The 72089-nt window shown below is 38.4% G+C and overlaps 3 protein-coding genes, 1 long non-coding RNA gene and 1 other non-coding gene across 14 annotated transcripts; 3 read left to right on the top strand and 2 right to left on the bottom strand.

The window, feature by feature from the left end:
- Window positions 1–22954: 22954 nt before the first annotated feature.
- Window positions 22955–23061, top strand: LOC127099590 (small nucleolar RNA R71). Its single transcript, XR_007794076.1, has one exon. It is a non-coding gene; the product is annotated as a small nucleolar RNA R71 (small nucleolar RNA).
- A 2163-nt stretch (window positions 23062–25224) lies between these two features.
- On the bottom strand, window positions 25225–29742 carry LOC127096190 (proline-rich receptor-like protein kinase PERK10). Its single transcript, XM_051034796.1, has 3 exons — window positions 28948–29742; window positions 25330–25557; window positions 25225–25230 (listed from the first exon to the last, which is right to left on the bottom strand). The coding sequence occupies exons 1-3, from the start codon at window positions 29740–29742 to the stop codon at window positions 25225–25227; spliced, it is 1029 nt and encodes a 342-aa protein (XP_050890753.1).
- LOC127091960 (protein FAR-RED ELONGATED HYPOCOTYL 3) lies at window positions 25531–56171 on the top strand. Of its 7 annotated transcripts, XM_051030714.1 has the most exons (3): window positions 53242–53380; window positions 54487–54550; window positions 54797–55834. In XM_051030714.1, exon 3 carries the CDS (start codon window positions 54799–54801, stop codon window positions 55762–55764), a length of 966 nt encoding a protein of 321 aa, XP_050886671.1. In that variant the 5' UTR covers window positions 53242–53380; window positions 54487–54550; window positions 54797–54798; the 3' UTR covers window positions 55765–55834. The 7 variants fall into 7 exon arrangements, 5 of the variants coding, with proteins under 5 accessions (XP_050886668.1, XP_050886670.1, XP_050886667.1 ...); XM_051030711.1 differs by lacking the exons at window positions 53242–53380; window positions 54487–54550 and adding an exon at window positions 25531–25720; XM_051030713.1 differs by lacking the exons at window positions 53242–53380; window positions 54487–54550 and adding an exon at window positions 25531–25731.
- LOC127096188 (uncharacterized) lies at window positions 46762–47265 on the top strand. Its single transcript, XM_051034795.1, has one exon. It carries the CDS (start codon window positions 46762–46764, stop codon window positions 47263–47265), a length of 504 nt encoding a protein of 167 aa, XP_050890752.1.
- LOC127091961 (uncharacterized) lies at window positions 51208–53212 on the bottom strand. Of its 4 annotated transcripts, none has more exons than XR_007792043.1 (3): window positions 53004–53212; window positions 51896–52826; window positions 51208–51783 (listed from the first exon to the last, which is right to left on the bottom strand). It is a non-coding gene; the product is annotated as an uncharacterized LOC127091961 (long non-coding RNA). The 4 variants fall into 4 exon arrangements; XR_007792044.1 differs by lacking the exon at window positions 53004–53212 and having other exon boundaries at window positions 51896–52290; window positions 52455–52966; XR_007792042.1 differs by lacking the exon at window positions 53004–53212 and having other exon boundaries at window positions 51896–52591; window positions 52749–52966.
- Window positions 56172–72089: the final 15918 nt, after the last annotated feature.

The following is a 72089-nucleotide window of genomic DNA, read 5'->3' as shown; positions in this document are numbered from 1 at the left end:
AACCATCATCCACGAGGCATAGATCTCTGTGGGGAACAAGATTAATAAAAGGTATTTTGCTGCTTATGGGGATACTCTACATGGAGAGATTGACCCAACCCACGACATAAAAAAGCAAAAAGGGTGCATATGAATGCAAGCATGATATGTCACAGATATGTATGAATATTTAGTAATGAATGCATGATAGACAGACAAAACTACGAATAACTGGAAATGTTAACAGTTGCACAAGGATTCGCTGAGGAGTTATACAGGAACTTGTTGGAGATTTGTACTGAGATTCGCTAGGGAGTAGTACAAAGACTTGCTGGGGAATTGGTACAAGAGCACCATATCCAGGTTTCTTTAAAAGTCTGTCTCTGCTGAGGATTCCGTAGAAGAATGGAGATGCCTTCTACTTCAAAAATGCAGGAGATTCCTTGTGGTTCTTGAATTTGTGAGGTATATGAGGATTGGACCTTTCTGAGGACTCCGCTGGGGATACAAGGTGTTATCCTCTGGAAATAAGATGATATTGTAAGAGAAGTCCTGCAATTCTTGAATTTGTTGATAATGCAGAAGGGATCATTCTTCTGGAAGACTCCGCTGGGGATAAAGTTCGCTGGGGATAGGTGGTATCTTTCCAGGGAATAAGAATATAGGGGAAATCTATCCTTGATTTTTTTTTCTTTAATTATCATGGAGACTTTCTGTATCTGAAGACTCTGCAGGGGATTATGGTGTCTGATATCTGGTTACGAGATCTTTCCTCTAGGAGACTCTGCCGGGGAACAGTGATGTCTGACCTTTGAATGTAAATGAGAATTCAGAAGGAATCCTGTAATTCTTGAATTTGCTTAAAATGCAACACACTCTTCTTTACTACAAAACATTACTGAGGAGGAGACATATCCTTCTATTGAATGGAAAGAGAACAACAGGAGATTCCCTGTAGTTTCTGAATATCAACTTTCTTCACTCGCTGAGGGATGGAGACCTCTGTATTACTCCTGCTCGGGGAAATCAAAGCTTCCTTCTCATCCTCTGCTGGGGACATTGCTGATCCCTCCTTAATAAATTACTGGGGAAATACCTGTAGTAATCCATAGGCCAAATCTGTAACTTAAAACCTGGATCAAAGTCTTCATGATCAATTAACCGGGGAGTCTTCATGCCCCAAGTGAAGGGAACAATCTTCTTGAAATATTTCTTGCATGATCTCTTGAGGAAAACTAGGAAGCAAAACTGGGGATATCCAGAATCACAACCTCTGCTGGAGAAATATTACTGCCAAGACACCTGTGGAGATCTTTTCATCATATACATATGAGGATAGTAACATGAACATGTCTAGTTGGAATCACATGATTTTAGAATTACTGGGACCGCATGTCTCAATCCTTTTATTGATGTCCACAAATCAAAGTAAATAATCTTTATAGTTTTCAAAAACTGTTTTTAATTCAAAACTTTTGTTTCAAAACATATCTGTCAAAGTAAAAGAACTTTCGTAAATTGAAATGAAAATTAAGAGTGCCAAGAAATATAGAAAGGCTCAAATTGATTTGATAGGATGGTAACCAGCCAACAGCATGATTCCATACATCTTTACAAATTGGAAAATGGTAATTTCGTGGAAAAAGGGTACGTTGAACTACAATGACATCATTCTCTCTTCCACTTTTGAAACCTGTATTGCAGCCTTGAGAAAGTTGGAGAACTGTTGAAAATATTCTAATACTTCAATGATCTTATCTCTGTTATGCAGTTACTTGCCTGAAATCCCTAACTTTTGCCTAGATTGCCCTTTCAGGTTTTCAATCTACCGGGATAATATTCTCTTTGTTTTTTTTATGTCTCTAATTTTTGCTTGGACCGCCCTTTCAGGTTTTCAGTCCACCGAGACGCTCATTTTTGCCTAAGCCGCCCTTTCGGGTTTTCAACTTAGCGAGTTGTTCTTTCATTTTTTAGGCGAAGTATTTCTTGACTGCATCTGTATTCACGGGACGTGGAAGCTCTTCACCATCCATGTTTGTAAGAATTAAAGCACCGCCTGAGAAGGCTTTCTTGACAACATAGGGTCCTTCATAGTTAGGAGTCCACTTGCCCCTAGAATCATTGTGAAATAGTATCATCTTCTTGAGCACAAGGTCACCCTCTTTGAATTCTCTCGGCTTAACCTTCCTATCAAATGCCTGTTTCATTCTCTTTTGATATAACTGTCCATGGAACAAGGCAGTCATTCTTTTTTCTTCAATCAAATTCAACTGATCGTATCTGCTTTGACACCATTCAGCCTCTGACAACTGAGTTTCCATTAGTATCCTCATTGATGGAATTTCAACCTCTATCGGTAACACAGCTTCCATACCGTATACAAGTGAAAATGGGGTTGCCCCAGTTGAAGTACGGACTGATGTTCTATATCCGTGTAGTGCAAAAGGCAGCATTTCATGCCAATCTTTGTAGGTAACAACACCATCTTTTGAATGATCTTCTTGATATTCTTATTTGCAGCTTCAACTGCCCCATTCATCTTGGGACGGTAAGGAGAAGAGTTGTGATGCTCGATCTTGAAACTTTCACATAATTCATCCATCATTTTGTTGTTCAGATTGGAGCCATTGTCAGTGATAATCTTGTTTGGAATGCCATATCGGCAAATGAGATTATTTTTGATGAATCTGACCACCACTTGCTTTGTCACCTTTGCATACGAAGCTGCTTCCACCCATTTGGTGAAGTAATCAATTGCCACGAGAATGAAACGGTGTCCGTTGGAAGCTTTGGGTTCAATCATACCGATCATGTCAATGCCCCACATTGAGAATGGCCAAGGAGCAGAAATCACATTCAAAAAGGTTGGTGGTACATGAACCTTATCAGCGTAGATCTGACATTTGTGACACTTCTTTACAAATTTGTAGCAATCTGATTCCATGGTCAACCAGTAGTAACCAGCTCTCAACATCTTTCTTGACATAGAGTGGCCATTTGCATGAGTACCAAAGGACCCTTCGTGAACTTCTTTCATCAACATTTCTGCTTCCTTTTGTCAACACATCTGAGTAAGACCATGTCATAATTCCTCTTATAGAGCACATTCTGATTAAGGAAGAAACTGCCTGACAATCTTCTCAAAGTCTTTTTATCTTTTTCTGTTGCTCCAAGAGGATACTCCTGAGTCTGAAGGAAATGCTTGATATCGTGGTACCATGGTTTATCATCAAAACTGGCCTCAGCTGTAAACACATGTGCTGGTCTATCAAGTCGCTTGATCACAATTCTGGGTACTTCGTTTGGAAAACCCACTTGATACATTGAAGACAACGTAGCTAGAGCATCCGCCATCTGATTCTCATCCCGAGGAATGTGATGTAACTCAACCTTGGTGAAGAAAGTCAAAAATCTTCTTGCATAGTCTTTGTATGGGATCAAGCCAGGGTGGCGTGTTTCCCATTCTCCTTTGATCTGATTGATAACTAACGCTGAGTCACCATAAACAGTAAGATTTTTGATGCGGAGGTCAATGGCTTCTTCAAGACCCATGATACAAGCTTCATATTCAGCAATGTTGTTTGTACATTCAAAACAAATTCTTGCCGTGAAAGGAATATGAGAACCTTCTGGAGTGATAATGACTGCACCTACTCCATGTCCATAAACGTTGGAAGCTCCATCAAATACTAAACCCCATTGAGAATCTGGTTCAGGTCCTTCTTCAGGAAGTGGCTCTTTACAATCTCTGGATTTTAGGAACATGACATCTTCATCAGGAAACTCATCCTCATTATCATCGTGATCTTCAACGGGTTGGTGAGCAAGGTACTCAGCCAACACACTGCTCTTGATAGCTTTCTGGGTATGATACTCAATGTCGTATTCTGATAACAGCATCTGCCATTTGGCAATCTTACCAGTGAGTGCAGGATTCTCAAAAATGTACTTGATTGGATCCATTTTGGATATCAACCAAGTGGTGTGACTTAACATATACTGCCTCAATCTCTTAGCAGCCCAAGCCAATGCACAACATGTCTTCTCGAGTAAGGAGTATCGTGATTCACAGTCAGTAAATTTCTTGCTTAAGTAGTAAATGGCATGCTCTTTCTTTCCAGTTTCGTCTTGTTAACCTAGAATACAGCCCATAGAATTCTCAAGCACTGTCAAATACATAACCAACGGTCTTCCAGCAACAGGTGGTAACAAGATAGGAGGCTCCATGAGGTACTCTTTGATATTGTCAAATGCTTTCTGACAATCCTCTGTCCAAACACAATTCTGACTCTTTCTCAGCAATTTGAAGATAGGTTCACAAGTGGCAGTCATGTGAGAAATAAACCGGGATATGTAATTCAATCGTCCTAGAAAACCTCTCACTTGCCTTTCTGTTTTTGGTGCGGGCATCTCTTGGATAGCGTTTACTTTATCTGGATCAACTTCAATGCCTTTTTGGCTGACAATGAAGCCCAAGAGTTTACCTGACCTGACGCCAAATGTGCATTTGTTCGGATTGAGGCGAAGACGGAACTTCCTCAATCGTTGAAACAACTTCAATAGATCTACTAAGTGACCTTCTTCTGAACGAGACTTCGCGATCATGTCATCCACATAAACCTCAATCTCTTTGTGCATCATGTCGTGAAAGAGCATTGTCATGGCTCGCTGGTAAGTAGCACCTGCGTTCTTCAACCCAAACGGCATCACTTGATAACAGAATGTTCCCCATGGTGTTATGAATGTAGTTTTTTCCATGTCTTCGGGAGCCATTTTGATCTGGTTATACCGGAGAATCCGTCCATGAAGGAGAATATGTCAAACTTTGCTGTATTGTCTACCAACATGTCAATGTGAGGCAGGGGGAAATCATCCTTTGGGCTTGCTCTATTTAAGTCACGATAGTCGACACACATTCGTACCTTCCCGTCCTTCTTAGGAACTAGCACAATATTTGCTATCCACTCTGGATACACTGAAGTGGCAAGAAAACCAGCATCTATTTGCTTCAGAACTTCTTCTTTAATTTTGACGGCCATATCTGGATGTGTTCTTCTTAATTTCTGTTTGACCGGTGGACATTCTGGCTTCAAAGGTAGCTTGTGCTCTACGATGTCAGTGTCGAGACCAGGCATATCTTGATAAGACCAAGCAGACACATCTACATACTCTTTCAACAGGCTGATCAATTGCTCCTTGACCTGTGGGGATAACAATGCTCCAATTTTGACTTCTTTCACATTTTCTTCCGAACCCAAGTTGACTGTTTCCAAAGGCTCCTTGTATGGCTGAATAGTGTCTTCTTCATTTTCAAACTGGCGGGCGACCTCTTCTGAAATCTCATCCCACTCTTCCTCTTCAGCTTCGAATACAGAATGTTCAAAGTTGGGAGAGGGCATGATGTCATTGTGTTCAACGGGTTTAAGTAACCTGTACAAACAATTGTTTTTAGAGGACTGACCATGACATGCAAAAATGTGTTCTTTTTAAGGTTTTTTGTGTTACCATTTTCCGAAAAAAGCTGAAAAGATAAAAGGACACAAGTGTATAGGAACACAAAAGATCTTTTTCATGGATAGTACGTTTTTGACAAAAGTGCCCATTTTACAAAATTAATGCTTCGCGCTTTGGGCTAAAGCGGAAGATTTTTGAAAACTGAAAAGCTTAATTACTTTGATATGTGGACACAATGTGGGATGTCAACTGCGGTCCAGTTCTTCATAACAGAAAGGCGGTCAACCTGAGCTTTCAATTCTCGGTTCTCGTTATCTGTTATCTCCATTCTTCTTTTGTAGTTGGCTCTTGTGTTGTAATTATGCGTCAGCTTGAAATGGATTTGCTGGCGAGAAGCAACTGTTAGAAGACTGGACCAAGACAGACAACCTGTATGCACGTGATGCATGGATATGCAAAATGAATGATTTTCCAAGGAACTCTAAGTGAAGGAAAAGATAGAATTGCAAACATTTTTGATAACAAAACGAAATTTTTCATTTTAAGCATTTTTATCAAAATATACAAAGTTATCAACCCAAAATACAACCAAGAAAACCACTTAAGGACATGTGTCATCAGGACGAGCATAAACAAGTAGGAGTTGTCCTTCAAGTCTCTCAATTCTTTCTTCATAGGCCTTCTGCATAAAAGCTTTCTCCTTCACCAAACTGTCTACAAGACCTTTCCATGCACCTGAGGACTGTGGAATCTGGGAGTAATCTGTTGTGCCTGAGGAAAATAAATCCTCTTGCACCCTTGGACGTTTACCTGCACAATCTTCTCCACTCTGCTCCTTTAACTGTCTCTGAAGTTCTTCATTTTCCATTTCGAGCACCTGGGCCTTATCCTTCCAAGCGTCTCTCTCTTTCTTGACCCTCTCCAAGGTGGCTTGGAGTTCTTCTTTGTCATCTAGCGGAAGGTAGGGGGTCTTCAACGGAGCGGGTTTGATAGGATCGTGATGTGGGTATGGCATTTTCAACTGTATAGCTCTGGCTCTGATCCACTGGAGGTACGGCTCATAGGAGGTACAATCTTTCTTACCCAATTCAAGTCTCCCTTTGCGACATACACGATGCCAAGCTCTTACTACTCTCTCTTTCATGGTAGGGTCCTCCTCGTTATCCCTCAAGAAAATACCTTCTAAAAGAATGTTAGGAGGCTTGTCCTTCATAGGGTAACCGAGTTGTCTCCTAGCAAGTACTGGATTATAAGAAATGATTCCCTTTGTGCCCATGAGGGGCACATTGGGGAACTCCCCGCAACTATCAATGATCTTCACATCGTCTAAAACTCTACTATACCATGCAATATCTGACTGGGTAAGAGACATAATCCTCTGTGACCACTGAAGTCCTGACTTGCGATCCCAAAAAGTAGCTGACTTAGGAAGATGAGAGACAAACCATTTGTAGAGTAACGGTATACAGCAGACTATGGTTCCTCCTCCTTTCAAAGTACGGTAATGGATGGAATGATAGGTGTCTCCGAGCAAAGTTGGAACAGGATTACCACTTAGGAAGATGCGTATAGCATACGAATCCACGAAACCTTCAATATTAGGAAATAGTAACAAACCGTAGATCAACAAGGCGAACAGATGCTCCACAATAATATCACAACCTTGATTGGCAAAATAAGAAACCTTCCCCATTAAGAACTTGGCAGTGAAACCTGGAAGTCCTCCTTTGGTGGTGAAGTTATTCTTGAATTCTGACTTCTTCATGTACAACACTTTTGCAAGAGAACTGTGCTCGGGTAACTTTTCTGAACCAGAGAAAGGTACTGTATCAGCAACTGGGATGTGAAGCAACTGGGCATACTCTTCCAATGTAGGCATGAGTTGATAGTCTGGGAATGTGAAACAGTGATAGACTGGATCATAGAACTGTACTAATGTCTGCAATAACCCTTCTTCCATCCTAAGTGTCAATAAAGATATAAGTGCCCCATATCTGTCTCTGAAACCAATAGGATCTGCGATCGAAGAAACCAGTTTCTTTAGTTCATCTATCTTTGGATTGATGAGATTGTACTTTTTCACACTTCTCCGTCCAAAATCCATGTTTCCTGCAATATTTGCAATCCTCACTTTAAGTTCCTTGGAAAAAGGTTAAAATGATGGGAATGAATGCAACAAACACAAACATGGTCAAACAATACAAGGCTCAAAGTTCATCACCAGCATGGAGTTTAGAACAAAGCCCCAAGATAAGTTCTAAGGTTCACCTGCCAAACGGGTTCTAAAAGTTCCCAAGGTTATGGATCCTTCTTCGGATAATACCGGGTTAAGCAACTGCTCGCTTTCCAATATTATTCTCAAAAGAATCTTGCTTGAGTGTGATATCGCGTATCAACCAAACCAGACTTTTGGTCCGAAGTGGTCACCGCATCACATCCTAAGTAAGGCCAAGATGGGGTAAAGGTAAACTAAGGTCCTTGGCTTCACGGGCCCGTCGAAAGCAACAATGCCTCACAAATGACTTGTTTTAGCACTATCACCCTCAAAGAGGCCTCCACCAAGCGGACAAAGGCTCAAGTCAACTCGGTAAGGATTGTCTCCTATCAAGTCAACCTGAATTATCATCCATCCTATCTCAAATGTGCCCCAAATCCGGGTATAGGATTTATCAAAAGTATCCCTCAAAACCCAAAATAACAAACATTACAAACAATACAATTTATCAAATATTCAGAAAGCAAACATATAAACAAGCAAAGATAGGCTAAACCCTCAAATAAGTTTAAGCATTGTTATCCCCAGCAGAGTCGCCATTCTGTCGCGGCGGGATTTTTCACGAGATTAAGTATTGATTGAACTTAACCCGTTTGAAAAATATTTTAAATGCAAGAGTCGCCACCGTCTTTTATTTTATCCAAAAAGAGGAAGGGAAAAATAACGATAAATCCCTTTAGAGTTACGGGTTCGGGGGTTGGTTATGCAAAGGGAAGGTATTAGCACCCTCTACATCTATGGTACTCCACAGGAACCTTTTTGCTTATGTTTATGTGAATGCTTTGCTTTTTTCGCTTTGATCGTTTGATTGGGGAGATGAGAAAAGAACTTGATTTTATTGCTTTTGGACTCGATAAAGTCGTAGACTTCATGCCTACGTATCTCCAAGGCGCAATGGAGAAATCAGAATCCACGTAGTTCTCCCAAAAGAAAAGGGGAAAGTCTGTTTTGTTGATTTTAGATTGGCGTGTCTTGCCATCTCTTGCTCGACCTAGGCGGGAGGCTTCGAGACTGACACGTCCTTTTGAAAATGTTTTTAAACTGAAAAGCCAAAGCTGGCAAAATATTTGAATGAGCCTAAACCCTGAAACAATACATAAATGGGCTCATTATAAGGAAGCCCAAGAGTAAGCTTGTGAGTGTGTGAAAAGGGTTTCTTAAACGGCGACCGTTGGAATCGCATCGGGTTTCTCTTTTTTGGATTTTTCGATTTTTTAACATAAAACGTGAACAATACGATTAAACACACAATATAGAACATAAAAAATGCGAGAAAGTAAATTATTACAACACAGTTAGCTATGAATAGTTAGTATTACGAATAGTTAGTGGAGTTAATCGAGCTGAAACTGAAACGAAACGGTTAGTAACAACATAAACAAATATAAAAAACAATATAAACATTTACTTTAGACAAATAAACATTTGATATAAATAAACATTTAATTAAAATAAACATTTAAACAAATAATTAATTTAACTAACATTTAAATAAAACATATATGCAAAATAATAATAAAAGATAAACAATATTTAGTAAACAAAAGTAATATATATATATATATATATATATATATATATATATATAATATATATATATATATATATAATATATATTTATTTTAGACAATAAATATATAGTAGACAAAATAATATATATGTACATTTAGACAAATAATATATAATAGACAAAGATAATATATATATTATATATATATATATATATTTATTTATTATTAGATATAATAGACAAAAATAATATATATATATATATATATATATATATATATATATATATATTTAGATAAATAATATATTAAAACACATGTCGGCAAGCCGGAACTTTGCCGATTTCAGAGATAAGTGAAGAATATTATCTTGTGTGAAGAGGATGAACTTCTGATCGTCCAAATGATCGACCGAAAGCTGGAAACCGTCACCGACGCAGTGCTGGCTGCCTTCGTGAGTACCTGACTTCAACGTCGCTTTTGATCGGTGAAACGACGCCGGAATGAAATGAACCTTGGATATTTGTGACCTGGACTCAACGAACTTCAAAGATATGAAATCGGTTTTTGTGTTCGGTGAATAATCGGGACGATTTTGGGTTACCGAAAATGAAGAACAAGTGAAATATGGTAATGCTTTTGGAAAAATATTTCTTTTCAATTCTCTGTTTCTCTCACCACACGTTTTTTCCTTACTGATCCACTCTTTTTCTTTTCTTTTTCTTACTAACCACATCTATATATATATATATTTAGATTACTTAAACAATAAGAAACCTAAAAAATATCTAACATAAATTAATAATATATATTTAGATTACTTAAACAATAAGAAACCTAAAAAATATCTAACATAAATTAATAATATATATTTAGATTACTTAAACAATAAGAAACCTAAAAAATATCTAACATAAATTAATATATATTTAGATTACTTAAACAATAAGAAACCTAAAAAATATCTAACATAAATTAATAATATAATTTATATATATATAATAATAATAATATAACTAATATAATATTAATCCTAATTAAATAAACTAATTAACAACTAACACAATTAATATTAAGCACAAATAATATTAAACGGCACACGATTAAAATACGATAAAATCGAGCGACACGAACGCGATAAAAACGATGACAATTTGCACAGCAAAACAGACAAATTGATAAAACCAATAAACCAGTAAGCCGATAAACCAGTAAAATCAACAACACGACTCAAACAGACTCGATTAAATCACACGGCACAACACATAATTAAATAAACAACCCTAGGCAATAATAAAATCAACACGACATCACAAAAACGCTGACAAACACAATCACAAATAATCGGACAATACGAAAACTCTAATATATTCGAAATACAGTCAAAATACCGACAAACAAATAATTAAATAGATAAAAACGCACAAAACCTAATCGAAGCGATGCCACGCACAACAGAGATAAGCGAGATAAATACGAGGCAACGATATCGGCCAGGTTTTGCTAAAACAACGAAATACAACACGGTAAGCAACGAAAACACACAAAACCTAATCAAACCAGTTGTCACGCGAAGTTTAAGAAATTGAGATGAATACGAGACAACGAGATTAATCAAGATGTGGTCAACAAAGCCAAAGTCAAATTTTGGGGTGCGACAATATGGCTTTGAGAAGATAGAAAAATATCATAAAGGAATCCTTCTGTTGTGGATGATTTCCTTGGGTACTTCTGTAGGAGAGGTTATTAAATAAGTAATGACACCCATATTCTTAAGAACCTTAGAATTGAGCATCCTTCCTACCATAGGTTGCATACCTTTGGAGAACTGATCATCTGTTAGAGATTCAATCAGTTTGCTCTCCATGAAAATTTCTGAGATCAGCCTACCAAGAGGAATGTAGCTCTTTCTCCTTTTGCTTACATATCTAGATTTCTTCACACTATCCCTTAAATGCTGAAAGATAAGTGCATGGAGATTCACCTTCTTCTCAGTAGCAATGTAATAAAGGATGTATTGTTGGTCATAGTTAATCTAGTCAAAAGAACTTGTTGATCTTTTGTAACGAACACATCCCAGAATAATTCTAGCCAAGACCCTAAGCTCATGGTGAAGATCCTTAACCTTGATTTAGTGTTTTCCAAAAAGGAAAATCACTTTGGAAATTTAATCCATCTTGGACTCCTTTTCCAGCTTTTGTTCCACCCTTGTTCTAGATCCATCATGACCAATGAGTTTGGCAATAAGCTTTTCCGAAATGACAATCTTCTTTCCAAAAATAAAGGAAGTAACTAGGAAAGGAGAATATTGGCATGAATCTAGAATTCTCTAACCAGATGATAGAAGATTAGACCTTGAAGACGGTTGAAGAAGCTCTCCCAACCTTGAAACATAACAACACTTAACAGATTAACACCATTGTCTTTCTTGTTATCAAACTCAACCAAGAGTTCACACATAACTTCCATATTTTTAGCTTGAGTACTCAAAGTAAACTCAGGAGTATCATAATAAATAAGTTTACCTAAAAAATATTTCAAAGAAACAACTTGAAGAAGATGAGGAAGTTGTGGTAGTGGTTGCGAAGATGAAGACGAACCACTACTAGTTCATTGAGTAGAAACAACAACTTCTTTTTGATCTAGTTCTTGTTGAGATTGTTGAGCAGATCGTTATAAAGAAGCCATTGTTGATGAACAACTAAGGGTTTTAGGGTTTGCTGAAACTTTTAAGCTCAAAGAGAGAAAGTGTAGGATGTGATGGTAGCGAAAGTGTGTGAAATGGGTTTAAATAGATGTTTTTGCAATCATTAAAAAAATTGAATAGTGCAAAAAATTGATGATCGCAATAAGGTATGGTTATGTGAATCGGGACTGCAAGTGCACAATCCTATCGCGTAGTTTTAAAGATTATCGAACCCACACAGACTAATAATCAAGCGTATCGCGGTCTAATGTTACTATGTAAATCTAAGGCTGATGATTGTTCTAAGATTGGAGGGATGAAGAGAAATAACTATAATGTAAATAAAATAAAGATATGAGATATAGGGGATATCGGTATGTAATACATAAAACCTCAGGGATTCGATAGATAGTTGGTGTAATCTTATTGGTTAAAATATTCTTTAGTAGAAATTATTTATCGAAAGAACTTAGTCTCACACACTCGTTTTATTGACTCCGACCATACTCCTAAACTAGAATGCTTGGCTCTCGCAGTCTCATTTTGAATATAAAAGTAAGTTTTGAATATAAATAAAGTCTAATTAATCCTAAAGCACTCTCGTTGTGTTTAGGATTAATGCCTAGTTTCAGCTATCTGGTTAAAATCTCAAACTCTCATTCTTGTTGACCGTAACCTTAGTTTGTTTTGTACTCTCGTACGAAAAACAGTTTGATTAAAATAAGAAACCAAAACCGGAAAATGAGTTTTAATAAAAACTAACACCAATTATTTATTGAATCCCATCGGTTCGACGGTCTTTACATACCGATACCTAAGGTTTAGCCGGACATAGATCCGGTGACAGACATGGCAATTGGGGAATTAAACATACAGTAAGACATAAATAAATAAAACAGTAAATAATAATAAAGCTGGATTGCAATTTAAGAACTGGAATTGAATCTTGAATCATTGATTAAATAATTTCAGCAGGCTTTGGCAATGAATACCCCTTACAATTGAATCTCGAATACGTAAAAATAATAAACCGTAATAGTCCCTGATGTGGAGAAACTATCACATTTACAATATTAAGAAACTGCCTAGAAACTAAATGAAAAATAAACCAGAACAAAAACTAATTGTAGACTTGAAAACTGGAAAAAGAGAGAGCTTGCGTTTGAGTCTAAGAGACCTTTTTATATCCATTCCATATTCCTCATTTGTAGCAGAAGTTAGTGGAAACCGTGGCTGAAAACGTGGAGGAAAAATAGGAAGACTGGGTTGTGGCAGTTGCCATAACCCTAGTTTCATGATGTGTGGCGCACACCACTCTTGTAGCAACCACCCACCACTTTTCAAGGGTTGGTGGCGGGCGCCACCTCCCTCTTGGTGCATTGTGGCGGGCGCCACACCCTTAAGGTAATGGGTGTCACAAGCCCATTTGCTTGGGTGGCCCATTATCCCTTTGGAAACATCGTTTTCTTCTCTTTTCTTGCCTTTTTATTTCCTTTTTGCTATTTTCCGTTTTTCTTGCGATAAACCTTTTATTTGATAAATACCTGCAAATAAACATAAAATATTGTGTAATAAATAGTGTTAACCGAGTAAAAAACAGTGCATATAGAGCCAAAAATACGATACATTTTCGCGTTATCAAACTCCCTCATACTTAAATGTTTGCTTATCCTCAAGCAAATGCCGCGTACATGAATAAAAAGTTTTGTAAAATATTTGCAGCATACATTATCAAGACTCGTAGAAAACACAGTTGCATTCGGATAGTTATTCTAGTCTATAAACTTTACTCTAGTTCAAAACTGTATTAACAGGTACTTACTTCCATACTAAGGATATCGTTAGAACACACAATCACGATGTTGCAACCATAAGTCTCCCTTCTATACAAACCAATCTGAATCATGTTGTCATGCCTAAGCCTATCTTACTGAACCTTCTTTCTATCCTTTTTCATTCTGGCGCAATCACATTAAGCCCGTTATCCTTTCACATTCATAGCAAGAGAGTCTGTTAGTGACTATGATCTCATCATTATTTATTTATTTATTTCTTTTTCGCACTTTGGCTCAAATAACAATTGCAGATGGTTATACCGTTGGGATAAATGACCAGGTGAGGGTCACCTAACTTGGAGGGAACAACATTTTTCATACATTTTGTAATCTTTCTTCTTTTAAGCCTGAAATCATACACTTATTTGCATCGACTTCTTGCGTAGTGTGTGCTTAGGATGATGCTGAATGCTAGATAAACTACTTAAGGAACTATTAAAGGATAGAAGTTAAGGCTATGGCATGACAAGTACTCAAATTAATCTAATACTTGGGAGATTTAAGGTGTTAAAGTGATACGGATCTTATAAAGCTTTTCCAAATCCCTACAATTCAACCTCAGTTTGATTTATAGTTCAGAATTTTCAAAATATGCATTGTATCTCTAAGTCTAGATTTTTGCAAAAAAATTGTATGGCTCAAGTAAATAGGAGAATAAGTAAATAATGGAAACCATGCATAAAGACTCGACAACACATTGATATTTAACTCGACCGACAGTTTATCAAAAATTAAAATAACCATAAAAATTATAAAATAACAAAAAGAAATAACAATAATTTAAATCTAACTAGAAAGCGGTAAAATAAAAAGCGGTAAAGCTTCCTCCCCCATACTTAAATCTTGCATTGTCCCCAATGCAACGACATAAGATGGGAAAGAAAGGTAGAATATGGTTTATTCTACTACTGATGCCTTCTGCCACGTGTATGTGGATGTCCATTGTTTCCTGGCTGGTGAGGTGGCGTATAGATCTGGAGATCTTCCACACGCATTGTCAGTGTTGTCATTTCATTGGTCAAGCCAGACATGTTTTATTCGGTTCTGAAAGCGTAGTCGTGCTGCATTTGGCTCAGGATTTACATCATTTCAGTTTGCTGAGCTCCCATGGTTTGGATCTGTAGGTCTCGCTGAGCGTCTAATTCTCTACGCCGCAACAGTTTAGCATAGATCTCGTCAAGAGTAGCTGGTACCGCATTTTTCTTGGTCTTTAACTAGAAGATGTACCTACAACATTTTCAAATGAAGTGTGTGTGGTGTGCTGGTCAGTAGCGGGAGTTGTGTGCTCCGGAATGTGATCCTCATCGGTGTCCTCGCCAGCAGTGACATTCGTAGGAATGTGCGCAGGGACTTGGTTATCCGTTGGATCGTCGAGATAACGAAAATTGTCTGAGTTACGCACATTTGTGCGATTTGGATTTGGGAGGATAAGGTCTTGTAAAACATTATTAGCAATGATTAAATTATATCTACCGTCACTCCTTCATTTTACTAGTTTCATCCTCCTTGCCATGTCAATGTTAATGGCATGATGCGGGAGTGGGGTTAGTTTGGAGAATTTTTCTTCGAGTCCTAGGACTCTGGCTAAGGAGGTTATTAAACCTCCAAAAATAATCGGGCCCCGCTTTGCATTGACAATGACCTGCATGTGAGATAGCATAAAAGGGACGGTATTCAACTTTTGTGGCAAAATGTGGCGAACAATATAAAAGAGTTCTTTTTCGTTCACCTTATTAGAATTTCCTCGGCCAAAAATGGTGCACGCCAATATTTGGCAGAAATATCGAATAGCCGGGTTTTGAATTAAAGTGGCGCTGTTTCCCTCAAAACTATGGGTGAATGTACTGATTATTTCCCTCCAAAATGGTTGAAAGGCGCGATGCCAACCCTCGGTATCTAGGACCTCACTTACTACACCATCCCAATGGGGAAAATGTAGAAAGTCCGCTACTTGAGAAAATGTAAGGGCGTATTCAATGTTAAATAAACGAAACTGGATAGTCCCACTGGAGCAGTTTGTGTTGGGTGTGGGACTGAAAATTAATGAGCTTAGGAATTCTAATGTTAGTTGAGCATAGACAGGGTCTTTGAGAGATAGAAAATAATTTAAATTTAAAATATCTAGCATAAAGTTAACACTATCTTGAATTCCTAAGGCATATAAACAGTGTTCATCGGCATACCTTGTCGATTCATCTTTATGGTGCTTAGAGACGTGTACGTCTCCTTTTGTAACTCGCCTGACTCGCTGTTTTTGAACACTATTTCATATTCCCTCATCTGTGCCATAATGGATTTCACACTCCTTGTGTAATATAATGAGAATAGAGCAAGAGAGGAGAGAAATATTGCAAATGAGAGTTGTGGTTTGTTGAGGTAAATGTGGGTGGTTTGTATAGAGGTGAAGATGGTTGGGAAATTAATTGGTAAATAAATAGCATTTACCATAGTCAATGCCTTGGTCCAAGAGTTTTGAAATTGGTTTAATGGTGTTAAGGCATTGTCTGCATGCAAGGAACATCACAATAAAGGTGAGTTGAATGGACCAAAGTACACAATCTGCACGTGCAGGCTTGTGTAGTGGCCTGTGCCACTTTTGTTGTGTGTGGCGGGTGCCACTAGGGCCCTGTGGCGGGCGCCACAACCCTCACATGGGCGCCACAACTATGTGTGGCAGGCGCCACATGCAGTGTGGTTTCCCATACATGTGCTTTTATTTTGCTTTGACCATGTAACTTTTAATTTACCAATAATATAGTGTATGGGAATAGTAAACACGATACATTGGAATGGAATTTAATCACAATATTGGCGAATGAAAGAATCGGGTAGACGGGAAAAAATGAAGTAATTTGTCTACTGGAATAAAAGAAAATAAAGTAATTAAATAAATTCCAATGTGTAAAAGTAAATAACAATAAAATCCCAATAAGAAAATAAAATAAAATAATAGTCAGTAAATCGGTAACACTATAATAAATTAGCCATTACGGAGAATGCTGGTAGGAGGAGCAAACGAGTAGAAGTGCTGGTAAATATGATCCAGGTTCTCTGTCACTACATCCATAAAGCCCTGGAATTCCACGCAGAGGGTGCTCAGCTCGCCTCTCAGATTGGCGACATCTGTCTAAACAGCTTCGATGGCCGCAACATGATCGGTGAGAGGTGCAACAGGTATAGTTGGGGCATGTGATTCAGCATCAGAGAGATAATTGTCATAGTGGTCGTAGATTTGGGGTGGTGGTCCATCCAAATCATAGAGGCAGTTATTCCTGTCATGTACACTCGTCCTAGGATCTGGCAGGGTAAACAGGTGTACTGGTTGGTTGTTAATGAGGAATTCAAACACATCCGGGCCTAGGTTCCTAATGATACCAGTGTTGACACAAAATCCGATGTTCATAGGTCATATAACCCTGGCGACTGGGTAATGTAGTCCCATTGCATGCGCTATCATGGTCACTAAGCCTCCCACTGAGATTGGTCCATAGTCTTCATGTGCTATATGGTACATATTAGCTATCATAAATGTAGCAGCGTTGACAGGTTGGGCATGTGATGTGCAGTACATTATGAAGAGTTCGTCTTTGGACACAAAGGTTCTATTCTGTTCCTTTCCAAATAAGGTGTGAGCTAGGATCTTATGAAAGTAACGAATGGCAGGGTTATGAATGTTCTTTGATTGCATATGGCCTGGCTCGGGATGGTTGTTTCTAGTGATGCTACCCTAAAAGAGGTCTAGTTGATTGTCCACAAGTATGTCTTCCTGGGTAATGATAAAGGTATCAGGGCCATTAGGACATCCTAGGAGTTCAACCATTTCTCTGTGGATGTAGCGGTAGTCTTTGTCAAACAACCTAAAGGTGATTAGACCTTTGTTAAATCCCATACCATGGTTTGGTAGGTACACTAGGGAGCTTAGGAATTCTAGGGGCAACCTAGTGATGAAACTAAATTTTCTCTTGATAGCAAAGGTGTCCCAGCCTAGTTGGTTAATCAGGAACATAACACTGTCTCTTATACCTAATTTGGTCATGGTGTGTTCATCCGGGTATAAGGATAATGTCATTTCTCTCTGAGCTAGAGTCTCAAAACGTCTCCTTTGAGCTCTGCCTCTGAAAATTATATCCATGTAATCTACTTGTTGCATTGTGATAGTCAGTAGCTAGATAAAATCAAGTAGATAATAGCATTAAGTTAGTAATGGTCAATAATACAGAAATGTATCGATTAAGTTTCTGGGAAATAAATAAAGAAGAAAACAAGTAAATAAAATTAAGCAATAGTAACAATTATAAATTTGTTATTAAATTAATTAGTTAAAGACAGAGTGTGGGTTGTCTCCTACCAAGCGCTTTGTTTATTGTTGTAAGCTCGACAAAAATAGGATAGGTGTTATTCTTTCGAATGAGCGTGAGGCTCTGTAAGCTTAAGATTTGCAATGAAATCGTTGTTATCACTATTGTTGTAATGTTTCAAACGTTGGCCGTTTACTATGAATGGTTCACTTGTTTTTCCTTTTATCTATATTGCTCCATTCGAAAAGATATTGGTAATTTCGAAGGGACCGAACCATCTAGAACGAAGTTTTCCGGGGAAGAGTCTGAGGCGGGAGTTAAACAGGAGTACTTAATCGCCTTCCTTAAACTCTTTCCTTAATATGCAATTGTCGTGCCATTTTTTGTTCTTTCTTCATAGATTCAGGCATTCTCATACGCATCTAGCCTAAGTTCTTCTAGTTCGTGGATATATAATATTCTTTTTTCGCATGCGGAAGTGTAATTAAGATTAAGGGTCTTAATTGCCCAATGAGCTTTATGTTCTAATTCTACCAGCAAATGACATGATTTTCGATAAACTAGCTTACAAGGTGTGGTTCCTATTGGGGTCTTATAAGTTGTCCTATATGCCCACAAGGTTTCTGGTAATTTTGTGGACAAATCTTTCCTAGAGGTGGCAACTGTCTTTTCTAAGATTTGTTTAATTTCTCGGTTTGTTACTTCTACTTGCCCACTAGTCTGTGGGTGGTAGGGTGTTGCTACGCGGTGCCAGACTCCATATTTCAGTAATAGCTTTTCAAAAATCCTTGAAATAAAATGGGAGCCACCATCACTGATGACAAGTCTCGGTATTCCGAATCTAGGGAAGATTATTCACTTAAAGATTCTAATTACAACTCGTGTGTCGTTTGTTGGAAAGGCAATGGCCTCAATCCATTTTGATACGTAATCGACCGCAACAAGGATATACTTGGTACCAAAAGAGGATGGGAAAGGTCCCATAAAATCGATTCCCCAAACATTGAAGAGTTCTACTTCCAAAATGCCTTTAAGTGGCATCTGATCGCGTGTACGTATGTTTCCAGTGCGTTGACACCAGTCGCAATTTGTGATCGCGATCTAGACATCTTTCCATAGAGTGGGCCAAAAAAGGTCGGCTTGCAGGATATTAGCGCAAGTCTTCAAGGTGCTTGCATGTCCTCCATAGGGAAGAGAATGACAGTGGGAAATTATGTTTTCTACCCCATCTTCTGGGACACATCGACGGAAAATGCCGTCGGTGCCTCTCTTGAAAACTAGAGGCTCATCCCAAGGATAATGTTTAAGATCGTGGAAGAATTTTTTCTTTTGTTGGTAGGTCAAGTCTGGCGGAAGCACCCTAGCTGCTAAGTAGTTGACGAAGTCAGCGTACCATGGTAATGTGGTTTGGGTGTGAATTGCTTCCACTACCTCATTTGTTTTGGTATCTTTATGGTTAATGCATCTTCATCTGTATAGCTTTCCAAACGGGCTATGAGTCTTTCGTACGGAAAATCATCGTTTATAGGCACTTGTTTAGGTCCAATACCTTCCATTCTTGACAAGTGATCGACCATGATGTTTTCCGTGCCTCTTTTATCCTTGATTTCTAGGTCAAACTCTTATAATAGTAAGATCCACCTTAGGAGTCTTGGTTTTGCATCTTTTTTGTTGATCGGGTATCTAATTGCAGCACGGTTGGTATAAATAATTATCTTTGCTCCTACTAGGTAGGAACGGAATTTATCCAGAGCGAACACAACGGCTAAAAGTTCCTTTTCTGTGGTGGCATAGTTCATCTGTGCATAGTCTAGAGTTCTACTTGCATAGTATGTAGCATGAAGTTTCTTATCCCTTCTTTGTCTTAAGACTGCGCCTACAACATAGTCACTAGCGTCACACATGATTTGAAAAGGTAATCTCCAATCGGGTGGTTGCATGATAGGTGCGGTGATAAGAGTTGTTTTCAGTTGTTCAAGCGCAGCTAGGAATTTATCGTCAAAGATGAATTCAACGTCTTTCATCAATAAGCCAGTCAGTGGTTTGGTGATTTTTGAGAAATCTTTAATGAATCGCCGGTAGAAACCGGCGTGTCCTTAAAAGCTTTGTATTTCTCTTATGGTTTTCGGAGGCTGGAGGTTTTATATAACTTCTATTTTGGCCTTGTTGACTTCAATCCCCTTGTTGGATACTATGTGTCCGAGCACGATTCCTTGTCAGACCATGAAATGGCATTTTTCCCAGTTTAGGACTAGGTTCACTTTTACGCATCTTTTTAGTACCATTTCAAGCTTCGATAAGCAGCCTTCAAAGCTCTGTCCGCATACAGAGAAATCGTCCATGAATACTTCCATGATGTCATCTATGAAATTCGCGAAAATTGCCATCATGCATCTTTGGAATGTTGCGGGAGCGTTACGTACTCCGAATGGCATTCGTTGGTAGGCGAATGTACCATAGGGGCATGTGAAGGTCATTTTCTCTTGGTCGTCGGTGGAATAGGAATTTGGAAAAATCCCGAATAACCGTCTAGGTAGAAGAAATAAGAATGCTTAGCCAATCTGTCAAGCATTTGATCGATAAACGGTAAAGGAAAATGATCCTTCAGAGTGGCTTTGTTTAATTTTCTATAATCAATACACATTCTACTTCCAGTAGCCACTCTGTGCTATAGATTCTCCTTTTTTCATTGTTAACAACTATGACGCCTCCCTTCTTTGGTACGACATGTACTGGGCTGACCCATTGACTATCAGATATTGGGTAGATAATACCTGCTTCTAATAGCTTTTGCACTTCTTTCTTTACTACATCACTCATAATGGGATTTATCCTTCTTTGATTTTATTTAGAGGTCTTACTGTCTTCCTCTAGCATTATGCAATGCATGCATATGGCAGGGCTTATTCCTTTTAGATATGAGATATTATAGCCTAAAGTAGTTGGGTATTTCCTCAAAACGTGTAGGAGTTTTTTGGTTTCAATCTGTCCTAAGTCTGCATTTACGATTATAGGTCGCTCAAGTTCAGTGTCTAGGAATTCGTACCTTAGATTTTTGAGTAACGTCTTAAGTTCTAGGGTTGGTTTCTTTGGGCAAGGCATATGATCGGGCGTTAGTACTAGGCATTCGCTTAGGCTGTCATCTTGGTATTCCTTACTTAAGTTTTCATCTTCAAGAGTAGGAGGCCTTGGAATTTTCAGTATTTCAGAGTATGATGCTTGTTCATTCTCCATCTCTCTTATGCATTCATCGATGACATCTAGTAGATAACAAGTGACGTCTATAGCTGGTGGCTTTAGGAATTGCGTCAAACTGAATTCGACTTTTTCCTCACCAACTTCGAAGGTTAGCTTACCTTTCTTAACATCTATGATAGCTCCAGTGGTGGCTAGGAATGGTCTTCCTAATATGATAGGGATGTTGAAATCCTCTTTTATATCCATGATTGTAAAATCAGTAGGAATATAGAATTGTCCTATGCGCACCAGAATGTTTTCTAGCATACCTACGAGAAATTTAACAGAACGATTTGCAAGTTGTACAGACATCCTCGTAGGTCTTAGCTCTCCCATTTTTATCCTTTCGCATATGGACAAGGGCAATAAACTAATACTTGCTCCTAAGTTGCATAGTGCTCTGTCGATGACAAATTTTCCGATTACACAGGGTATGGAGAAACTACTTGGGTCTTTCAGATTAGGAGACATATTGTTTTGTATTATGGCGCTACACTCAACAGTAAGTCTAACGATTCGTTATCCTCTATCTTCTTCTTGTTAGATAAGATTTCTTTGAGAAACTTAGCATATGAGGGCATCTGAGTTATGGCTTCTGTAAAGGGTATCATGATATTTAATTATTTCAGAAGCTCTATGAATTTTTTAAATTTCCCTACAGTTTTAGATTTAACAAGTCTTTGAGGATAAGGGATATGGGGTTTATACGGTGGTGGAGGCACATAAAGTTCTTCTTTCTCTACGACCTCTTCGTTTTTATCTTCCTGTTGTTCATCTTCCTTCTCAGTTACCTTACTTGTATCTTGATGCATGTATGGGTTTTGAGTTCTATGGTCGGTCGGTCCGTCTAGTTCTGTCCCACCTCGTAGTATAATAGCATTTGCATGAACTTTCGGGTTTGGTTGCGGCTGTCTAAGAAATGTGCCTGCAGGAGCAGCATTAGTGCTTGTTGTTGAGCCACTTGTGAGATTTGTATTTCCAACATTTTATTGTGGGTGGCTAATGTGTCTACCTTGTTTGCTAACTGCTTGATTTGCTCACTAGTGTATATGTTTTGATTTAGGAAATCCTTATTTGTTTGGGCTTGGGTAGCTATAAAGTTTTCCATCCTTATTTCTAAGTTTGATTTCCTAGGACCATTTTGAGTATTTGCGGCAGCTTTATGATATCTTGGGGGTACAGCGGGTGCTTGATTAGGGGCATAGAATGCATTATTGTTTTTGTATGAGAAGTTAGGATGGTTCTTCCAATCCGGGTTATAGGTATTTGAGTAAGAGTTTCCTTGAGCATAGTTCACCTGGTTTGTGGAGGTTCCTGTCAAGAGTTGACATTCTAGGGAAGTATGCCCTTGAACTCCACATATCTCATAGTTTGGTGCTACGGCAGCCACGGTGGCTGCTGGTGTTATGGTCAAGTTGTCTATCTTTTGAGTCAGAGCATCTACCTTGGCATTGACATGGTCAAGACTGCTTAATTTGTACATACCACCCCTCGGTTGAGGTTTGTCTACAGAGGTTCTCTCGCTTCCCCAATGGTTATGATTTTGGGCCATACTTTCGATGAGTTGATAGGCCTCGTTGTATGGTTTATCCATCAGTGTGCCACCTACAGCAACGTCTATTGTCAATCTTGTATTGTACAAGAGATCTTTATAAAAGGTGTGAATGATCAACCATTCTTCTAGACCGTGATATGGACAAAGCCTCATCATGTCTTTGTATCTCTCCCAAGCTTCAAAAAGGGATTCATTATCCTTTTGTTTAAACCCGTTTATTTGGGCTCTTAGCATAATCGTCTTACTAGGTGGGAAATATCGAGCTAACAAGACTTTCTTTAACTCGTTCCACGTAGTGACAGAGTTGGATGGTAGAGACTGGAGCCAAGCTCTAGCTCTATCTCTTAATGAAAATGGGAAAATACGGAGTCTTATAGCTTCTGGGCTGACACCATTCGCTTTTACCGTGTCTGCGTATTGCAAAAATACTGACAAGTGTAGGTTCAGGTCCTCCGTAGGACTACCTGAGAAATGGTTTTGCTGTACGGCTGAAAACAGTGAAGGTTTTAGCTCAAAATTATTGGCTTCGATTGCAGGGGCAGCGATGTTGTTAAGTGGTTCATCCTGTGAAGGGATTGCATAATACTTAAGAGGACGATTTTGCACTTGTTCGGCCATCTCTGGTTGAACAACATATTCAGAAGTAGGAATGTTAAGGTCAGGAAGATTTAGCTTGATAGATGTTCCCGTATCAAGGCTCGTATCTGGTGTTCTAATCTAAGATAACGCTCGGGTTCGTCGAGTTGTAGCTTTAATTTCTCGCCTTGAGAGCGAGTACTTGGCATACACTCGACAGATCTAGAAAGGGAAAAAGAATTGTTTGCCTTAGTTTATACTAGGTAACACTAGAGTTACGATATCGACTAAATTAGTCCCCGATAACGGCGTCAAAAACTTGATCGCAATAAGGTATGGTTATGTGAATCGGGACTGCAAGTGCACAGTCCAATGGCGTAGTTTTAAAGATTATTGAACCCACAAGGACTAATAATTGAGCGTATCGCGGTCTAATGTTACTATGTAAATCTAAGGCTGATAATTATTCTAAGATTGGAGGGATGAAGAGAAATAGCTATAATGTAAATAGAACAAAGATATGAGATATAGGGGATATCGGTATGTAATACATCAAACCTCGGGGATTCGATAGATAATTGGTGTAATCTTATTTTTTAAAATATTCTTCAGTAGAAATTATATATAGAAAGGACTTAGTCTCACACTCTCGTTTTATTGACTCCGACCATACTCCTAAACCAGAATGCTTGGCTCTCGCGGTCTCATTTTGAATGTAAAGTAATTTTTGAATATAAATAAATTCTAATTAATCATAAAGCGCTCTCGCTATGTTTAGGATTAATGCCTAGTTTCAGCTATCTAGTTAAAATCTCAAATTCTCGTTCTTGTTGACCGTAACCTTAGTTTGTTTTGTACTCTTGTACGAAAAACAGTTTGATTAAAATAAGAAACTAAAATCGGAAAAATAAGTTTTAATAAAAACTAACACCAATTATTTATTGAATCCCGTGGTTTCGACGGTCTTTACATACCGATACCTAAGGTTTAGCTGAACATAGATCCGATGACAGACATGGCAATTGAGGAATTAAACATACAGTAAGGCATAAATAAATAAAACTGTAAACAATAACAAACCTGGATTGCAATTTAAGAACTGGTATTGAATCTTGAATCTTAGGTATCGATGCATTGTGGCGGGCGCCACACCCTTTGGGTAATGGGCGCCACAAGCCCATTTGCTTGGGTGACCCATTATCCCTTTGGAAACCTTGTTTTCTTCTCTTTTGTTGCCTTTTTCTTTCCTTTTTGCTATTTTCCGTTTTTCTTGCGGTAAACCTTTTAATCGATAAATACCTGCAAATAAACATAAAATATTGTGTAATAAATAGTGTTAATCGAGTAAAAAGTAGTGCATATAAAGCCAAAAATACGATATGTTTTCACGTTATCAACTGACAAGGGGGTAAAGCGTGAAGATTTTACCAAATCCAAAGATTTATTCACCAATTATGTCATATCAGTATATCATAAATGGTTCAATTTTCTAAGACAACTATCTTAAAACCGTTCGACTATTCGAGACTGATTGATAGATATTTAATGTGAAATTGTTCAGTATCCACAAAGCATATTTGTTTAACCAAACAAGTTATAACTGGATACCTCTGATCTTATGAAACCTTCTTACTTCAGAAGACTCACACGTTCAGAAAAACCAACAAATCTGGGAGTATTATTTGAAATCACTTGTAAACCATAAATGAAAAACCTTAAGTCAAATAGAGGCATCGATGTTGTGCGCATAACCATGACCAATGATAGTAGACAAACTCCAGGAAGAATAAACTGCCAAGATAAGAATTACCAGTTACCAGACTATGACTGAAAATAGAAGATAAAAAAAATTAAGTTAAAATTTCTACTGCAGTAAAGAAAAATCTCACCGCACCACGTAGCTGTTTCGTCCACTACAAATAAAACCTTATTCTTAATACCTTCATTTTGGGACCACTTCCGTTTGAAGGGATCATGCAAAATCTGTGAGAGATTCTCCCTAACGGAAAAATCTTGATTCACTCGCCAGCTCATAGAGAGCGAGGATGAAGAAACCTCGTACCCAAAAGCTCTATATAAAGGCCACCAATCATTGTGAGATCGATCCGAAAAAACCATATTGTTACCCTGCTGAAATCTCGGACCAACCCATACCTAAAGCTCAAAAATACAGACGGTGACTGAGAGTTTATCACTAAAATTCTGAGTAAACTGAGTTAATCCCTGAAGAAATAGACCACACATAGATGTAAGTGGAAGGAAGGAGCTAACGAGCAGGACGAAGGAAGGACAAAGAGAATATGTCTTGGTCATTTCGGTAAACTTCTGGTCATCGTTTTTGACTCAGAAATAAGTCGTTACCTTAAGTTTGACAAGGTTGAGGTTAGTGATCCGATCTAAACAGTAGGTGGGGATTTAGAAGAAAATAAGCATGGATTAGTGTTTAGGAGGTAAATTAAGGGAGAATTTGTGTTCGAAAGTTTGAGTTTGGTGGTGGTTGGCCGTCGGGAAAGACGACATCGCTACCGCCAGCCACCGCATCGCTCAGACGAGGCCATGGGGAATGGATAATAGGAGTAGAAAGAGAGAGAGCGGAAGTTAGAAATATGAATGAAGAGGAGGGATTTATCCTGATAAATGAAAGTTTCATTTTGGCCTTTATGTGCTTTAATTAAAATATCCAATGTTAATTGATTTCAAATGATACACTTGTCTTTTCAATGTCATTTATGTCTATTTTAATATTGAAAATTGCCTTGATTAGAGTGTGAGAAAGATCCTACTGGACCGTTCTGTTTTCCTTCTTAGAGTTTGAACATTTTTTTTCTTCGGGCAAACATCTTTGTTTATGGTTCCCAACGCACATTGCATGCTACCACATCATAGCAGCTGTATGTACCATTTTTTAGTGAAACGAGTAGAAACGCCACATCCCTCTTTGCCTTGTACTTACAAATCCATTTACTGGCCAGGATTGTTACCGTGGGCCTCCGACCCAACTCGATGGGCAGGCGGAACCTTTAAGGTTTAATGGGCCTTTGTGGCCCATTTTAAAGGCCAAGCTCCTACATTTTGCTGCATACACCCCTGCATATGTTACTGCTGCTTGCGAAATTGGGCCATTGGGCCTGTTCTTATTTTTGTTTTGATTTTCTTACCTTTTATAACATTAATACTAATCAACATCTAAACAATGATCAACAATAATATGAATCCAAAATATATTTTTTTCTTCTTTCCTTACTTATATATTTGATTTATTTTAATTACTCTTTTATTAACCAACTAAATATGTATTGGGATTAAATAAATAAGCAAAAAATTTAGAAATAAATTATTTTTATTATTTTCTTTGTGGTTGGCTATTGATTACTCATTTGTTTGTCGCAAATTTAAAGGAGTAGGTGCATGATAAAGTTAAGGTAACTAGGACTCTATTCAAAAAAATCTAAAATAATCTTGATCTAATACCAATTAGTTATCTCTAAAGCCAATTAAGTTCATATCAAATAGAATTCAAATAGTTTTTTTTTTCTTTTCAAATATAATTTCTAGGAACCTTTTAAGTTATGGACGAAAAGGGGAATAGGAGGCTGAAGGTGAGAAAAACACGAAAGGGGAGTTTGAATTGTTTTTAAAAATAAAAGCTTTTTAAAAGATTAAGAACACACAGAATTTTATACTGGTTCACTTACAAAACAAAGCTACTCCAGTCCACCCGGCCAAGGTGATTTCACCTTCAAAAAGGACTTAATCCACTAATCTTGAAAGCTTACACAACCAATTGTCTAAGAGAATAATCTCTTATCCCTCTCAAGTATACAGACTGCGCAGAGTCACTTGAGGAACAAAAACAATTTGAACAAAATAGATTTGTAATGTAAGATGCTTCTAAGAGTAAGCAAGTATTATAGCAAAGTATTAGAACATGAGTTTTCACGTAAGAGCAGCAACTCGTGAAAAAAGAGAGAGAATATGAATGACTTTTCTGTGCGTTGCTGTTATGTCTCTCAGTGAGGTAGACTGTCCTTTATATAGTAGTGAGAAGGACCGTTGGAGTGATGACAAAATCTTGGTCTTTGATGAGTACTCAATGTCATTATTTCTGTGTTTCTTGCTATAACCATTTTGTTTCCCTGATTAACTTATTTCTTAAAATACTTCCTTTCCATAGTGAGAATTATTTCCGTTACTCTTTAGGGACTTGGTGAATCTTCATCAGAGTCTTGTTGTATCGGAGTTATTCTTCAGAGGGTGATCATGTCTGAATTCATCAGAGCTTCTCAGAGTGCTAGTCTTCTTGATCATCAGATTCTAAGACCAGTAGTTGTTGGAGCTTTTGGTTCTTTTGCTGTCTTTCTTTCTCAGAGGTGTCTGATGCTTTACTATCTTGTATCTGACATATGTTTGTATCTGATATGTGATCAGAGTCCTTCATAACTGTTCAGAGTCCAACGTGAAAGTTCAGATTCCTGCATGAATGTTCAGAGTCATGCATACTTAAAAAAATTCTCGTTAGAGTGCCATTTTTGGTTTCATCCTTTGTTATCATCAAAATCTTAGAAATCTATTATAGAACCAGTATTGTTCTTACAATCTCCCCCTTTTTGATGATGACAAAACAATTTAATTTAGAGATGAAACATTTTCAAAGAAGAGTTTTAGATCAGATATGTAGTGAGCTCCTCCTGAGTTAGATCTGGGAGTTCAGAAGTTCTTATCGGACCTTCCATGGTTTGGTGTTTCTAGTCAGTTTTTTGCCTATCTTTAAGTCATAATGTTTGTAAAGTTTGACAGGAATTATATATGTTTTCATCAGAGTTGTTTTTAGTTCTCCCCCTTTTTGTCAGAATAAAAAAGACTTAGCAAAAAAAACATATGAGCAAAAAAATTGATATTAACAGATAGCAATTACAGAGGCCAACAATGCAGAGAACATAGAAGCATAAAACAATAAGCAAATCAGATAAGAACACAGAAAATCCTAGGTGCTTAAGGGTTTGGAGGAGGAGGCATCCTCTGGAGCAGCTGAGTCAGTAAGTTCTGAATGTTGACATTGACGGAATCTTGTTGGTCCAGTCTAGCTCGAACTTCCTGTTGTTCTTTCTGCAGCTCTTCAAGGGTCTTCAGTACCAGAGGGACGAAGGTGGAGGACTCACCCTGAGTCAATGCATCGTTTTTGACTCTGGAAGCAGACTCTTCAGCAAGATGAGCTACTTCTTCAGCGGCAGCTTTGGCTTTTGCCTCAGCTTCAGCAGCAGCAGCAGCAACATCTAGAGCTTTGGCCTCAGCTTCCTTGATCCTTTGAAGTTCTTCTTGCCTTGCTTTCTCTTCAGCTTCTTTTCGTGCCCGCTCCTCAGCTTCTCTGGCTAGACGCTCCTGGAGTCTGAGCTCAGTGTCTTTGATGAAGTTGTTACGGACTTGTTCAGAGAGGCCTTTCAGCTTGAAGGCTTCAGCGGTCATCCAACTTATCACTCTGTTCTAGTGAGTCCTTACAGCAGAGGGATCACCACTGATGCCAGAGTTGATGGTCAGAGACTTGACCTTGTCAACTGAAGCTTTTGGAAAAAACGTTATTGCTTCCTCAAGGGTCAGTAGGTTGCTTTCTGGTTCAGAGGCTTGGGGTGGAGAAGTGGGGGGGCTTAAGTTAAGTGTGGGAGTTTGTGGGTCAGCGGAGGTGGTTGGTTGGGGTATTTCAGAGTTTTGTGGTTGCAATGGTTGTGATTCATAGTGGATTGGTTCGGATGGTGGAGGATCAAAGGTGGTTGTGTTAGGGTTTTCTGTGGGTGGAGAGGTAACTTCTGGTTCAGGGATAGATTGTGTTGGCTGTTGAGAGGCCATAGCACGGTGTTGAAGCTGAGCCAGAGTTGGGGAGTGAGGGTCAGAGGGTTCAGTGTCAGATGAAAGGGTGTAGTAAGGTGGGGATTCTGGAGATGATGACGAGGAAGGTGAAGTGGTTTCATTCAACATTTCTGCTTCTGAAATAGGTAGAGATATGGTGGCAAGGTTGAATTTTTGAGAAGGTTGGTTAGATGGTCTGGAGGTTGAGGGAGGAGTTTCAGAGTTTGTGTATATGGGCGAAGGTTGAGGGATTGAGAAAGCAATTGCTTTAATTATTACAGAAGGAGGGAGAGGTACAGACTTACCAGGGGATCCAATCATAGGTACTGGAGGTCTTGATCCAGAAGATTCTCCCAGCTTTGCTCTCTTTTTCTGCTTTGTCTTCTCAGATGGTTCTCGTGTCCTCTTCATGAAATCTGGAGGAAATTCTGGCAACCAGTATAAGGTGAAGTCTGAGATGTCTACTCCTTGTTTGCGCAGATCATCTAAGTAGTACATGACTACCTCTAGAGGGTCGATCTTTGAGAACAAATAGAGTCCATTTGGGATCTTCCTCTGATCTTTAAGAGCTTCTCAGGAGGTGTGCAAAGTTGGTTTGACCCTTAGTTGATTGATAATTTCCATGCTCTTCAGATTGTGAGCGTTCAGAGGTCTTCCAGTATCTATCATCACGTCTTCCATGAGTCTGAACTGTATCAAATGGTCCATGAGACCGCTTTCAATCAGTACATTAGAAATAAGCCTCCCCAGAGGAATGTAATTTCTAGTCTTCATGTTGTTTCTTGTGAATACAGTACAGAATGGACTTCTGGTCTGTGTTGATGTAATCTAAGGAGTTGGAGGCTGGGCGATGATGGATGGTGCCTAAGATGATCTTCAGCCATACCCGGAGGTTCTGATGCAGTTCCTTGTTCTTGGAATGCTTGCCTTCAGCGCTCTGTTGAAAGATTGTAGGGTTTATTTCATGGGACAGATACTTTGCCCTAGGGTTGATGTTGTAAATATGTATTCCTCCAGCTTTCTCCAAGCCTAGAAGAGCTGCAATAGATTTTTCTGTGATCACCATCTTAACTCCCAGAACGTAGGAGACGATGTAGTGATCTTCAGCGTCAACGAATCTCCAGAATTCTCTTACCAGATTTGTATAGACTGGGCCATAGAGACGTTGGAAGTAATTTTCCCACCCTTGCTTCTTCAGTTCATCAATGAGGTCAACACCATTTCTTCTCATGTTGTCAAAGTCCACCAACGATTCACACAACAATTCCAACTTTTCAAATGGTGTTGCAAGATGGATAAGGCTCACGATTAAGAATGTCAGGTTCTTTGTAAATGGGGGTGGAAACGATGCCGGTGACTGTTGGGTTTTGATGACTTGAACTGGGAGCTTGCTCATTCGAGTTCATTTGTTGAGAGAAGTTGTACACAGACTGTTGTTGAGAATCCATAAAGATGTTGATCAGCTTGAGATGAACGCTGAAGAACTGAGTTATCACTGCAGAAATTCCTTGAGAGAGAGGAAAACTTATAAGAGGGTTAAGAGTGTTTGTGAGTGAAAAGTGTGCAATTGTGAAGCGAAGCATTTAAATACCCAAATTAGGGTGCATGCAAAATGACACACATAATAGAGTTTAGCACAAAACCAAGTAAGCACGTTAGAGGGAGAATGATTACAACTCATAAATGATGTCTAATCCCAAAATCAGCATACTGCTCGAGGAGATCTCAAGAGACTGTTTCTTGATTACTGCTAGACAGTTGTCTAGAAGTTCCAAGGTCAGACGCATGATGCTCCACGTGTTACTTTATCTGATCTTCAAGAATACCAAAGGGTTGGTTCCTGGTGATTTCTAACTCAGATGACTTCTAACTGGTAGTAGCATCAGAGTCAGATACAAAATCCAACTGTTTACAATAGAATCTTATTTTGCTATCTCAGAGGAATATTTTATTCAGGACAAATTTGAATGTTCAAATTCTTTAAGATAAAAGAGAATTTATCTTCAACAAGGGGTTTGGTAAAGATGTCAGCCCATTGATGGTTTGTATCAATAAATTTGAACATTACTACCCCTTTCTAAACATAGTCTCTAATGAAATGATGTTTTACTTCTATGTGCTTAGCTCTGGAGTGCAAAATAGGATTCTTACTTAAACAAATGGCAGCAGTATTTTCACAAAATATAGGAATGTTACTCTCAAAGATTTGAAGATCCTCTAGTTGATTCTTCATCCAGAGCATCTGAGTAATGCATAATGATGTTGAAATATATTCTGCTTCTGCAGTGGACAAGGCTATGGTTGATTGTCTTTTGCTGGCCCAGGATATCAGATTCTTTCCCAAGAGCTGATAATTTGCAGATGTACTTTTTCGTTCCATTTTGTCCCCTGCATAATCTGCATCACAGTAACCAGATAGTCTATACGCTGATGTTTTCTCATACATGAGGCCCATGTTAGGAGTTCCTTTCAGATATCTGAGTATTCTTTTAACAGCTGTTAAGTGAGACTCTCTAGGATCTGATTGGAATCTGGCACATAGACAAACACTAAACAAAATATCAGGACGTGTAGCAGTCAGATAGAGAAGAGAGCCTATCATACCACGATAGAGCTTCTGACAACCCTTCTGACTAACTTCTTCTTTTTCCAGAATGCAAGTTGGGTGCATGGGTGTCTTAGCAAGTTTGCATTCCGCCATTTCGAATTTCTTCAGAATGTCTTTTATGTATTTACTTTGATGAACATAGGTGGCTTCTGAAGCTTGGTTGATTTGAATTCCTAGAAATAACTTTAGTTCTTGCATTAAGCTCATTTCAAATTCTGCCTGCATTAGCTTAGAGAATTCTTGACATACAAAGGGGTTAACTGAACCAAAAATGATGTCATCAACATATATCTGGCATATCATGAGGTCATTATTAATGTTTTTACATAAGAGTATAGAGTCAACTTTCCCTCTGATAAAATCATGTTCCAGAAGAAAATTACTTAATCTTTCATACCAAGCTCTGGGAGCTTGTTTTAGTCCGTATAAAGATTTCTTAAGTTTAAAAACATGTTTTGGACAATTTGAATTTTCAAAACCTGGAGGTTGATTGACATACACTTCTTCTGACATATAGCCATTAAGAAATGCGCTCTTGACATCCATTTGATACAATTCGATAGAATGATTTACAGCAAATGAAACAAGTAAGCGAATAGATTCTAACCTGGCGACTGGGGCAAAGGTTTCATTGTAGTCAATGCCTTCTTGTTGACTATACCCTTGAGCCACCAGTCGAGCTTTGCTTCTGACGACTTCGCCTTTCTCATTTAGCTTGTTTCTGAACACCCATCTGGTTCCTATAATGTGAGTGCCTTTAGGTTTAGGAACAAGATCCCAGACGTCATTCTTTGTGAATTGATCTAGCTCTTCTTGCATGGCTAGAACCCAGTCGTCATCTTGAAGTGCCTCATCATATGAAGTAGGCTCGATCAGAGAAACTAGTCCTAGAGGGGTTTCTTCAGGTACCTTGAAGGTTGACCTAGTTCGGATAGGTTCATCCTTGTTTCTTAAAATCAATTCTTCAGATATATTGGGGCGGCTTTTTGATTTGTTTTGGATCGTTGGGGCTTTTGTTCCTTATGAACTTTGTATATCAGATGCTTCTGGTGCTTTGATCTTCTCGTCAGAACCTGCAAGAGTAATCTCCAGATCTGCAAGTTTCTCAACTAGCTTTGACTTTTCAGGGTCAAGCTTATCATCAAATCTGACGTGAATTGATTCTTCCACAATTTTGGTTTTTGTGTTGTATACTCTGTAGCTTTTAGAGTGTTCTGAGTATCCTAACATAATACCTTTTTGTTCTTTTGAATCAAACTTGTTCAGATGTTCTTTAGTGTTCAGAATAAAGCAAGAGCATCCAAAAGGATGAAAATAAGAAATGTTGGGTTTTCTTCCTTTACACAGTTCATAGGGAGTCTTCTCCAGAATAGGTCTTATGGAGATTCTATTTTGAATATAACACGTTGTATTAAGTGCTTCAGCCCAAAAATGCTTAGCCATATTTGTTTCATTGATCATGGTTCTGGCCATCTCTTGGAGTGTCCTATTCTTCCTTTCTACAACTCCATTTTGTTGTGGAGTTCTAGGGCAGGAGAAATCATGGGATATTCCATTAGAGTAAAATAATTCTTCAAAAAATTTATTTTCAAATTCTCCACCATGATCACTTCTGACTCTGATGATTTTAGAGTCAAATTCGTTTTGCACTTTGGAACAGAAGCTAGTGAATACAGAGTGAGACTCACTCTTGTGCTTTAAGAATTTTACCCATGTCCAGTGACTAAAATCATCAACAATAACTAGTCCATATTTCTTCCCATTGATTGATGTTGTTTTCACAGGACCAAACAAATCAATGTGAAGAAGTTCCAAAGGCTTAGAGGTAGAAATAATACTTTTCTTTTTAAAAGATGATTTTGAAAATTTTCCTTTCTGACATGCTTCACATAGAGCATCTGAAGAAAACTTCAGCTTGGGTAGACCTCTGACTAAGTCGAGTTTGTTTAGCTGAGATAATTTTCTCATGCTAATGTGGCCCAAGCGTCTATGCCACACCCATTGCTCTTCATGAACAGACATTAAACATTTTACATTTTGTTCTTTAAAGTCTAAAAGATTTATTTTAAAAATATTGTTTTTCCTCTTGCCAGTGAATATGACTGTTCAATTGTTCTAATTAATTGCTTTACAAGTTTTTTGATTGAAGATTACGTCATACCTGTTATCACTTAATTGACTTATTGATAACAGATTATGCATTAATCCTTCTACATAGAGAACATCAGATATAGAGGGAAGAGTACCATTACCAATAGTTCCGGAGCCTCTGATCCTTCCTTTCTGGTTTCCTCTGAAACCTACGAATCCAGCATCTTCAAGTTCTAGGTTTTGGAACATATACTTTCTTCTGGTCATGTGTCGCGAGCATCCAGAGTCCAGGTACCATGACTGGTGTTTTAACTCTGCTGCATAAGATATCTGCAACATAAACAATCTTATCCTTTGGTACCCAGAATCTTTTGGGTCCTTTGTGATTAGTTTTCCCAGAGTTTCTTAACACTTTGGGTTTTCTAGCATTATCAAAGCGTTGTGCTTGTGTATGTGTATAGTGATAAGAAAATGGAGATTTAGGTTGGTCATTAGTAAAAGTTTTATCTTCACTAGGATCATACCCAATTCCTCTTCTATTATTCTGAATGACCTCATAAATCATGAATGCCATTCTGCTTCTCTCTATCCCATTCTTTAGAAACTTTTGAAAGGAATTTTCATATTCATAAATTACTGTGTTTGAAGTTTGTGGAGCTTGAGATAACGCTTCTTCAAGTTTTAAACATTGTTTATTTGTGGAATCTCTTTCTAATGTCAAAGTTCGGTTTTCATCTTTCAGGTCTGAAACTGTTATCTTAAGTTTACCACATTCTTCGAGAGTTTCTGCAAGCACTTCTTTTAAAGCTTTAAATTTTTGTTTAAGTTTCTGATATGAGTTTAGAGTTTCAGATAGACATGATTCAAGGTCAGATCGAGAAAGATTAGAAAATACCTCTTCGGATTCAGATTCTCCATATGAAGTATTCTTGGAGGTGGTAGCCATGAGTGCCACATTTTCCTATTCATCAGAGTCTGATTCTGATGAGTTAGATCCAGTGTCGTCCCAGGTAGCCATCAGTCCCTTTTTGGTTTTGAAGGAATTTTTCTTGAAGTTCTCTTTTCTGGAGCTTTCTTTCTTCAACTTGGGACATTCTTTTCTGTAATGACATGTTTCTTTACATTCATAACAAGTTACATCTTTGTTAGATTTACCTTTTGAAGATGGTTCTAATCGATCTCCTTTGGATCTTCGTTTTCTGAAGTTATTATTCCTTTTTCTCCAGAGTTGTTTTACTCTTCTGGTTAAAAGGGATAATTCTTCCTCATCGTCAGAATCTTCCTTTTCAGAGTCATCAATGTCTTCTTCTTCAGCCTGGAAGGCTTTGTTTCTATCAGACCTGCGCCTTTCTGATCTGGACTTTAGTGCTACAGACTTGATCTTCTTCTAAGGCTCATCTTCCTCCAGTTCTATCTCGTGACTTCTGAGTGAACTGCCAAGTTCTTCAAGGCCGGTGTTGTTCAGATCCTTTGATAGTTTTAAGGCTGTGACCATAGGTCTCCATTTCTTTGGCAAGCTTCTGATGATCTTCTTGACATGGTCCGTAGTTGTATATCCTTTATCTAGCACTTTAAGTCCTGCAATTAAAGTTTGGAATCTAGAAAACATTACCTCTACAGCTTCATCGTCCTCCATTTTGAAGGCTTCATATTTATGGATTAGAGCCAGAGCCTTTGTTTCTTTGACTTGAGAGTTTCCTTCGTGAGTCATCCTCAGTGAGTCAAATATCTCTTTCGTTGTTTCCCTGTTGGTGATTTTTTCATACTCATTGTAGGAAATGGCATTGAGAAGTATCGTTCTGGCTTCGTGATGATTCTTGAATTCACGCTTCTGATCATCTGTCATTTTGCTTCTGGGAATGGCAACTCCAGCATCTGTTACAGGTGGTATGTAACCAATTGTGACAATGTCCCAGAGATCAGCGTCGTAGCATTGTAACTATCTCTTCCATTGGTGTTGGCCATAGTTTTTCTCATTCTGGATCTCTCTACACTGTTAAGTGTTTGATTATAAAATCAATAACAGATCCGAAGCTTTGATACCAACTGAAGGTGAGAAAAACAAGAAAGGGGGGTTTGAATTGTTTTGAAAAATAAAAGCTTTTTACAAGATTAAGAACACACAGAATTTTATACTGGTTCTCTTAGAAAACAAAGCTACTCCAGTCCACCCGGCCAAGGTGATTTCGCCGTCAAAAAGGACTTAATCCACTAATCTTGAAAGATTACACAACCAATCGTCTAAGAGAATAATCTCTTAGACCTCTCAAGTATACAGACTGCGTAGAGTCACTTGAGGAACAAAAACAATTTGAACAAAATAGATTTGTAATGTAAGATGCTTCTAAGAGTAAGCAAGTATTACATCAAAGTATTAGAACAAGAGTTTTCACATAAGAGCAGCAGCTCGTGAAAAAAGAGAGAGAATGTGAATAACTTTTCTGTGCGTTGTTGTTATGTCTCTCAGTGAGGTAGATTGTCCTTTATATAGTAGTGAGAAGGACGGTTGGAGTGATGACAGAATCTTGGTCTTTGATGAGTATTCAATGTCACTACTTCTGTGTTTCTTGCTATAACCATTTTGTCTCCCTGATTAACTTCTTTCTTAAAATACTTCCTTTCCATAGTGAGAACTATTTCCGTTACTCTTTCTGGACTTGGTGAATCTTCATCATAGTCTTGTTGTATCAGAGTTATTCTTCAGAGGGTGATCACGTCTGAATTCATTAGGGCTTCTCAGAGTATTAGTCTTCTTGATCATCAGATTCTAAGACCAGTAGTTGTTGGAGCTTCTGGTTCTTTTGTTGTCTTTCTTTGATCAGAGTCAGAACTTATTGGACGTACTTCTTTCTCAGAGGTGTCTGATCCTTTAATGTCTTGTATCTGACATACATTTGTATCTGATATGTGATCAGAGTCCTTCATAACTGTTCAGAGTCCGACGTGAAAGTTCAGATTCCTGCATGAATGTTCAGAGTCCTGCAGACTTAGAAAAATTCTCGTTAGAGTGCCATTTTTGGTTTCATCCTTTGTTATCATCAAAATCTTAGAAATCTATTGTAGAACCAGTTTTGTTCTTACAGAGGCGTCCGCTTCATTATCTCTCGAGTATTTGAATAATTGGCGTTCGCCATATTGCTCGAATTGCTCGTCGTCTATTTAAAACCTTAGTCTTACAAATTCAAGCTATTTATTCTAAACCAACACAATTTCTAAAAAATGTCCTTTTATAATTTAAAATTTTGGATGAAAAAGAATATAGGAAGCGTTCACTTTACTATTTCTCAAGTACTCGAACGATTGACGTACGCCTTATTGTTCAAATTCTTGTCACCCGATTAAATCTCAATCATTACAAATTCAAATAACCTTTGCAAATTAAATACCATTCCTAAATACTTTATTTTTCAAACTCGGGATGAAAAAGAGTATAAGAGCCGTTCGTTTCATTATCTCCCACGTATTCGAATGATGGGCGTCCGCCACATTGCTCGAATTCTTGTCACCCGAATTAAAACTTTAACCGTATAAGTGCGAATTATTTTTTCAAATCAATTTATAATCTAAAATTTGGATGAAAAAAGATGGGAGGCGTTCGCCTCCTCATCTCTTGAATATTTGAACGATTGGCGCTCGCCATATTACTCAAATTATCGACTTTCCAATTTAAATGTTGATAGTACAAATTCAAATCAATTCCTCCGAAATCAATATAATTTCTAAAGACTTCCTTTTATAACTTAAATTTCGGATGATAAAATAATGGGAGGCGTTCGCCTCACCATTTATCGAATAATTGAACGATTGGCGCTCGTCATATTGCTCGATTTCCTTTCGACTTTCGATTAAGATACGCTAATTAAAATTGGATAAGGGAATGGGTGGTGCACGCCTCATTGTTCCTTGAATAAGCAAGTGGGAGGCACACACCTCATCACCGTGCATATTCGATTACCGCAAACAAAATTTCATTAATAATCTAAACGAAAAAGGGAGTAAAAGGTGTTCGCCTTATTATTCTTCGAAAGAATTGAACGATTGGTGTGCACCATATTGCTCAATCTTTTGTCGTTCTTCAACAAATACCGAATATATTAAACCTAACTTCCTGTCCTCGTGCAACAAATAACTTAAATCTTTTCAAAAGGAACATTGTTTAAACCTTTCTAACGGGTACAACAAACCAGTGCTTAAGCCTCCGCCGAGAGTAGACAAGCCAACGTTTAGCCTTTAGAACGTGATCTAAATAGTCGTTCATTAAAAGACACCAACCAACCGTAGTTCCCCGAACTACGAATGCTCTGATTTCCTTATTGCACCATAAGGATACGTAGGCACGAGATTGCGAGATCTTGGCGAGCACACTAATAAAACCTCCCTCTTTCCCCCTTCTGAGGTTTCCATCCATCTCTCTTTTCACTATTTTTATCACTCGAAGAAGAAAAAAAAACAACATTAGCTAACATTGAAATTGAAAATTAAAATAAAAGGTTCCCGTTGAGTACAACGGACGTGAGGGGTTCTAATACCTTCCCATTGCGTAAGCAACTCCCGAACCTGAATATGGTTGTGACGACCATTATTCTATTTTCTAAAGGTTTTATCGATATTTTCTTATTAATTCATTGGGATAAATAAAGTTCGATGGTGACTCTGTTCAAACATAATTTTTTTTCCGCGACCATCGCGAGGAATCGTATTTTTTGAGATGCGACAGATGGCGACTCTACTGGGGACTCAACGAATAGCTCCAAGCTAGAGAGAGTCAAGCCTAACTTAGTCAATTTGCTATGAATGTTAAATTACTATTTTTCTTCATTATTTTCTTTTGTATCTCCTGATGTATTATTTATGCTATGTAATTTATTCTGCTATTACGTTGGATGATCTATGGTGTTTGACACATGTTGTGAGATAAGCTCCGTACCCGAGCTTTGAGAAGAACTTAGAACCTGTAGTTGTGTAGTATTAAACCGAGGGGTATACACCTCGTTGGGACAATGTGAAGACTCCACCTAGAGTAGATTTGTTCGTAATTTACATCATAATATGGCTATCCCATTATTGCGAGGAAACTTTGAACATGGTCCATGACTCTAGGAACCTCATCTTAAACTGAAGTTCGTCTTCGTGATTGGCGATCGTTTAGTATTGAACCGAAGGGTCTACACCCTGTTCGAGCAATGCGGGGATCCCACTTAGAGTAGATTGATTCATAACTTCCATTTCAATGTGGCTAGACCATTATTGCGATGGAAGACTGAACTCGGTCCATGACTCTAAGTTCTTGTCATGAAAACAGGCAACCCTATGAGCAATCCTTTGTGTCTGGGGTAAAGGACATAGAGTCGCCGTATAGGATTGAACCTTGTGAAGTATGTGAAACCTGGATCCCTGTCATTGCATAAACATCATATTAGATTCATTATGAGCATAACAAAATCATTTACACACATTCTATTTTCAGGGAATTTTAAAATTTTCAGTTAATTAAGCATTCAAGAACAAATGGAGCCAGGAAAGAGAAAAATATTTCAGATCAAAGCCAAAGTATCGTGTGTGAAGGGGTTCATTGCATTTAGAGATGGGTTGACTAATATCCGTCGAGACGCATTCACACTCAGATATGGGAAGATTCTACACTTGTTGTTTGTACTAGTACAAAAGGATGCTACTACCGCACTAGCCCAGTTTTATGATCCACCACTCAGAAGTTTTCTCTTTAGAGATTTCTAGTTCGCCCCGACCTTGGAAGAATTCGGAAGAATATTGGACTCTCCCAAACAGAAGAAGGGACCTTATAGGGGGTTAGGCCAAATCCTAAAACCCAAAGAGTTGGCAGAAGTATTACACATTCTGGTCGAAGATTTAACCCCTAACATCAAAATTTAGGGGAAGGTACAAGTAATTCCTTAAGACTACTTGGAGAAGACTGCTCAAAGCTTTGCTAAAGCCCAGAAGTGGGAAGCCCATGATACTATTATGGCTTTACTTATTTTTGTATTGGTCTTATTTCCTAATGTGGAGAAGTTGGTGGATGCAGCAACTATTAGCGTGTTTTGGGCCGTCAAGGTTAAGAATGAAGATCCAGTGCTCGCACTCCTAACAAATGTTTATCACACCTTACGCTTACGCTTCGAGAAGAAGGGTGGATTGATGTTATGTTGCACACCACTCCTTTACCAATGGTTTGTCTCTCATGTGTTCAAAGATGTTGATACGATTGAGGGGATGGATGGATACGAGTGGTCTCAATAGCTAGTACGGCTCATTGAAAATGCCATTATTTGGTATCCTCATGGTTTGAATGTGGGAGATACAATTACTAGTTATGGAGAATTTCCAAATGTGCCATTAATAGGGTCAAAAGGGTGCATTAACTACAATCTGGTTTTAGCAGTGAGACAGTTGGGTTATCCTATCACATACAAACTAGATGATCAGTTGTTAGAAGGTTTTGTGTTCCATAATATGGATGATCTTGTTATGCTGAGAAGGGTTATCCAAGCTTGGGAAAAAGTTCGCTTCAGAGGACAAGACAAAGCAAAGGGTGTCATAGGGGATAAAGAACCCTATGATCAATGGGTCACAAGGAGAAGTTAAGAGATCAAGCTACCATTCATCCTTCATCCTCCTACTCAACCTCCACCACCAGAACTCATCCCTGTCTCCATTGAAGAAGTGGAAGCATTGAGAGCTACTATAGCAAGACTCGAACGAGAAAATGAAGAGCTACAGATCAGCTTCCAGCAAGTTTCAAATGAAAGAAATGAAATGAAGTGGGAACTAGAGAGGAAGAAGGCTCAGCTAGAAGCGGCTGAGGAAAAGGTTGATAAGGAAGAAGACAAGAGAAAGAAGGTGAAGGTAGGCATGGAACAAGCTGACCTCTGCTTAGAAACTGTCAAAGAGCAGTTAAAACAAGTCGAGAAAGAATGCCAAAAGAATAAGCGATGGTGGCTACGAGCAACAGAAGAGAAGAAAGAAGTTAGAGAGACATTAGAGGCTAAGATACATGATCTCACTATCTCTCTCTACAACGATGAGACCCAAACTGAGCACGAGCGCCGACTTAAGGAAAGGGCCCTTGAAGCTTCTCGAGTCACACCTACGACTTGGGCCGAGAAATGTCAAGAAGCAAAAGATGCTAGAGACTTTGCTTAACATTGGAAAGATAGATTCGAGGCATTCCATCAAGACTGTGTGATATGGCTAAGGGAAAGAGAGAAAGTCATTGAGGATTATGGTACCTTCAGAAAAACTATTGATTTCTTACAAAAGGACAAAGATGGGTATCGTATAAAGCCCAATAGTTTGGTAGAATTCTGCAACTGGACGACCCAAGAGATGCCTTGGAGGTTGAGAGAGGCAGTGGAAGGATTGGACCAATACGGCACGCACCCCACTGTAATCAACTTTTTTATGATGTGCGAGGGAATGGTGAAGAGGTTCAAGTTTGAATTAGAAGAACTCATAACCCGAAACACGACTGTGTGATTTTTTTTGTTTTTCTTGTTTTTCTTGTATTCAGTTTATGCTATCGCAAGAGTTTAGTATTCGAGTTGTATTGGTTTTGGGCAATTATGCCTTTGTATTCCGAACTTTGATCAACTAAATGAATGAGGATGATCCTCACTTTTGTTTCCTGACTTTATGTTTCTTCAAATGCTTAATAAAACTACAACCGTTATGAAAAAAATCCCTGGAAATAAATAAAAAAAGAGACATTTTTCATTTGCATGCATCTACCTCATCACATATTTCATTTCAAAAAAAACTTACCCAACCTTTTTACCCTCTATCCAACAACGCTGACTAATCAACACCGATATGAAAAACGAAGCAACTACAAGATGACGTTGGAGCAGTTGAGGCTAATCAAGCTACCATGAGGACGGACATCACTGCGATCCAAGAAAAGATGGATCAATTGTTAGAAACAATGCTAGCAATTGCCCAAAGAGAGAGGGTTGTGGAAGCAGAAATTAGAGCGAGGAAGAACGACAGCACGTCAGGATTGGTCCAACAAAACAAAAGCTTCATTCATGCTAAGAAGAGTTTGGTTAATATACCGGTAGGGAACAAGGGGGATGGAGACCGTGCAAAGCCTTCTGATGCGTCTGCTTATTATGGGTCTGAGATGGGAGATGACCCATACGATGCTTTTTATGTACCTGATCAACCAAATCCTAAGATACTTCCAGACCCTACTGCAGATAGGCTTCGCGCCTTGGAAAAGAAGATCAAAGCTATAGAGGGGAATAATATCTTCGGTGCCGCTGCCATGAACATGTGCCTGGTGTCAAATTGGGTCATCCCGGCTAAATTTAAAACTCTTGATTTCGAGAAATACAAAGGCCAGACTTGTCCAAGAAGTCGCCTAGTAATGTACTTTAGGAAAATGGCTGCCTATACCAAAAACGACAAGCTGCTTATACACTGCTTCCAAGACAGTTTAAGTGGAGCGTCTCTAAGATTGTACATGAGCTTAGAGCAAGGGCGGATCCAATGCTGGGAAGACTTGGCTGACGCATCTCTCCGTCAATACAAGTACAACTTAGATATGGCACCTGACCAAATGCAGTTACAAGGGATGGCCATGAATGAAAAGGAGTCATTTAAAGAATACGCCCAACGATGGAGAGAGTTGGCTGCTCAGGTGGAGCCACCATTGTCGGAAAAAGAAATGACTGGAATATTTGTGGACACGCTGAAGGACCCTTTCTTTGATAGATTGATGAGTAGTGCAGCATCCGACTTTGCGCATCAAGTGACAATTGGAGATCGCATAGAGAAAGGGTTAAGAGATGGAAAGATTCAAGGAGCCGTGGCAGCCCCCAGTGCACCGAAAAATTATTCTGGAGGCTTCCAGAAGAAAAGAGAAGGTGATACGAATGCTATATCCCGAGGCTACAATGGGAAGCAACAGGCTTCATATGGCCAAGTCGCTGTAGTGGTATCCATACCCTACCAACAACCAATACAACAACAACAAGTGTATCAACAACAACATCAACAACATCGTCAACAATAGAATACCGCTCCACCAAGGCAATTCAAGCCAAGGCCCCCGAGAAGGCAATTTGACCCTTTACCAGTGCCTTATAGCCAAATATTCTCGTACTTGCAAAAGGAGGGACTTTTGACGTTAAGGGAACTAAAACCTATTGTTTTTCCATATCCACCCGGATATGATGCTAACGCCCACTGTGAGTTTCATATGGGAGCACCCGGCCATACCTTGGAGAATTGTTTTGCATTTAAGAATCGGGTACAAGACCTGATTGAAGCTAAGGCCGTCACCTTCACTCCAAGACGCCCGAACGTGAACACCAATCCCATGCCAACACATGGAGGTGCTTCAGTCAGTGCCATTGAGGAGAGTGGTCAAGGTGAATTGATTCTTAAAGTTGAAAAAATTCAAACTCCTATCGCCATGATACGTAAACAACTACTGAAGAGTGGTTTAATCCCGGTGGAGCTGGTGGGTGAAGAAGAGGATAAAGAGTTGAAGATTTTTATCCAACGAATGTTGGATCAAGGCGAGCTACAGATCGAGTGCCGTGTCAAAGGCAAGAATGAGGAGGAAGTAGCGGTGGTTGACATCCTATATGATGCAGTCAATGTGGAAATCCCGATAATCCCGTTGGTGATAGAATTTCTAGCACCCTTCGCATATGAGGACGAGAAGGAGGTACCTTGGATACATCAACCCAAAGCTTTTAAGCAAGGGAAGGAAGACCGACCTTTGGTAATCAACGAACCAAATGTCACCTCAATTATGGACCAGTTGGAATAACACACAGTGGCCGAGTATTCGCACCAAGGGATGCTAATGCTTCTGCAAAAGCTAAAGGGAAGGAAATTGCTACTCTTGTCCAAATCCCCGTCCCTAATCAAGAAATGTAGGAAATGCATTTGTCTTCTAAAGTCGCAGTCACTCGTGAAGAGGCCGGGGAATTTCTGAGGATAATCAAGAAGAGTGATTACAAAGTGGTGGACCAATTAAATCAAACCCCTTCAAAAATCTACATGTTATCTTTGTTGCTCAGCTCAGAAGCACATTGAAACTCGTTGATGAAAGTGTTAAGCGTTGCGCATATCATAAAAGACATAACGGTGGAACAATTTGACGATGTGATAGCTTGTGTAACCACCGGAAATTTTTTGGGGTTTACTGATGATGAGCTACCGGTCGAGGGAAAGAACCATAACAAAGCTCTACACATCTCCTTAAAATGCATAAACACTATACCATCAAGAGTATTAGTAGACACAGGTTCCTCGCTGAATGTCATGCCAAAAACTACTTTGATAAAACTACCAATGGAAGGAATGAATATGAAACCCAGCACTCTGATCGTGAAAGTGTTTGATGGCTCAAGGCGAGCAGTGATAGGGGAGGTTGACCTACCGATTAAAATAGGCCCAACTATCTTCACTATTACGTTCCAGGTCATGGACATACATCCCGGATATAGTTGTTTACTTGGGAGACCATGGATTCACTCTTCAGGTGCAGTCACTTCCACTTTACATCAGAAGTTAAAATTCATCACGAATGACAAGATGATTGTGATTGGAGGAGAGGAGGATATCCTGGTTAGCCATTTAATGTATTTCCGATATATCGAAGTAGATGGAGAGATCACCGAGACTCCATTCCAATTCTTGGAGGTGGTAAATGTAATGGTCATTCAGCAGACGTCTGAGACACCAAAATCAGGACCATCTATGGCCTCGTGGCAAGAAGCTAAGGCTGTTATGGAGAGTGAGAATGCTCAAGACTGGGAAAAGGTGGTATAAGTACGAGAGAAGTGGGACAAGTTTAGTTTAGAGTATAAACCATCATTGAATGAAGCTGGTAGCCAACATAATAAGGAGCAGATTCCTTCTGTAGAAGAAATGTTCACCAGTGCTGGCCACATCTTTGGCAATCAGGTGGAAATGATCAATGAGGAAGCTCGTGAATAGGGGGTGTCTAACTGGATACGACAAGCCACGCCCAATAAAGAACTGAATAACTGGAAGGACGTGGAAATTCCCCAATTTTTTCAAAAGTAATTTTATGATTTTGAATAAAACCCTGTGCTCTTCCCAAGGAACAATGGCGTGTTGTAGGTCCTCCTTTATCTTTCAGAAGTTTTTTTAATATCATTAATAAAATGGAGATTTGCATTCAAACTTTTGTTCCATTCATTTCATTTTTGTATTACAATAAAAATGGCATTAATTCTTATGCACACACTTTCTGAAAAACAGCATAAATCATAACATGCAGAGACACCACTGAGACCATTGATAACGACACTTCTAGGGTCTGGCATGATTTTGACTGTCCAATTTACCAAGCTGAAGACAAAGTGGGGGAAGATTATGAACTCCCTGAAGAGTTGGCCAAATTACTCAAACAAGAAGAGAAGGTCATTCAACCACACCAGGAGAACGTCGAAGTTATCAACCTTCGGACAGAGGAAGACAAGAGAGAAGTAAGGGTAGGCGCCGCGCTTCAAGATACAGTGAAGACAGGATTGATAGGGCTCATCCACGAGTACACTCATGTGTTTGCTTGGTCATACCAAGATATGCCCGGGTTAGACACTGACATCGTGACCCACAAGCTTCCCCTCAAAGAAGAATGCTTTGCCGTCAAACAAAAGCTAAAAAGAACTCGGCCGGATATGGCTCTCATGATTAGAGAAGAGGTGAGAAACCAGTTTGACGTCGGTTTCCTAGAAGTCGCTAAGTACCCACAATGGGTTGCTAACATTGTACCGGTACCAAAAAAATATGGGAAAGTCCGCATATGCGTCGACTACCGAGACCTAAATAGAGCTAGTCCCAAAGACGATTTCCCATTACCTCACGTTGATGTATTGGTGGATAACACAACTCAACTCTCCGCATTTTCCTTCATGGATGGCTTCTCTGCGTATAACCAAATTAAAATGGATCCCGAGGACATGGAGAAAACCACGTTCATCACCCCTTGGGGCACCTTCTGTTACAAAGTGATGCCATTTGGTTTAAAGAACGTTGGGGCAACATATCAATGTGCTACGGTGACTCTCTTTCATGACATGATTCATAAAGAGATTGAGGTGTATGTTGACGATATGATTGCCAAATCCCAGACAGAAGAAGAGAACATCACTAACCTGAAGGAACTGTTTGCTCGGTTAAGGAAGTTTAGGTTGAGACTTAACCCTAACAAATGCACATTTGGAGTTCGATCTGGGAAGCTTTTAGGCTTTATTGTAAGCCAAAAGGGAATTGAAGTGGATCCTGACAAGGTCCGAGCCATTCATAACATGCCTGCACCGAGGACTGAGAAGGAAGTTCATGGGTTCTTGGGAAGACTGAATTACATCGCCAAGTTTGTCTCTCACCTTACTGCCACATACAAACCAATATTCAAGCTTCTAAGGAAGAATCAAGGCATGGAGTGGAATGATGACTGCCAAATAGCCTTCGACAAAATCAAAGAATAGTTGCAAGAGCCACCGATTCTGATGCCCCCTGTGAAAGGAAGACCCCTTATCATGTACTTAACAGTACTCGACGAGTCCATGGGTTGTGTATTAGGATAACAAGATGAGACTGGTAGAAAAAAGCATGCCATATATTATCTAAGCAAGAAGTTTAATGATTGCAAGGCCAAATATTCATTACTCGAGAAGACTTGTTGTGCACTCGCGTGGAACGCTAAGTGTCTCAGGCAGTACATGCTAACTCATACAACTTGGTTGGTATCTAAAATGGATCTTATCAAGTACATATTCGAGAAACCAGCTCTTACCGGTAGGATTGCCCGATGGCAGATGTTGTTATCAAAATACGATATTCAATACGTTGCACAAAAGGCCATCAAAGGAAGCGTACTAGCAGACCATCTTGCTCAGCAACCGTTAGAGGATTACCAGCCTTTGAAGTTTGACTTCCCAGATGAGGACATCATGGTTGTTAAAAATCCTGAAGACTCCGAACTAGAGGAGGGACCTGAGCCAAATGAAGATTGGATTCTCATGTTCGACGGTGCTTCAAATGCAATAGGTCATGGAATTGGGGCAGTGTTGATGTCTCCCAAGAATTTCCATCTACTATTCACTATAAAACTCGGTTTTACCTGCACGAGTAACATGGCCGAATATGAAGCTTGCATCTTGGGTCTAGAAGAAGCTATTGAGTTAAAGATCAGAGTACTAGAGGTATTCGGAGACTCCGCTTTAGTGATAAATCAGATCAGAGGTGATTGGGAAACAAGACATGCTAACCTAATTCCATATCGGGATTACGTGCTGAAGTTGCTCCCAAAATTTGACTAAATCACTTTCTCTCATATTCCTCGAGAAGAGAAACAGATGGTGGATGCTTTAGCAACCTTGGTTTCCATGTAGAAGTTAATATGGCCTAACCATCAACCTAACATTGAAATCAACATTCTGACAAACCTGCGCATTGCCTGGAAACAGCGGAAGAGTCAGATGATAAACCCTGGTTCTTTGACATCAAACAGTATCTGGAGAAACAAGAATACCCGGCAGAGGCTTCCAACCTTGATAAAAGGTCTATACGGAGGTTGGCGTCGAAGTTCTTCTTGAATGGGGAGGTATTGTACAAGCGGAATTATGACATGCTTTTGTTGAGATGTGTGGACAAACATGAAGCTAATCAGCTTATGAAGGACATACACGAAGGATCCTTCGGCACACATGCAAATGGGCATGCAATGGCGAAAAAGATCCTAAGGGCCGGTTACTACAGGTTAACAATGGAAGCCGACTATTTTCATTACACCAGAACATGCTACAAATGCCAAATCTATGATGACAAAGTATATATACCGCCTACCCCACTGAATGTTATAACATCGCCTTGGTCGTTCTCTATGTGGGGAATCGACATGATCCAGAGGATAGAACCCAAAACATCTAATGGACATAGATTTATCTTGGTGGCCATAGACTACTTCACCAAATGGGTTGAAGTCGCATCTTATGCAAATGTCACAAAGCACGTAGTCTCCCATTTCTTAAAAAATAATATCATATGTCGATACGGGATCCCCAACAAGATCATCACTGATAACGGGTTCAATCTCAACAACAAAACCATGGAGGAATTATGCACAACATTCAAGATTGAACATCATAACTCATTACCATATAGGCCAAAAATGAATGGGGTTGTTGAAGCTGCGAATAAAAATATCAAGAAAATCATCCAGAAGATGGTGGTCACGTACAAGGATTGGCACGAGATGCTACCTTTTGCGTTACACGGTTATCGTACATCAGTACGAACTTCAACAGGGTCAACCCCTTATTCCTTGGTATATGGCATGGAAGCAGTCCTCCCTATAGAGGTGGAGATTCCCTCAATGAGGGTCTTGATGGAGGCTAAGTTAGACGAGGCAGAGTGGGTTCAATCAAGGTTCTATGAGCTCAACCTTATTGAGGAGAAACGCTTGAAAGCATTATGTCACGGTCAACTCTATAAGAGACGCCTTAAGAAGGCATTCGACAAGAAAATCCGTCCTAGGGAATTTCAAGAAGGAGATTTGGTGCTGAAGAAAATCTTGCCTATTCACAAAGATTCCAGGGGAAAATGCACACCAAATTATGAAGGTTCATTTATGGTGGTTAGAGCCTTTTCCGGGGGCACTCTAATTCTAGCAACTACAGACAGTGATGAATTGCCGCTTCCCACCAATGTTGATGCTGTTAAAAAGTACTTTGCCTAAAAAGTGGAATAATAAAAGCCGCTAAATCGAAAACTTGAAAGGGAGATTTAGGCAAAAATGGCTATCCCGGTGGATCGAAAACCCGAAAGGGCGATCCAGGCAAAAATTAGGGATAAAAATAAAAATTTAACCCGTTGAGTTGATAACCCAAAAGGGCGGCTCAGGCAAAAATGGGTATCCTGGTGGATCGAAAACTCGAAAGGGCGATTTAGGAAAAAGTTAGGGATAAATTCCAAGGCAAAGAACTGTACTCTCAGGCATCTAGCATATCCCTCGAAAACAAAGAATCAATCGGCCTAACTTTTTCAAAAGCGAGGTGCTCGGACTATCAAAGACATACGGATCATAGCAGTGTGGAAACTCAATAGGAACTCAATTTTATTGCTGTTTTGTTTCTATTCACAACAATTACCTCATTAAGGAATTTCATCTTTATGTACAATCGCCCATTCAAGGGTCAATTCAATAAAAGAGAAATTTTCTCGACAAAAGTTGTGCCCAAATTATTTTGTATTTTATCTGTTTATTTGCAGAGCACCTTTACTTTTTATAAACATCACTCTTAAAGATTTTGGAAAAAATTAAAACACATAATTGAATGAAGTGATAAAATTACTTTTGAAATAGTAAAAGGGTAAATCTCATAGCCTCCAAGTTTGTTCTTGTTTTCATAGAGGTGTAAGACCGTCTGCAGGAACCTATGTCCGTTCTAATTGCTAGTCAAACGCCTCTCATAGATATACTCATCGTATAGCCAAAACTCGGCAAGTCTCTAGTGCATTTCCCGCAAGAACGTTAATAAATCATGGTTAAAGTATCGCGTGTTGAAAAGTACAAACCCTTCAAGTGGCCCGGGGCAGCCCAAATATACTCCCAAAATCACCCAGTGGGGCATCAAATCTTGATCTCCATCATGACAAAAGTCCACACTGTTGGCATCATCACCAAAGCGAAAATTCCCTAACCAGGGCATATCCCAAGTACCCATTTGTATGTCCACATACATGCACCATGTGCATCAATTGCAGACATCATCTTCCTACCAAAATAGGATAATTCACCAAGAAATAATCATACCAATCATCGGCATACATATGCATAGCCTTATACGACTCGCATACATCGCATGCATAATTTCATACATGGTGTTTCCATCCAAAGTGGAACATCATACATCAAACATAAAGTATCAGGATCCAGAGTCATTCATATGTATCCAAGACTTTCTTCATTTAAATTAATAGGATTACTACCTTACCTGCGCTCATGGAATTATTTCCTGGCCAGTCATTCTTCAACTTTATGATTGATAATGATATTTCCCCAGCATCTTTGCTACCACAACTCCCCAAGCAAAGGTTACTCTAAACACTATCTTATGGGTTTTCTCCCCTACAGAGCCTTGCGAGTAAGTCTCCTCTAAAAGGGAGTCTTTTTCTAAAAATATTTCCCCCAACAGACGGACATCTGAGATACTACTTCATTTATACGGAGAATCTCAGTTGTTTGTTTGAGATACTGCTTCATCAATATGAAGAGTCTCATTTTAATTTCTTTTGAGATACTGCTCTATAATCCTCGAAGAATCTTAGATTCAATTAAGGTATCATTCCCTTGTTCTAAATATCTTAATTCTATCGTATAAGATGCTGCTTTGATTCAATACAGAGAATCTCATTTTGCTGTTTGAGATACTGCTTCATCAATATGAAAAGTCTCATTTCAATTTCTTTTGAGATACTGCTCTAGTATCCTCGAAGAGTCTTAGATTCAATTAAGGTATCATTCCCTTGTTCGGAATATCTTAATTCTATCGTATAAGATGCTGCTTTGATTCGATACAGAGAATCTCATTTTACTGTTTGAGATACTACTTCATCAATATGAAGTGTCTCATTTCAATTTCTTTTGAGATACTGCTCTAGTATCCTCGAAGAGTCTTAGATTCAATTAAGGTATCATTCCCTTGTTCAGAATATCTTAATTCTATCGTATAAGATGCTGCTTTGATTCGATACAGAGAATCTCATTTTGCTGTTTGAGATACTACTTCATCAATATGAAGTGTCTCATTTCAATTTCTTTTGAGATACTGCTCTAGTATCCTCGAAGAGTCTTAGATTCAATTAAGGTATCATTCCCTTGTTCAGAATATGTTAATTCTATCGCATAAGATGCTTCTTTGATTCGATACAGAGAATCTCATTTTGCTGTTTGAGATACTGCTTCATCAATATGAAGAGTCTCATTTCAATTTCTTTTGAGATACTGCTATAGTATCCTCGAAGTGTCTTAGATTCAATTAAGGTATCATTCCCTTGTTCGTAATATCTTAATTCTATCATATAAGATGATGCTTCAATTCGATATAGAGAATCTCATTCTACTGTTTGAGAGGCTGCTTCATTAATTTGGAGAGTCTCATTTGTCACTATCATTCATGCCTCGCCTCAATCAATTTACTTTATTAGGGGCCCTTTTCGTATGATGTTTCATGGTTTGGAAAAATTATCAAGATTCGATGCAAGAGCCATAAATTACATTCAAATACACGAATAACATCTATTACAACCCATAAAAAAGGGCATACTGTTTCAAGCAAAATTACAAAGTTTAACCAAAAATACAATTCATCCTAATCTTAATCACATCCTCAAGTTCCTCTTTGATCTTTGGTCGAACCATTTGTGTGTGAATACTCCAGTTTCCAACCCTGATAGAGATTGTTTTAAAACCGTCACGCCATGAACATTAGCAAGGAGACGACCAAACCATGGTAAGTGACAATCATTTTGCGCAATACACCGCCGACGTGAACCCAGTAACAAGCATCACCTGCAATGCATTTGTAATACCATAAGAGCCATACGGAATAATTACTGACATAAAGCAAATTCAGCATTGCTACACCATGATACCAAGATGCACAACACATGATGGACCTAAGGCCAAACAAGACAAAATGCTGCTACTCTACATCAGCATAGGATCATTACAACAACAAAGCCATGCCAAGCATCATAAATTCACAATCACCATGACCTCAACCCTTACAGCAGCCAGACCTGCATTAACCATCTTGCAGCCACAATCCATTCACCTAAACCAAATAAATCCAATAAACCAAAACCTATGTCAATCCAAACCATTGTTCATTTCTACATATTTGAAATAATAAGGATTTTACAAGGCAAAAATATATGTAACTCGACCTTCTACTAAAACAATGGCAAGAGTTTTGCGCGATAGTTCCAAAATTCCATCCAGGAAGGATCCGTCTATCGCTTTGAGCATAGGTTCATCATTTTCAAAACAGCAATCAAGTAAGCTAACGAATGTCTCCAAGAATGACATTCTTGACCCTGATTCAGTTGAGCTCGCTGGTAAGTTAGAGGATCTCAATAAGAAGTTTTACATTGAATTTGAAGGAAAAGTTCGCCGAACTACGTGTCTTAGGAAAAGTCATTCGAAAGGTGTGCCTTGCCAAGTTGTAACTGAAGATGAACGAAACCTGGAGTTTTCCAAAAGCCTAAATGTCTCACCAAATTCAACTAGCAGCCCAAAGATCAAGGCAAAATGAATTCAAACTTCGAACTTCAAGTTGTTCCTGAAATCGTGACAATGAAGGGTCAGTTTGTTTTTTTCAATAGGATATCTGATGCATTCGGATAAGGATGCTCATGAAATTTCTATCAGGTGAATATCCTAATAAAGATTTTAAAGTTAAGAGGATTAAGAGTTGGGTAAACAGTCTGCAGCAATGTGCACCACCTCTAGAGGATATAATTGAATTACTTGAACCTATGCATCCTATAGTTGATGTTAACCCTGCAATTGGCATGACTCTTTTGAGCAAATATGGACATTGTTTCCAAGAACAGATACATATGCTAATATTCTGTTTCGGGCTGCACATATCGTATGGAAAACAGGTCACAATCAGTTAGACCTCAAGGCAAAAACTGCATAAGCATGTTGAAAAGAAATCATTTATTATAACCAATGCTTTATAGACAAGGTTAATCCAGGAGGGCTCAAATCACTTGTAAACCATAAATGACAAACCTTAAGTCAGGTAGAAGCATCGCTGCTGTGCGCATAACCATGACCAATGATAATAGACAAACTCCAGGAAGAATAAACCTGCCAAGACAGGAATTACCAGTTACCAGACTATGATTGAAAATAGAAGGTTTAAGTCATACGAAAGGATTAGAAAGATAAAAAAAATTAAGTTAAAATTTCTACTGCAGTAAAGAAAAATCTCACCGCACCACGTAGTTGTTTCGTCCACTACAGACAAAACCCTATTCTAAATACCTTCATTTTGGGACCACTTTCGTTTGAAGGGACCACGCAAAATTTGTGAGAGATTTTCCCTAACGGAAAAATCTTGGTTCACTCGCCAGCTCATAGAGAGTGAGGATGAATAAACCTCGTACCCAAAAGCTCTATATAAAGGCCACCAATCATTGTGAGATCGATCCGAAAAAACCATACTGTTACCCTGCTGAAATCTCGGACCAACCCATACCTAAAGCTCAAAAATACAGACGGTGACTGAGAGTTTATCACTAAAATTCTGAGTAAACTGAGTTAATCCCTGAAGAAATAGACCAAGCATAGATGTAAGTGGAAGGAAGGAGCTAACGAGCAGGACGAAGGAAGGACAAAGAGAATATGTCTTGGTCATTTCGGTAAACTTCTGGTTGTCGTTTTTTTCCTTTCCTTCTGTCTAAATTTTAGAACAAACACATGAGCATGATAGGTTATTAAATACTATTTTTTTTCTTTGTATACATGCAAACTGAGCTTTGACCCTTGCTTTCACTTTAAATATTTTTGTATGGTGCGGACGATTGATTTGTTTGATTGACTCAGAAATAAGTCGTTACCTTAAGTTTGACAAGGTTGAGGTTAGTATTCCGATCTAAACAGTAGGTGGGGATTTAGAAGAAAATAAGCATGGATTAGTGTTTAAGAGGTAAATTAAGGGAGAATTTGTGTTTGAAAGTTTGAGTTTGGTGGTGGTTGGCCGTCGAGAAAGACGACATCGCTGCCGCCAGCCACCGCATCGCTCAGACGAGGCCATGGGGAATGGATAATAGGAGTAGAAAGAGAGAGAGCGGAAGTTAGAAATATGAACGAAGAGGAGGGATTTATCCTGATAATTGAAAGTTTCATTTTGGCCTTTATGTGCTTTAATTAAAATATCCAATGTCAATTGATTTCAAATAATGCACTTTTCTTTTCAATGTCATTTATGTCTATTTTAATATTGAAAATCCTACAAAACCGTTCCGTTTTCCTTCATAGAGTTTGAACGTTTTTTTTGCTTCGGCAAAAAATCTTTGTTTATGGTTCCCAAGGCACATTGCATGCTGCCACATGATAGCAGCTGTATGTCCCAATTTTTAGCAAAACGAGTAGAAACGCCACATCCCACTTTTCCTTGTACTTACGAATCCATTTACTGGCAAGGATTAGTACCGTGGGCCTGCGACCCAACTCGATGGGCAGGCGGAACCTTTAAGGTTTAATGGGCCTTTGCGGCCCATTTTAAAGGCCAAGCTCCCACGTTTTGCTGCATACACCCCTGTATATGTTACTGCTGCTTGCGAAATTGGGCCATTGGGCCTGTTCTTATTTTTGTTTTGATTTGCTTACCTTTTATAACATTAATACTAAGAAAATTTTACCTTGTACCCCTACAATTAACCCCATACCCCTACAAAAATTTAAAAATTCCCATTTTACCCTTAATTGGTTTTAACCAATTTACCATTTCATTTTTACCATTCAGTTGAAAATTGCAAAAATTACACTTTCACACCCCTCGCACCGGAACTCCTGCAAAAAGACTTCCGGTATGTATTTTTCCAAACCGGAAGACTTTAGGAAAGACTTCCGGAACACAAAAAAAGCAAACTGGAACACTTAAGGAAAGAGTTCCGGTTCACATAAAAAAAAATTCAGAATTTTTTGCATACCGGAACTCTTTGGAGAAGTGTTCCGGTATGTATTATGTGTGTTCCGGAAGTCTTTCTTTAAGTCTTCCGGTACGTTTTTTTTTATTATTATTTTTTTTTTAATTTTAATTTTTTTTTTTACAGAAATGGAAAATCTTCCCAAAATATGTGTAGATACTACTGATGCGTTTATGACGACGGAAAGATTTGGTACACGAGAAGAGGTTATCAGATGGATTAAAGAGGTTGGAATCGACAATAAAGTAACTGTTATTATCAGTCGTTCAGATACTGAAACGGGGAAGAGAGGGAGAAGTAACAAAATAATATTTGGCTGTGATAAAGGTGGGAAACACAAGATTAGTGATAGTGGTACCCAAAGTGCGTCCAAGAAATGTGGATGTCCATTTAAAATCAGGTCGACTCCGGCGAAAGATGGATCTGGTTGGAAGATTGATGTAAAATGTGGGTTACATAATCATGGTTTACCTGATAGATTAGAAGGTCATTCGTTTATTGGTAGGTTGACCACAGATGAGAAGCAACATGTCGCTAATTTGGCAAAGAGACATGTAGCACCTAGAAACATTTTGCTTTCCTTGCAAGACAAGTTTCCTGAGAATGTCACTCGGATTACGCAAGTATACAAGCATAAGAGTGTGATAGAAAAAGAGATAAGAGGTCCAAGGAGTGAGATACAACATCTGTTTAAGCTTATTGAGGATGCAGGATATGTGTATTGGAGTAGAAAAAAGGATGACTCGGAAGTGGTGAGAGAGATATTTTGGGCACATCCTGATTCAGTTAAGTTGTTGAATATATTTCCGATTGTGTTAGTTATGGATAGCACCTACAAGACAAACAAATATAGACAACCTTTGTTTGAAATTGTTGGCATGACATCGACTGAGTTGACTTTTGCTGTTGGATTTGCGTATATGGAGTCTGAGCAAACAGAGAATTTTTGCTGGGTATTGGAGAAATTAAAAGAGTTGTTTGTGAAGAAAGACATGTGTCCACAAGTGATTTTGACAGATAGAGATCTTGCTTTGATGAAAGCAATTGAAGTTGTGTTTCCCAAGTGTCTCTATTTATTGCATTGGTTTTGTTAACATGAAAGAGGGGTTTATATGTCTAAATATTTTAATTATTTCAGTTAATATTTTATGTTATATGACTTAATCTTTTAATTATTTTACTTTATCAGGTTAACATGAAAGAGGGGTTTCCATTGCCACCGGTCACATTAGATTGGAAGAAATTTCGTTCTCATATAGCAACTACTTGGATGCTAGGATTTGCAGGACGTATGCAACATTGGCAATTACTTACACCTGTATTAGCATGATTATGTAATCAAAACATAAATATGTAATCAAAACATGAAATCTATATTATTATGTCTATTATATTCAAAGCTTAATACATATAATCAATGTGAACGAGAAATATGCAAAGCTTCAAATAAATCAGAAAACTGTGGATCTTCCTCTTCAGTATTAACCTGTCTCAGATAGCGACGGATCAATGTAGATACACGAGCCCAATCAGGGTCAGATGGCCCGGCGTCATATACAGGAACGGGTACGTCTCTAGGAGCGTCACGATGGGGAGGGACCAACCGTGGATGGGAAACACGATAATACCACTCTAGATAACCGTCTTCTACCTCAGATAGAGTGGTGGCCACGGTAGATGAACCGATCACAGCGACAACACTCTGATGGTAACTGATCCAATCAATATCAATATCCGTCGCCATCATACAATCCAGAGGTGGGGATGGAACATACTGCCTATACCCGAACTGACGTAAACATCTATCAGGCAAGTATGGAACAACTGTTTCACCCCACTTCAAACAGCCCCTGTAAAGACATATCTCATCAAATACACGTCATGCTCTATGATCCTCAAATGGTCGCCAGATGACGTCGGTAGGTGTCAGCTCGTCCAAAATAGGTCGTAAATCATCGACCTTCAGGACTCCCTGTCTATACGACCATCTCATCGCTCGGGGAAGACCACAGTTTCCAGCAGGATTCCAATTCTCCCTCTTTTTCCAACAGTTGGAAAATACTCGTGAATCCAACACTGTTACAAAATAAAAACATAATAAATAAAACAAATTAAGTTACAATATTTTATAAAATGAATCCAACACTTAATTAACAAAATTAAATTATATACCTGTAGGAGAGTAGGATATCCACCGAGCTGTTTGCAACTGTACATGGACGCATCTCTAAGATATCGGTAGAGGGTAACTAGTGCAGCTGCTCCCCAACTATATCCTGAACATCCATCCAAGTCCCTAAACAGGAGGAGGTATCGTGCCTCTACAAGTGTAAAGGTCTTATCAGCAAATATGGTGGAACCCACCAACATCAATAGATATGCTCTAGTCGCATATGCCCAGCTGGAAGCAGCCCTATGATGTACGAATATATCATATAACCACTCCAACTTGTAATACGACCCCCTGCAGCTCCGAACATGTGACTGTGCCTGACCCTGTGACACTCCTAGGTAGTCAACAACAAGGTCAACAACTAGCTCTTCAGTCACATCCTGAGGACTCCAAAAGATACCCCTAATGGGCAAGTGAAGTAGACATGCGACATCATCTAAAGTAATGCTCATTTCACCAAACGGCATGTGAAATGAAGATGTCTCTAGATGCCATCTTTCCACAAATGCAGAGACAAGATTTGTGTCTATCTTGTTCAGACTGGTTCTCTGCAGTGAAGCTAAACCGGATCTAGATACCCAACTCTCCATCTGTGGTGGAAGAGCCAATGGAACCCTAGAAGTCAACTTCAGTCCATGTCTGGCAACCTTCAACTCTTTCTTTGGTCCTCTTTCCTAAAAACAATTAAAACACATATTAGAAAACAAATTATAAAATATTCAACTATTATTCATTTTCAAATATAGCCCGTTTACTTACCTCACCGAACCATATATGTTGAGCAACATGATGCTCGTACTTCACCAAAAGAGACGTACCGTACGACCCTCTTGGATATCCAGTCGGCTCAGCTGCAGGTGCAGATGAAGATGCACCTCGGTCTAACGTGCGGACTGGAATCCGGCCATCTGCACCTCTTCTTCGAACCACTGCAAAAATAATGTTAAAAAAAATAATTAAAATTAAAATAAAAAAAAAATAAAAAAAATACGTACCGGAACACTTCAAAGAAGAGTTCCGGTTAGTAAAAAACACAAAAAGCCTTCCAGAACACTTTCTTAAAGAGTTCCGGTATACATCATCCAAACCGGAAGTCTTGAAGAAAGTGTTCCGGTATACAAGTATACAAACCGGAAGACTTTCTAAAAGACTTCCGGTTCAGTGTCCCTTAAAAACAACAAACCGGAGATCTTTAGAGAAGTGTTCCGGTATACAATTTCCAAACCGGAAGACTTACTCTTAAGTGTTCCGGTATACAATGCAAAAATGCCAAATAGTTTTCTTCTCAAGAAGTCTTCAATGAAAATGGTAAAAAAAATTTGAAACGGAAAATATACCCTATTTATATGAGGGTATTTTGGTCAAAAAAATTTAAATGTAGGGGTATGGGTACAATTGTAGGGGTATAGGATAAAATTTTCTAATACTAATCAACATCTAAACAATGATCAACAATAAGATGAATCCAAAATATTTTTTTTATCCTTTCCTTACTTATATATTTGATTTATTTTAATTATTTTTTGTTAACAAACTAAATATATATTGGGATTAAATAAATAAGCAATAATTTTAGAAATAAATTATTTTTATTATTTGCGTTGTGGTTGACTATTGATTACTCATTTGTTTGTCGCAAATTTAAAGGAGTAAGTGCACAATAAAGTTAAGGTAACTAGGACTCTATTAAAAAAAATCTAAAAAAATCTTGATCTAATACCAATTAGTTTTCTCTAAACCCAATTAAGTTCATATCAAATAGAATTCAAATATTTTTTTTCTTTTCAAATATAATTTCTAGGAACCTTTTAAGCTATGTACGAAAACGGGAATAGGAGGCGTCCGCTTCACTATCTCTCGAGTATTCGAATAATTGGTGTTCGCCATATTGCTCGAATTGCTCGTCGTCTATTTAAAACCTTAGTCTTACAAATTCAAGCCATTTCTTCTAAACCAACACAATTTCTAAATAATGTCCTTTTATAATTTAAACTTTTGGGTGAAAAAGAATATAGGAAGCGTTTGCTTCACTATTTCTCAAGTACTCGAACGGTTGGCGTACGCCCTATTGTTCGAATTCTTGTCACCCGATTAAAATCTCAATCATTACAAATTCAAATCACCTTTGCAAATTAAATACCATTCCTAAATACTTTATTTTTCAAACTCGGGATGAAAAAGAGTATAAGAGGCGTTCGCTTCATTATCTCCCAAGTATTTAAATGATGGGTGTCCGCCACATTGCTCGAATTCTTGTCACCCGAATTAAAACTTTAACCGTATAAGTGAGAATTATTTTTTCAAATCAATTTATAATCTAAACTTTGGATGAAAAAAGATTAGAGGCATTCTCCTCCTCATCTCTTGAATATTTGAACGATTGGCGCTCGCCATATTACTCAAATTATCGACTTTCAATTCAAACATTGATAGTACAATTCAAATCAGCTCCTCCGAAATCAATATAATTTCTAAAGAATTCCTTTTATAACTTAAATTTCGGATGATAAAAGAATGGGAGACGTTCGCCTCACCATTTATCGAATAATTGAATGATTGGCGCTCTCCATATTGTAAAATTTCATTTCGACTTCCGATTAAGATACGCTAATTAAAATTGGATAAGGGAATGGCTGGTGCACGCCTCATTGTTCCTTGAATAAACAAGTGGGAGGCGCACGCCTCATCACCGTGCATATTTGATTTCCGCAAACAAAATTTCAATAATAATCTAAACAAAAAAGGGAGTAAAAGGCGTTCGCATTATTATTCTTCAAAAGAATTGAACGATTGGTGTGCACCACAATGCTCAATCTTTTGTCATTCTTAAAAAAATACCGAATATATTAAACCTAATTTCCCGCCCTCGTGCGACCAACAACTTAAATCTTTTCAAAAGGAACATTGTTTAAACCTTTCTAACGCGTACTACAAACCAGTGCTTAAGCCTCCGTCGAGAGTAGACAAGCCAACGTTTAGCCTTTAGAACGCGATCTAAAGAGTCTTTCATTAAAAGACACCAACCAGCCGTAGTTCCCCGAACTACGAATGCTCTGATTTCCTTATTGCACCATTAGGATACGTAGGCACGAGATTGCGAGATCTTGGAGAGCACACTAATAAAAAACCTCCCTCTTTCCCCCTTCTGAGGTTTCCATCCATCTCTCTTTTCAATATTTTTATCGCTCAAAGAAAACAAACAACATTAGCTAACATTCAAATTGCAAATTAAACTAAAAGGTTCTCGTTGAGTACAACGGACGTGAGGGGTGCTAATACCTTCCCCTTGCATAAGCGACCCCCGAACCCAAATATGGTTGTGATGACCATTATTCTATTTTCTAAAGGTTTTATCGATATTTTCCTATTTCTTCATTGGGATAAATAATGTTCGGTGGCGACTCTGTTCAAACATAATTTTATTTTCCATGACCATCGCGAGGAATCGTATTTTTTGAGATGCGACATTATGTTGTAGGATTCTTAGGTTCAAAGAGCATTTGAAGGAAGCTTTGTTTCTCAAGGACGTCAATATATCTTGACAAAAGTGATTGGGAGACTTGAACACCTTGGACGTGTTCGTGGTGTTGGTAGTGGTGTGGAAATTCGAAAATATTTTGGTACACACCTCGTGATGTTGCCTCTACCTTACTTGTTTTCAGTAGCACATAAATAATGGCCATAAAATTAGAGTTTATAAAGGAGATTCGAGAACAAGTGATGTGGAACATCTCGTCATTGACAACTTTTTATCAGCAATATCCAAACTTACCAGTTTGTTCTCCTAATACCATTATACATGCGAGCATGAATGGTAGTTGTTCAGCAATGCCACATATACAAGAGGATGAAGGATATTCCTGAAGAGTGTGAATTGTATGTTGATAAGAAACATCATGTAGTGGCATATGCAAATGTGTATAAGTTAGGGTCCACCATACATAATCAATTGTTAGATAATGATATGGCAAAGTTGGTGGTAACCAAGGTACTTGATTCAAATGTTCAAGTCCATATGCCCACAAATGAGGTGACAAAGGTTGGTGAGGCCCTTACCAATTTCATTCAATGGCTAAAAAGACTTATGCGTCTTGTTACTAATAAGGTATTCAATACTTGTGTCCATTTTCTATTTCAATATAAAATACCTATCTGATGATATCTAATATTTTATTTTAATTGTTTATGATGATTAAGGAAATAAGAAAGATGCCCTTCCATCTAAAAGGTCAGAACCTGAAAACACTGGCGCTGAAAATTGATGTTAAAGATGATATCGCTAAAAGATGATATGAAGTTCATGTTGAAAGAGGATGCATTTTTTATCTCTAAATCATATATATTATGGAGTTGTATATGAAGACACCAAATTTAAGCATCTCTATTCTATGTATATGGGTGGTGTAAGTACATTTTTACATCATTTTTACTGTTGTATTTTTCATATAGTTGTACCACGATGAATGTTTTACTCGATAAAAATTGTTGTTGTGATTTCTGTGATTTTTGTATTCTACTCTCTCTCTCTCTCTCTCTCGGGTTTTCTGTATTATTACAGGGTTGTTTGTTAGTTGTTTAACGTATGTATTTCCAGTTATTTAAGGCTTTTGTATGCTTTTTGAAAATTTGAATCATGGTTTGATCCATTAAGGATCCATTAAATTAATTAGACAATCATCATCAACATCATAGAGTTTTGCTAAAGTTATCTGAATAAACATGGATTTGGCCTTCTGCATGTTTTGGTTTTGTGTGTATGTTATTCAATCAACATTATTGTGTTTTTGTTTGATGATCACCGTTGGATTAGAATTATGTGTTTTTTAAGACCCTTGAACTGCTTGTTTCATATTATTTTTAGGATCTTTTACTAGTAAATGTTGTAACAATGTTGATATGAGATCCAAAGATATGTAGAGTGACACACCTATAAGTTAAAAATAAACAATTTTTCTTGAAACATTTATGAGGTGATATATGTTCACCTATTAAGTCAAACAAAAAATTTACTGCCACCAATCCTCTTCATTTTCCTTATGCTATATGGTCTTTGATACAAAAGCACATAACTCATAAAACTAAACAAAATTTATTTATAAGTAAAACATTGTTGAACTTCATTCTATAGTTGATTGTTTCAAACATTTTGGAGAGAGAGAAAGAGAGAAATTCATAAGGAAGCATTTTCAATCATTATATTTTTTTCACACATGGTAACTTAACTAAACTATGTATTTTACAATAATTAATGTTTGCTTGTAGAAATATTATTTTGCTAATAATTTCTGTGTGGATGTGAATTATTATGGTTTGAGATTGAATTTTGAATTTGATCGGAATAAGTGTGGAAGTGTAGGTGGAAATGAATCTTGAGAAGATGTTCATTGTGTTGGTGCATAAAATGAAGAAGATGAAGATGGAAGAATAGAGAGAAGAGAGAATAACAAACTTCCGCTACTCTGCTAAAACATTTACAGCAAAATGGTTGCATACACACCATACTATAATACTCAGTAGATACAACTGCTACCAACTACAGTACTATATATATACATAAATAGTAATACCACGTAGGTGAAATACTAAAACATTGAATTACCCTTCAACACCATCCCTTAATTCAAGATTTAACTAATCAAAACTAATAACACAAATTTCATCCCTTAAGTGGAGAAATTGATTAGTCTTGATCGCTTTCATCAGAACATCTTCCACCTGCTTCTAAGAGCTACAATGCATAACTTTTAGCACTCAACTCTGAATCTGACTTCTCAAAAAATGAAACTTAGTCTCAATATTCTCGCTTCTCCAAACAACATCGGGTTCTTGGAAAAATTGATTGCATACTTGTTATAAACCATTAGTTTACCTTGATCTTCAGATCCTGTGGTAAATTCAGAAGCTAGACAACTTGACATGCATCCACAACACCTGCAATATATTCTACTTCACATGTTGACAAAGCAACAATTGATTGCTTCTTGGAACACTAATAAGAATCTGAATAATACAACAACTCTGAATAGTCTTCTCACTAGAAGGGAACAAAACTCCATACTTGAGAGTCCCCTTAATATACCCCAGAATCCTAACAACAACTTAGTAATAAGACCACTTTGATTTATTCATGAACCTACTAACCATTCCAACTGCATAGCAAATGACAAGTTTGGTATTACAAAAATACCTTAGAGATCCAACCAGCTGCTTGAAAGTTGTGGAATCTACATCATCACCTTCAAAAGTAGAATCCAATTGGTGATTTATTTCTAACGTTGTGACAACAACCTTACAATTCAGCAGCTTGAATCTCTTCAGAAGCTAAAGTTCATATTTTAGCTGGTGCAAAATGATATCCTTCTTAGAGTACATATACTTCATCCATAGGAAATATGTCATCTTTCCTAGATCAGTTATCTCAAATCCATTCAGCAACAACTTCTTAAACTTAATTATCTCATGTCCACAATTCCTTGTTAGAAATATGTCATCAACATACATAAACATTAGAATCATATTGCCTTATGAAGTATGTTGAATATAAACTCCATACTCCATCTCACATTTTCTGAATCCTAGGATCTCTGAAAAATGAATCAATCTTCAGGATTCCAAGCTCTAGGAGCTTGTTTCGATCCATACAAGGCTTTATATAACTTGTACACCATCCCTTCATGATTCTTTATCTCAAATCTAGGAGGTTGTGACACATATACCTTTTCTTCCAATGGACCATTCAGAAATGAAGATTTCATATCTAAGTGCATCAGAGGCCAATTCCTGTTAGAAGCTATCGCAATCTCCAGTTTGATTATCTCATGCCTGGCTACAGGAGCAAACACTTCAAAGTAATTTAACCCAGGTTTCTGTAGAAAACCTATTGCTACTAACCTTGCTTTGTGTTTTCCAATTGATCCATCTGGCTTCAGTTTCTCCTTGAAAATCCATCTGACGGTGATGGCTATCTTGTCCTTTGGAAGCTTAGTTAACTCTCAAGTTGTGTTTCTTTCTATAGCCTCAAGTACTTCTTTAATGGACTTCAACCATACTTTATTCTTAAGCGCTTCTTCAATGCTGACTAGATCAGAGTCTACTAACATGACACATAAAATGACTTCTCCCTCAGAGTCTACTCCATTATCTAGCAACGTATTAAACTCTGCGAATCTCCTTCGAATGTTTCTGATTCTTTGTGGCCTCTGAACTTGTTCAGGAATCTTCTTCGGATGCTGGAATAGTATCTGATGCTAGAAACATTAAAGTACCACCTTCAAAGGAATGACCACCTTCAGAGTCTGAAATATTCTCATATTATAGATCTCCACCAGAGTCTGAATCACCATCAGAATCTAGATCGAAATCAGATTCACCTTCAAAGTCAGACTCTCCTTCAGAGTCAGACTTGCCTTCAGAATCACATTTAGAATCAGCTTCTGATTCTGACTCACCTTCAGAGGCAAATTCTTCTTCAGAGTCAGAACTCGCTTCAGAAGTTAACTCAGGTGTTAACATTGCACCCGAGTTGGATTGAGATTTATTCCAATCCCACACTTATGATTCTTTCACAAAGATCTCTGTTGAAATTAACCTTGTTAGTGATAGGACAATATAGCTTATAAGCACCTGTACTATGGTACCCTACAAGAAAAATGACTATGCTTTTGTCATCCAACTTCTTTGTCTTAGTATCTAGAAGTTGTTTGTAGCAAACAGAACCAAACACCATCAAATGGCTCACACTTTTCTTATCTCCAGTCCACTTCTCTAAAGGAACTATTTCCTCCAGCTTCTTGGTTGGACACATATTTAACACATACATTGAGGTGGCAACAACTTCTCCCCACAAGGTGTGAGGTAGCTTCTTCTCCTTCAGCATGCTCCTTGTCATATCAAGAAAAGTTTGGTTTCTTCTTTCAGCAAGACCATTGTGTAAAGGACTGTATGAAGTAGTCACCTCATGATCAATTCCATTATCCTCGCATAACTTTCTAAACTCTGTAGAGTTATACTCACCTCTGATGCTTGCTTTTCGCAAGTATACGAACGCGTCAGAGTAACATAAAAGATTGTCGAATCCACAGAGACCAAGTGTCAATCTATCATTATCTATTGTTATGGTGTTTATCTAAGGCAATCAAAATAGGGGGTTTTAGAGTGTGCAATGAAAAGTAAAGTGTTGAATAAAGTTCAATTAATAAAGACAGGCTCAAATGTAATTCACATAATCAATTAATAATCCAAGTACTTGCTAATAGAACTACTTATGGGCAGTGTTTCCTACTTTGGAAAGAACCAATTTAACAGGAACTGTCGCTTTCGCGTATTCAGAACCGAGTTGTACTCCCTAATCAAACCCTCTTATTGTCACTTATAAAAAGGCGCGCATTGCGTTAGAGTAGTAAACCTATTTTTAAGAAATATAGTATCTTGACTATGTTTAAAACTATTTTAACCTGGATTCCTTAACCAAAAGAGGTTCTCATGAACTAGACTCTAAACTTATAAACGCGTCAGAAAATTAGTTTTACAATCTCTTTTCTTCTTAAGTTAAAAACTCCTAATGAACTAAACAAAGTGCTTTCGCTGTATTTGAAATAGTTAAAAACAATTAAGTTTAAAAGGACGTTGGACGACTTTCGATCTTACCCAATGGAAATTAAGTACGGGAAAACTTAAGTTGAAAGTTAAAATAGCCCTTAAGCGTTTCTACGAACAATTGTACAGATTATCGGTTCAATTACGATCCTTACATTCTAACCTTATAGGTTTAGTTAGACATGGTAAAGTACAGGCGCATTTAAATTTAAATAAAAGTAGTGCGAGTGCGGAAAATAAATAAAAGTAGTGCAAGTGCGAAAAATAAATAAAAGTAGTGCGAGTGCGGAAAATAAATAAAGTAAAGCGAGTTCGGAAAATAAATAAAAGTAGTGCGAGTGCAGAAAATAAATAAAAGTAAAGCGAGTGCAAGAAAATAAATAAAGTAAAGCGAGTGCGGGAAATAAATAAAGTAAAGCGAGTGCGAGAAATAAATAAAGTAAAGCGAGTGCGAGAAATAAATAAAATAAAGACAGTGCGAGAAATAAATAAAGTAAAGACAATGCGGGAAATAAATAAAGTAAAGACAGTGAAGGAAATAAATAAAGTAAAGACAGTGCGGGAAATAAATAGATAAAGGTAAGGCAATAAAAACCCTGCTCCCATCGGAGGGTTGAATAAAATGAAAAGCGGAAATGAAAATGGCGGCAGGATTAACTTCCTTCCAAAGTGCTCCAAACTCGATTACAGACTCGATCCCAGACTTGATTACACAATTGTAGAAACACCCCAATGCGAAGCGATTACCACTTTAAAATACTGAATATATGCCTAAGTGAAACTAAGTTTGCTCTAAGTTTGCCTCTGCTCTAAGTTTGGATGATTAAACAAATGAAAACGAGTCTGTATTTATAGGCAAGTAAAATGATGGAAATGACAAGGATGTCCTTTAGTTTGAAATTGGGAGGGAAAACTTTTCCTCTTGTGGCGCCCGCCACAAGTCTATGGCGCCCGCCATAAGGCCAAATTGTGGCGCCTTAGTGGAAGTAATGGGGAACGTGGCAGTTGAGGGAAGTTGAGTTGTGACATGTCATGGTTGGGTCTATGGCGCCAGCCACAGTGGGAGCCACATGTGCAAAATGCTGAATTTTAGTCTTTTAGCTCATCTTCACTCCTTTTCTCGATCGGGGCTCTGATTAAAGTAAAAACCTGAAAACAAAGAGAAACATAGTAATAACATAACAAAATAACAATAAAACTACTAAAATGCATGCAAAATCGGAGTCGAAAATACGGTGAATTTCAGTGTCATCAAACTCTCCCACACTTAAACCTTTGCTTGTCCTCAAGCAAAACATTAAAAAGCTCATAGAAGAAGAATAGGTGTCAACGAGTGATTCGGGCTAGAAAGATTTCTAAGTTCAAGTCGGGATGCAGTGATAGGTACTAACTGAGTGAACTAAGGGTATCATGATGACACTTATCCGCAAACACGGACATAAACTTCATTCCTATATTAACCAACCCATATTATCCCATAATACCTAGGCCTGCCTCTTCATCACTTTTTGTGTTCTTTTCATTCAGGCGCGATCACATTAAGCCCGTTATCCGTACATGCTTCATAGCAGAGTGACCTATTAGTTATTATGATCCAAACGAGGGGTTCCTGGAACATAAATATGTGTAAACCTTTTTATTTGACCCAACTGCAGTTGTGGGGGATCGGATCGTAATCCGCCCTACCGAGTTCAGTGCCAGATACCTCTGAACCAACTAACAGTGGGTAAGTTTTTCTTTTTCTTTTTGTAGCAAATTTTTACAACTCTTTTGGTTTAAATGAATTTGTGAGGGTCACCTATACCGGATTTGCCTTTTTGCTTTCTTTTATTTATTTCACTAGATCATTCACTTATGTTCATCGGTCCCCTACATAGAGGATGCGTAGACCGGAGCTAACTGCTGGGATAAACTACTGAGGACTTATACTGAAATGATGATTAAGGCCATGGTATATGGGGTTTCGAGATTGATTTCTATATTTACGAAGTCTATGGTGCTAAAACAATACTGATGTTTCACAAAGTTCTCCCAAGTCACCGCATCCTTACTCAAACCCGTCTTTTAAAACCCAAAAACTTTTAGAATAACACTGTTTTCTTTTGCAAAAATATTTTGGTAGGGCTAAAGGTATGAGGAGATTCGTGTAAGAACAAAATTAGTTCTATAATAGAATTCCAGGATTTTGATGATAATAAAGGATGAAACCAAAAATGGCACCCTAATGAAAAGTCTCTAAGTGTGCACTCTGAACAGCAACAAAGGAATCTGATCGTTTTATCAGATACAAACGCTGATCAGATACAAAGTTCCAGAAGATCAGACGCATCTGAGAAAGAAGTGCGCCCAAGAAGTTCTGAATTTGAGCAAAGCAAGACAGAAGGAAGAACCAGAAGCTCTAAACATCCATGGGTCTTAGTTCTGATGATCTAGAAGATCAGTACTCTAAGAAGCTCTGATGTAACCTAAATGTAATATCCTTCTAACGTAGAACTCCGAGATAACAAAGATTCTGATGAAAATTCTCCTAATCCAGAAAGAGTAATGGAAAGAAGTTCTTCAAATGGAAAGGAAGTATTTTTAGAAAGAAATCATTCAGGGAGACAAATTGGTTATGACAAGAAACACAGAAGTAATGACATTGAATGCTCATCAAAGGCCAATATTTTGTCATCACTCCAACGGTCCTTTTCACCTCTATATAAAGTACAACCTACTTCATTGAGAGACACAAAAACGCACAGAAAATTCTTTACATTCTCTCTTAGTTTTTCACGAGCCGCTGCTCATACGTGAAAACACTTGCTTGATTATTCTGCTGTAATATTTGCTTACTCTTAGAAGCACTCTCTATTACAAATTTCTTTTACTATATTGCTTTTTTTCCTCAAGTGACTCTACACAGTATGTATACTTGGGAGGACTAAGAGATCATTTTCTTAGACGTTTGGTTGTATTAATCTTTCAAGATTAGTGGATTAAGTCCTTTTTGAAGGCGAAATCACCTTGGTCGGGTGGACTGGAGTAGCTTTGTGTTATAAGCGAACCAGTATAAAATTCTGTGTGTTCTTACTTTTGAAAAAACTTTTAATTTATAAAACAATTCAAACCCTCCTTTCTTGTTTTTCTCACCTTCAATTTGACTGTGCTAAAGATACACTATATTGGTGACTCGTCAGACTCATGCATTATCTAAGACACTTATACTAAAAGCAAAATGAAATAAAGTAAACAACTAAAAAACAATAAAAATAAACAAACTAACTAAAAATAGCAAAGAAAAGCAATAAAGAAAAAGTGATAAAGTCTCCTCCCACACTTAAATCGAACATTGTCCCCAATGTTTCGAAATAAGATAAGGGGAGAGTCACCTGACATCCTACTGCTGACCACTGGAGCCTTCGCCATCCTGAGGTGGATGACGGGATCGGGTACGACGACGGTCTCTCTGATCCATCCTGGCCTATAAGGCATCTTGAGCAGTCCTCACCTCTCGAAGGTTACCCAAAATGGAACCTTGAGTGGCTTCTATGAGTGCAGTATGTTGGCGGTGGTATTGCTTTTGACGGGCTTGCGTATTTGTGATCGTAAGCAGGGACTGTAAAACAATGTCATAGCATCTATCTGTCCTCCGCTGCTATTCTTGCATGAAGCTCATGTTATCCGCCAGTTGTTGTTAGATGGTAGAGAGTAGATCGTCACGCCTTTGCTCTCTAGCCATGTGGTCACGCCACATCTCCTCTGTAATATAAAAGCCAGGAGCAGTACCTGCAAAAGAAGAAGATGGTGCGGTGTGTGGTGGTGAAGGATGATAGGGGGACACATGAGGTGCGGGAGAACTCTCTCTCCGATCATATTCTTCATCAGTGTCGTGTCCCTCCTCATCGGGAACATTAGGAGGAAGAGGACCCAAAACAGGTGGAGCATCTAAAACATAGGTCCAATTCCTTTCATCACATACATCGGTACATCTAGTGCATGGTAAAACAACATATGGGATAGCTACACCATGAACCATAAGAATATAGCCTCCTTCTCTCCTCAATCATCACAATTTCATATCTCTCAGAAATTTTAGGTTAATTGTGTGAGGAGGTAAGGGGTCTAGGGTAGCTATCTCATTCGCCAGGTTAAGCGCCCGAGCAATAGACGTAATGAGTCCTCCGAAAACAATCGGTCCCGCTTTATTTAAAGTTAAAGCCATATGCGCGAGCATGAACGGGACCAAATTAATTCTTCTATTTGTGAGGCTTCCTTGCAAAAATAAAAGCTCTCGAGCATTGACCTTATTTGGAATCTCCCGGCCAAAAATAGTACATGCCAATAGATATCTAAAAACTCTGATGGTCGGGTTATGGATAGTTGAGGCAAGAATTCCTTCAAAAGAGTTTATGGAAGTGTTTGACAATCTCTTCCAGAAGGAAAACACCTCGACTGACCACTCTGAATCCAAAGGGGCCTCACAAATAGCACCGTCCTTGTGAGGGATTCCTAACAAGCCTTCCAGTTCGTCGGTACTGAATTCATATTCAACAACAAACATTCTAAATCGGACAGTACCAACTGTGCTAGCAGTGTTAGGATTGACAATATACATTAAAGAACTTAAAAATTCGATTGTCAATCGCTCAAAGGTCGGTTCTTTATTTGAAAAGGTATTATGCAAACCTAAATTATCTAATAAATAAAAAATGCTATGGTAGATACCCAAATTGTAAAGACAATTTTCATCAACATACCTTGTCGGGAGGATCTCCTAATTTTGCAACCGTTCGATACTCTTCCTTTGCCTATCACCCGGTTTCCTTGACGAAGGATGAATCCATTGAACTCCATTATGTAGCTCTTGCAATGTGATGAAGAAGATGAAATGGGTTTGTAAAAAGGTTGGATTTTTATGAAATTCGACGGATGAAAATGAAAATGGAAGTTGGGAAAATGATTTGTATGGTGTGAAGATGGGAAACGTATGAGCTTTTGTGGGGTTCAAGGGCGTTTTTGCAAGGTGGAAAAATGGGTTTTGAAGGTTTTAAGGTGTGAAAATGGTGAAGAAATGGAGTCTGCCCCGAGCTTATAAAGACGCTGTGGCAGGCGCCACAGCATCTATGGCGGGCGCCACAAGGCAAAATTCGGCTGGGCCGGATTTTGGTCATTTTGGCTTGGGCTTCTCGTTGTCTTTTTGGTTGGGGGGTTCGGATAGCGTTTGTCTTGTAATTTCCTAGTAACATAAGGCTTGCATAGTTTTATAAAAATAAAATTTAAACATTAGACTAAAAAATAAATAAACAATTAATATAACTAAACTATAATAAAAATATAAATATAATAAACAAACATAAAACATATATATATATATATATATATATATATATATATATATATATATATATATATAGATGTAGAAATATCAATGTGCTGACATAGTTAAGAAAAATATCCCAAATGCAATGATATAAAATAAGTTATGTAAATGCGAGAAATATAAGCATAAAAGAGACAAAATAAAATGAAATGGTAAGATCATATAGTAGGGGGTTCGTCTTCCTGAGTAGATCCACGGAGAATGGCTATCTCCTTCCTAAGCTCTGCGATCTCCTGGTATAAACAGTCGGCGTCAGTAGCGTGTGTGAGATCAGATACTGCCATCTGTAAGGTGAGGTCAGCCACCTCCTGTCTAAGCCCGACAATTTCTCGACGACACTCTGCGAGCTGGGTGCGGATGTCTGGAGTCTGCAATGATAAATTGTTAGAGAATACAGTGATTATGGGCGAAGGCGGTGTAGGGGTATACTCAGCAATAGGTGGGGATCTCGGCTCCTCGATAGTCTCTCCCTGGCCCTCTAAGGCATAACTCCAGTTAGCTGGATCATGCACACTAGTCATCATGGGATCAGGTAGTGTAAAATAATGAATCATCTCGCTATCGACTAGCAATCTGAACTGACATGGGTGGAAGGAGGCTCTCCTCATCAACCCTCTGGTCAAACAAAAGTCGATATCCATGGTAGTGTACCCACAGTAGGCTTGAAGATGTAACAACTTGCGAGATAGACCTAAAGCGATAGAAATCTGTGTGATGATCCCTCCTACATGAATGACTCCTTCGGTCGATCTGGAAACACCGTTGAGGCCACACAACAGAAAGTTCCCACATGCTACTGGGCGAGACTGATATGCACAAAATAGTAGGAAGATTTCCTCCTTACTCATTAATGTCTCAGCATCCGGTCTTCCTAGGAAGGAATGTGCCAGTATCATCTGGAAGTATCTAAAAGCAGGGTTATGTATAGCATGGGACAACTGCGTTGAAGGATCCTGGCTTCCTCCACCTGATATATCACTCCAGAACTTTTCCACCTCCTTACCCAGAAAGTATCCCATAGGTGTCTCAGGGATAGCGTCAGGAGTGGTCTGGAAACCCAATAGGTAACCGAACTCTTTCTGGATGAAAGAGTACTCAACTCGAAAGAGCCTGAAAGCAGCATACCCATCCGATCCAGAGTAAGGGTCATAATCAAATGAACTGAGGAACTCCAATGTCAAGTTCCTGTAGGTGTTACTCAGGTCGTCAGCGAACTCATCCCAATGGAGCTGGTAGCTCAGAAATCGGATACTCAAATCGATACCCAAGGCTTCCATGCAGTGCTGATC

Source organism: Lathyrus oleraceus, chromosome 6 (assembly GCF_024323335.1).
Source record: "Lathyrus oleraceus cultivar Zhongwan6 chromosome 6, CAAS_Psat_ZW6_1.0, whole genome shotgun sequence".
Taxonomy (NCBI): Eukaryota; Viridiplantae; Streptophyta; class Magnoliopsida; order Fabales; family Fabaceae; genus Lathyrus; species Lathyrus oleraceus.
This window is presented reverse-complemented; position numbering and strand designations above follow the sequence as displayed.

Bases quoted from the DNA above. Each gene is read 5' to 3' on its own strand.
- LOC127096190 (XM_051034796.1), bottom strand. From the start codon at position 29,742: ATGTACTACTTAGATGATCTGCGCAAACAAGGAGTAGACATCTCAGAC. The intron at 25,558-28,947 runs GTCAAGTCTCTG...TTTGAGCTTTAG, and splicing joins CAAAAGCTTCAGTTGACAAG to GTATGGGTTGGTCCGAGATT.
- LOC127096188 (XM_051034795.1), top strand. From the start codon at position 46,762: ATGTTGTTATCAAAATACGATATTCAATACGTTGCACAAAAGGCCATC.
- LOC127091960 (XM_051030711.1), top strand. From the start codon at position 54,799: ATGGAAAATCTTCCCAAAATATGTGTAGATACTACTGATGCGTTTATG.